The 71,890-nt window shown below is 41.1% G+C and overlaps 5 protein-coding genes, 1 long non-coding RNA gene and 1 pseudogene across 6 annotated transcripts; 4 read left to right on the top strand and 3 right to left on the bottom strand.

The window, feature by feature from the left end:
* Positions 1 to 8,270: 8,270 nt before the first annotated feature.
* On the bottom strand, positions 8,271 to 8,954 carry LOC130697295 (uncharacterized). The gene has a single exon (XM_057520221.1). The coding sequence runs from the start codon at positions 8,952 to 8,954 to the stop codon at positions 8,271 to 8,273; it is 684 nt and encodes a 227-aa protein (XP_057376204.1).
* A 20,448-nt stretch (positions 8,955 to 29,402) lies between these two features.
* LOC130697308 (mpv17-like protein 2) lies at positions 29,403 to 31,417 on the top strand (annotated as a pseudogene).
* A 719-nt stretch (positions 31,418 to 32,136) lies between these two features.
* On the top strand, positions 32,137 to 33,890 carry LOC130697307 (uncharacterized). Its single transcript, XM_059496830.1, has 5 exons — positions 32,137 to 32,223; positions 32,352 to 32,403; positions 32,806 to 33,153; positions 33,263 to 33,522; positions 33,733 to 33,890. The coding sequence occupies exons 1-5, from the start codon at positions 32,167 to 32,169 to the stop codon at positions 33,874 to 33,876; spliced, it is 861 nt and encodes a 286-aa protein (XP_059352813.1). The 5' UTR covers positions 32,137 to 32,166; the 3' UTR covers positions 33,877 to 33,890.
* Positions 33,891 to 34,962: 1,072 nt separating this feature from the next.
* Positions 34,963 to 47,186, bottom strand: LOC130697296 (discoidin domain-containing receptor 2-like). The gene is given in 14 exon segments (XM_057520222.1): positions 34,963 to 35,101; positions 35,195 to 35,287; positions 35,363 to 35,599; positions 35,734 to 35,963; positions 38,080 to 38,378; positions 38,599 to 39,087; positions 40,212 to 40,566; positions 40,870 to 40,997; positions 41,127 to 41,308; positions 41,495 to 41,637; positions 45,487 to 45,596; positions 45,706 to 45,827; positions 46,946 to 47,051; positions 47,117 to 47,186. Coding segments are annotated over 14 exon segments (2,577 nt in total). The 3' UTR covers positions 34,963 to 35,088.
* Positions 47,187 to 51,290: 4,104 nt separating this feature from the next.
* Positions 51,291 to 51,733, top strand: LOC130697312 (uncharacterized). The gene is made up of 2 exons (XR_009002801.1): positions 51,291 to 51,332; positions 51,388 to 51,733. It is a non-coding gene; the product is annotated as an uncharacterized LOC130697312 (long non-coding RNA).
* A 371-nt stretch (positions 51,734 to 52,104) lies between these two features.
* Positions 52,105 to 55,285, top strand: LOC130697297 (uncharacterized). Its single transcript, XM_057520223.2, has 6 exons — positions 52,105 to 52,197; positions 52,612 to 52,766; positions 52,839 to 53,156; positions 54,225 to 54,483; positions 54,970 to 55,050; positions 55,117 to 55,285. Exons 1-5 carry the CDS (start codon positions 52,105 to 52,107, stop codon positions 54,994 to 54,996), a joined length of 852 nt encoding a protein of 283 aa, XP_057376206.1. The 3' UTR covers positions 54,997 to 55,050; positions 55,117 to 55,285.
* Positions 55,286 to 58,042: 2,757 nt separating this feature from the next.
* LOC130697298 (chorion peroxidase-like) lies at positions 58,043 to 60,392 on the bottom strand. Its single transcript, XM_057520224.1, is given in 11 exon segments — positions 58,043 to 58,176; positions 58,236 to 58,434; positions 58,497 to 58,585; positions 58,648 to 58,732; positions 58,799 to 58,939; positions 58,990 to 59,366; positions 59,430 to 59,649; positions 59,753 to 59,946; positions 60,012 to 60,139; positions 60,206 to 60,251; positions 60,368 to 60,392. Coding segments are annotated over 11 exon segments (1,611 nt in total). The 3' UTR covers positions 58,043 to 58,069.
* Positions 60,393 to 71,890: the final 11,498 nt, after the last annotated feature.

Consider the following 71,890-nt stretch of genomic DNA (forward strand, 5'->3'; position numbering starts at 1 on the left):
CTTGAATATTACGATACCGATATATCACAAAAGGTTATCGATGTTCTTATGCCAAATGATATATTATTTGAAATTCACATAAAGCCTTGCATTCAAATTCGAACATTAACACGATATGTTGTCACTTTTACGCACTACGCGATGGAATGGGCTACGCATAACGATTTGCATTCGGCAATAATAGGGTATAAGATTCCGCAAAAAAATAGAGTAAAATCAACGTTGAGGGTTTAATAATCGATCAAATCGAAACAAATTGTGTGGAACACTTAATAACACTTGCGGAATGTGCCAATACTTACATTAGTGCCAGTCCCTAAGGAAATACACCTAATAATCGATTAAACCGAAACAAATTGTGTAGACCACTTAAAAACACATAAGCATGTGACATCATACAGACTAGGAACTTTGTAAGTTGTTTCCATCGAAGAGTAGGCTACTAGGTAGTAAACGTGATTATGATACTCTTCCACAAGCCAACCTAGGGTTAAATCCTCGTGCCGGGTACTCGATACCTTGAACTAGGATTGAAGTTTTTCCTTGGCGATCATGGAAACATGATTGGGCGGAATGCAGGCATGGAAAACTCTGGGCGGTCTGGATGGCCGTCTGCTGTTTTCTGGCGCCGGGGGTGGTAGATGGACTTTCGCGCTGATAATGGCCACACAGTCAAGCCGACTAAAACAAAGCTTACCGTGACTAGGTATGGTTTGACGGCAAAGTCTGTTTGTGGACCCCAAATGCAAGGCTTTAACAAAATTCATAGAATTAGGGTACGAGCCATATAGAGAAAAATGGGAAAACATCCTGCCCGTGTTAGGAAAGGCTTCGTTGTGGGTTTCGTTTTTAGATTACATTGTAAACCTATTTTCCAATCCTTACTGACTTTTTCCAAAAAAAATTTGTCCCCAACACCTCCTCTACTTTCTTTGCCCTTTCCACTTCGTATAGGTTATTACTAAGTTAAACCCACATAAAATACAAGAGAAAAAACATTTTTCTATCAGTTTTTCCAGTTCCGCTTAGAGTTTGAGACTTCAGCTTATTTATGGAAACGGGGTAATATGGAATGTATAGAAACAGAAAAATTAGGTCATTAATATTTAATGTTTAGAAGCAATGAATTGCAATTTGGAGACGGTGGCCAGAATAGAAACTTGACAAGAAATTTCGTCATTGAATATTTTGTAATCTACTTCACAGTATTATAAAAATATTGCTGATAGAAATAATCTGATCAAATAGTGCAAACAGTAGGGTAAGCGGAATCATCTTGTTTCCTCATCTTATCTTCTTACGAGCAAAAATAAAATAAAAAAATTGATTTTGCTTATCAGAGGTAGACTGAAGCCAGTCTAAATACATTTTTAAAAAGTCGTATAACAAAGGGGTAGGTGCGTCGGGCACTGTTGAACGAAAGGGTAGGTAAATCGGATATTTAAAACGAAGGGGTAGGAGTGTCGGACTGTTTTTAAAAAAGTGGTAGGTGTGTCGTAGTGTATTAACCGCAGAGGTACGTATGTCGATCAATTTCAAGCGAAGAAGTAGGAATGTCTGACGGTATTAATCGAAAGGGTAGGTATATCGCACTATATTAATCAAAGGGGTAGTTGTGTCGGACTGTTTTATTCGAAGGGGTAGATATGTCGGACTTTATTAATCGGAGAAGTACACATGTCGATCAATGTTCAGTGAAGGGGTAGGCTTGCCGGTCTCAGTTAAACAAATGGGTACATAAGACGGTTTTATAAAAATAAATTATTAACGGGGTACTTGTGACGGAAGCATTGTTTAGCCTTTTTTCATGGCGAGATATATCGGGGTAGGTCTAACGGGAAATGATTTCCGTTTTCTGTAAGGGTAGGTCTGTCGTTTATTGGGGTAGGTCTGTCGAAACCTCTAGGTACTTATGACGGGGGGTACCACTGTCTCTATCCCCAGATATTGCAGGTTGAATCTGAAATATCTGATGACACTGAGACAATATTGCCTGCGGAAAATGTAAATTGTCATCGACAAAGTACAATTCAAGAAGAACTCTGTAGTCTTCCTGTAGTACAAGAAAATTTATACCAAGCTTCTGATACAAAAGCTGCTTCTAGCATCCCACAACTGGAAAAGTCAAAAGACTCTATAGACGATGGAAGTTCTGTAGAAGTAGATAACATAACACAAGAAAACAGCATTGACATGCATCTATATTCAGAAAGTATAATCTTAAAATTGATTTCATTAGTGAATTGTTATGCTAATTTCCAAGCCACTGCTATGTCTACTCTTTTACCTAAGACACCGTTTGTCTAAAGATTTGGAGATGATGCTGTAAGGCAACAGCATCATCTCCAAATCTTGATGTTGGCTACAAAGACAAGCATAAAGAATATAACGAGCCCGCATTACCTACTATCAAGATACAGCCATTTGAAGACAACAATTCAAAAAACATACAACTGTAGCCAGAAAAAATGTAATGCTGAACTTGTGGTAGACTAGAATTAAGTACTGATCGAAAAACAACCATGTGAACAAAAGCATTAAAAAATCGCTCAAGTGACTGCTATATACTTCAACTGGTGATTACCGAACAGATTATTAATTACATTAAAACTTGCCATCATAAGCGACAAGAGCAAGCACGTCTTTCAGATGACCCTAACATTCGCAGCGATGTAAACTCAGGCGGAAATTATAGAAAACTACGAGAAACCGGTATTATCGATAAAAAAAACGATTACTTTGCAGATCAATGCTGATGGGGCTCAGTCGTTAAAATCTAGCAAGTTCGGAATATGGCCTTTGATGGGGATCATCAACGAAGCCAATTACAGGACACGTATATCTTGTATTGTTTTACTAGCCCTATGGTATAAAAATCAGAAGCCCCCAAGAGAAACTCTGCTCAAACAAGCCATTGAAGAACTGAATAAGCTTCAGACACACGGTGTAGATGTGAACGGAATTATCTACAGAGTGCGTGTTTTAATTATTTCGACTGACACTGTCGCTCGCTCACTTGTTCGCAATTCAACTCAGTTTAATGGCGAGTTTGGATGGGGTTTTTGCCTTCATCCTGGCGAAGGAGTGCGAAAAGTAAAATGCAATTTCCGGGTAAATCCGAGGCCTAATTCATACCCCACCTTTAAACCGAGGTTCATGGAACAACATAAAAAGGATCTAGAACTGGTTGGTATGTTGAAGAAGAAGCCAATCGATGGAATAGTCGGCCCTAATCCATTCGAAAAATTGTTTTGTTTTGACCACGTTGTGCCATACATTCCGGAGTATATGCATTCTTGTTACCTAGGTGTTTTCAAGATGTTCATTGTGCTTTGGACTGACAAGAAAAATATGGTGAAAAAATGGTATATAGGTCGCCGTTATTAATGCCCGCCTGTTTCAAGCCAAACCCCCATACGATATTTCCCGCACTATTGATTCACTTAGTGATTTAACCAATTGGAAAGCGTTTCTTTTTCCTATATACATATATACATATTTACATATACATATTTTTGTCCTATATACATATTCTTTGTACGGCATGTTCATGTTGTTACAAGAACGTGTCAATGTGGCCAACGTTTCCAAAGTAGAAGCTCTTTTCCACAAATTTGTTATTGACACAGAAACCCTTTATGCAATCGAACAAATTGGGGTCAATTTCCATTTTTTTTACTCATTTACCAGATAGAGTAATGAAATGGGGATGTTTGTGGGCAACTTCGGCCTACATACCTGAATGGTTTAATGGGGTGTTGGGTAAAAACCTAACCCCCGGTTTCCATGTGTAAAGGGACACAGGCAATTACCGAATAAATGGCCACAATATATCTTATAAATTTGGCAGTCAGCGAGGAAACAATACGGCTGTTGAAAACCGAAAATGTCCCATTGCCTGTCAAAAACCTTTTTAGAGATTTGCTAAATTTATCCCACGATGATTATGTTTGCCAACATGGCAAAGGCAAAATAACTAATTCGGGTTCTGTCAAATTAATTTTATGGATCATTTAGTCGGAAATTGACAGTGAACGAGGAAGTAGCAATAAGAAACAAGTTACGATACCATCCGGAATTAAATCATCTTCGAGAGGTAATAGATTTCAAAGGAATTTTCGATTTTTTACCTCGGTTTCAACTTAATTCAATGGGGTCCATTTTTACTACCACCGAGATTGGAAAATCACCTAAAAGAGTCAATTACTGCACATTGCTTTAAACGGAGATTTTATTACTATTGACATCACAGTTTATCTTGCATCGTTATCCATGACATTCATCATTGCGAAAAAATATGGTTCAGAATCGAAGCATATATTTTTGCCTTCCCTTTTCAACGATATTCATTTCAATCCTATTTGTCGACAAACAACACGTCTTGTAGGGAAATCAAAACATCAGTACGCCTTTGATCCTTAAGAAATGAAAAAAAGTGTGTTTTGGTGATGAATAATGATTTAACAAACACATATCTAGTTAGTGCGATGGTAAATCATTTAGAGAGTGATTAATTCGAATTTTAAACTAAATTTTTTCATTTTCATGTCAATTATGACTAATACTTCTCTTTTGCCAACATTATTAATCTACTTTTGCTTGAAATATGACCTAATGATGAAGTTATAAAATATTGTTTTACCGCTATTTATATGAATTTATAATATGGGCTTATTCATTTTACTTGTAGGTTCGTTATATATTTGATGACGAAAGGTTAATGTAAATCTATTTCATGAAAACAAAAAATGTAAACAAGAAAATAGCATGCCTATAAATTGATGGTAATATTATGTTGTCTGCATACGTTCAAAGAAAAACTGTTTGATTAGCCATAAAAAACGACTAAAAGTAATAATTTTATGCGTAAATAATGGTAATCATTTGTACGTTGTTAATATACGTGTCACGAAGAACCAATCCATTAGCTCAATTTAAAAGCTCATGAATTTCAAACGCACAGTATTAGGACATTTTGCATGCTCACTGTATCACCCTATATTAACATTGAATACACCTATATGTGATGCTGTTTGAATGTAGATATTAAAACTTACTGTCTCACACTATATTCACATTAAATACACGTATATTTGATACTGTTTGAATATACATAATAAAACTGATTCTATAACACTATATTCACATTGAATACACGTATATTTGATGCTGTTTGAATGTCTATCATGAAACTGATTCTATAACACAATATATTCATATTGAATACACGTATATCTAATGCTGTTTGAATGTACATATTGAAACTCACTGTAAAACACTATATTCACATTGAATACATGTATATTTGATGCTGTTTGAATGTAGATAATGAAACTGATTCTATAACACTATATTCACATTGAATACACGTATATTTTGTTAAATATACAAGGATATATGTACGGGGCTTCTGTATTGGTATACAGGTTTCTGAACATTCAGCTAGTTCATGTTCACAACATTTTTATATAGCATGGAGAATAAGTTGTACTTACCACACATATAAGCGGTGAAAGAAAAGGAGTTGAATATCGACTTTGTTACCAAAGAGATTTATTCTAGGCCACTGGCAGGAAAAACGTGACTATGAGGTAGCAGACGATATCTGGATAGAGCAAGGTGAAGGCTAAACACTATCCAAGAAAAAGCTGTAAATAGAATGGAACTTTTCTTCTTGAATCAGCGCCATTTGGTGGACGTTCACAAGGACATGGCTGACAATTCTTCACATATTTGATGCTGTTTGAATGTAGATATTGAAACTCACTGTATCACAACTATATTCACATTGAATACACGCATATTTAATTCTGTTTGAATGTAGATATAGATACTCACTGTATCACACTATATTCACATTGAATACACGTTTATTTGATGCTGTTTGATGCTGTTCGTTCGTTTGGAGGTTTTTTTTTTCCTCCGTTTGTTCCATGACTGGAGGCTCTGCTGGAGTCTCCATACTTGGATCATCCGGCTGTTGGGGATCCACGGAGGTCGTTAGCTCCACTTGCTTGCGTTTCTTACGTGATATTGGGTGTTTGTAATACAATGGCCCTGCGAAATCCACACCCGTGATTTCGAAGGCTTTCGCTTGTTTCAAGCGATTTAGTGGTAGAGGTGCAGCTACTTCTGTAAATGGCGGTGAAGATAGCCTTTGGCACTTGACGCAGGCATGCCAAACTGACTTAGTCTGCTGACGCCCTTTGACAATCCAGAATCGTTCCCTTAGATCGGAGAGAGTTGTTTTCACTCCGGTGTGTTTAAGTGAGATATGCCTGTCCGCGATGAGCAATTTAACAACTGGATGGTGAGCGGGCAGCAGGATTGCAGGTTCAATTTCCCTGTCTCTGAGTGCCAACTCAACCCTTCCAGTCACTGTGATTACCTTGTCTCTTTCATCCCAGACGGGTCGGAGTTTGGCAATTTTCTCCTTGTGGTGTGGTTGCCTATCCTCTTGTAGGTCTTGGAACGTTTTTGGAAATTCTTCTTTTTGGAGCTGCCTGTACATAAGTAGCTCCGCCTTCGTCAGTTCCTCTACTGTTAGATGGTCTACCAGTATTTCCTTTTCGTCTCCTATGTTGATTGGAGTTTTTATCTGCGTTCTGTTGATGGAGCGATCCTTGGAGATGAACCTTAGCATCCAGGCGGTTCGATGAAGTAAGCGGTTCCAAGATGGAATTCGATCCAGCTGCCATTTCATTGAGGTAGCTGGTTCCACGGTAGCCACCGACATGATGACGGTTTTTGCTTTGGCTTCCGCTTCGATCTTTTTGTAGATGCTCGTCCCTCCTGCATCGGGTGTTGCATCCGGCCATTCTTTTTCGTCCTTAAGCCATGGTGGACCATTCCACCATAGCCCTGAGTGTACCAGCGTTGCCGCTGGCGCTCCCCACGAGGCGAGATCTGCAGGATTTTGTATGACCGGGCAGTGCCGCCACCAACTTACTCCAGACAGCTTCCTGATAGCTTCCACTTGGTTCCTAACAAATGGTTTCCATCTGTTAGGATCTCCTCTGATCCACCCAAGTGCTACCAAAGAGTCTGCCCAAAATATGGTTCGCCAAGACTCTATGTGGAGAAAATTTTTCAGTTTTTCTCCTAGCCGTGCGGCTAATAGCGAGCTTAATAGCTCCAGTCGGGTTAGGGTGAATTTTTCTTTGGGAGAGTTGCCACTTTTGTTTTACTGGAGAGAAAGTGAATGCTGGTTCCTTGTTTTTGGCTTAGAGCCTTGCGTAAGCAACGGCTCCGTACGCTGCCTCAGACGCATCACCGAAGACGTGAATTTCTGCTGATTGTATTACTCTTTTTGAGTGGCCTATCCAGCGGGGAATTTTCAATTTGGTAAACTCGTTCAACCCAGTCATGGCAACTATCCATGTTTGTCTTATATCCGGCGGCGCTTCGACGTCCCAGTCAACTTCTGCTTCCCAAAGTTTCTGGTAGATGATTTTTAGCAAAAGTATGGTGGGTGCCAAGAACCCAATGGGGTCGAACACTCTTGCAGATATCCGTAGGATATTTCTTTTGGTGACTAGGTCCCCCAATTCTGTAGCGGCTTCAATAATAGGGTAGAATTGGAACGTATCTGATTCGGTGTCCTACCAAATGCCTAGGACCTTTGGTTGGCCTTCTTCCAGTTTCTGAGTGAAGATTTTTACAATAGGGCTGATAAGCCCCTTTTCACTGAGAAATTTGCGAAGTGTCTTGTCGTTTGTCACCCAGCTTCGTATGTTGAGTTTAGCCTCCTGGAAGATGGCCTTTGTTTCCTGAATCCTGTTTTTGGCTGTGGGGATGCTGTCGGCGCCACCAAGTAATCATCGACGTATATGGTTGTGATCTGGCTCCAATCGCCAGCTGTGATGCTGTGGCAGCATGTAGTTGTTTCGCTGGACTTGGCGGTGTTGACTGCTGTGGCGTCTTCATGGTTTTCGATTTCCATCGGCTGTACGTTTCCGCTGCGCCAACTTGATCCCTGATCAAATCAAGTAGGAATGCGATGTCTGTGATGTCATTCTCTTCAGAGCTCGACCATTCTTTCTACAATTCTGCAGGAAGCAATTTCATTAATTTTGTGCCAAGGAGTCCTCCAAACGATTCTTTTTAAACCCCGAGGGTTTCCAAGGCATTAATATGCGACTGGACTGTGAGCTGCAGTTTTCTCAGCGCCGATACGTCTGCCATTGTCTTAACAGGTGCTAGATTGTCAAACTTACACAAAGGAGTTTGAATAAGAGCCTTTGGTTTAGCGTAGACTCTTTTTAGCTCTGCTATGGCAACGTTGTAGTTTGCTGCGTGAGTTCCAGATTTTCAACGCACAAGTACGCTTTCCCTTTCAAAGATTCTTTAAAGTAGTCGAATTTTTGAACACCCGACATTGTAGACGAGTGAATGGAGGCATTAAAGCTCTTCCAGAATGATGTCCACTCAAGAATATCTCCTTTAAAGTGTTTGATTTGTCTTTGGGGAAGACGTGTCGTTTGTTGAACTGGAGCTGCTGCTGCTGCTACTTGAACTGATGCCTGGTTTTGCGCCATAAGTAGTTGTACTTGTAAGGCGTAGGCTTGCTGTTGTCGGAGGCTTTGATTTGCGAAGAGTTGCTGCTGTTGAGTAAGCAGGTCTTGAACCATTCGGTTTCTGTCCTCGTCTATCTGGCGCTGTTCTTTCCTTTGCATTTCTTGAAATTCCAAGTCTTGTTGTCTTTTATACTCGTCTCGTTTGTTTTTAAAGAAGGCGAGTATACTGCTCATTTCTCCTTCTACTTCTGCTACTGTGGAGTAATCTTGCTCGATTTGCTCCTTGGTAGCGTTCGTAGTTTGCAAGGCCCAGCGTACTTGGTCGCTTGCTTTAATAAATTTTTGATAACGTTGCTTAAGGAGTACTGTATCCGTTGCAATGTCGTTATCTAGTTCCGCCGTCATCGTAAAATCCTTGTATCCCTTAATCTTCTCCATTGTCCTCGTGAGGTGGCCTTTCAGGCCGCTCGTGTTGCTGCAACCGATCGTGACATTTTTGTTTTTTTGCTGAAATTGGAAAGTTAGTATTCTTTGCAATACTCAGCGGGGGATCACTTCTGGATTTCCCTTGAAGAAGTGGAAAAAAAAGGAAAAAAGAAAAACTTGAGAAAGTTTTACTTTGGGTGCTTCCACTAAATTGTCGGTGAATGGAAAGGGAGCAGCGCTGACGCCGTGCTCCAATCAGTAGCCGTATTTTTTTAACTCAACTGGTTGAGCTTTCTCCTCCTTGCTATATCAGAACAATTTTTGAAAGTGGAAGCTTAAATTGTTTGCTCTTAGTTAGCTTTCGGTAACTTTCGAGCGAAAAAAACCGACCTTGTTGTCAGTAATAATAAACTCCACCCGTTCGTTGTCTTGTGTCGATCATCCTCCCCCCCCCCTTCGCCACCGCCTTCTTCCTTAAGACTTTCAATTTTAAAGGAAGAAAAAAGAAGAAAAAGGCATAACAAATTCGACGAGATCTTTAACCTCACAGACACAAACTACAACACTAAGTAGACGCACAGTTCCAACTGCCTTAATGAACTTTCTACGCCTTTTCTGTCTCCCCTACAAGAAATTTATTTTTGTGAAACCCCTTAATTTACCCACGGAGAAAGTCTTTCATTTTCTCTCCCTCCGAACGCTGAGTCGAATCAAAGTCTAATAAATTTCTGTACATACGTCATAAATCGTGCACTAAGAATCTATGAAAGACTCAAAAATCTCTCTCTGACTCTCCTTCTTTAAAAAGAAAATTCTTCCCAACTTCGTCTCCATGAACGTTTACATCTCTCGATTTCTCATCTTCACCTTTAAAAAAAAAGAAAAGCTCTCAGTCGTCTTTTTCTCACTCTCTCTCTCTTTATTTATTCGTCCCCACTTCTAGCAGAGCCTTTTTTCTTCCCCCCAAAAAACTGTCCACGGATTGTATATGATTTCAAAGACGTCATATCTCATGGTAGACTATTATCTCCCCCCTCTAATAGAAGAAGAAGAAGGTTGTTGTTACATTGTCTATTAAGGGATGGCCACATACCAGCGTCTTGTGTTCCAGTCTGTTTGGCACCAACCAGTGAAGGCCCAATCGAAATCTTTTCATTCAATAGAGACAATAGCTAAGAGACCCGGTTCTACCCCGTTGGACGATCGGGGTGGTTTTTTTGTGTTTCATCAGTTTATGCCACCAGTGTTTGCCTGCCAAAAGCCGACGAATTTTGATTGATAGCCGCTCGAACGACAACAATCTGCGTCCATTTTTTAAAATGGAAGAAGCGAATAAAGAAGGAATCAATCGCATACACATCGAAGGGAATAACATTAAATTCTCCTTTTAAAGAGCGGCTCCCCTTCGAATAGTAGGCGGCCACCCTCAAACTTTTATGTCGCACTGATCAATTTTCCAGTTGCACGTTAAACGACGGTTTCACTGCGACAGATGTTACTTTTTTTTCTGGGCTTCTTTGATGTGAATCATGTCGTGTAGCCAGTACAATATAAAAAAAGTGCCGTTATTCCACCGCACGCGCGTACACTCGCATTCAAATAATCCGAAAAACATCTTTAAAAAACGAACCACAACGTGGATTTACTCGTAGGTTTTATCTCATTTTAAAGTTGATTCAAAATTGCATATTTTTGATCGCTTACGTAAAGCGCGTGACAGCAAATTAAAGTTCGTTTTTTTGTATTCATTTCACTGACGCGTCCATTCATGGGGCGGGGACCCAGTTTCAGTTGCTGTCTAAGATTCTCGTCTTACGTCTGTTTGTCCGTGTGTCGACCTTCGAGGTATTTAATGGGTCGCCATCTCGTCTCGAAAGGTCGTAAGACACGGAAGGGAGAGAGATGCGTAAAAGAAAAAAAACATAAGTGAAAGAAGGTCGACGTTATAAGTCTTTTTTCCGCTTCCATTACGTTTCTATACAACGGCCTGAAAGCGCAGACGTGTGTTCATACATATCGCCGTCTGAGTGAATTATGTTTGTTTTTTCCAAAGTTAAAGGATTTTATCTTTTTGAAAAAAAAAAATTGGAGGAAGACCGTGTAAATTTAGGTTGACACTAGACGGCGCTGTGCAACTGGATGTGTGGGGGGGGGGGTAGGGATTTTTCTTTGTGATGTTCCCCTTAGCATTTCCTTCGTTGCGCATGAAATCAGTGTTTAAGTTTTATTGGCATTATAACATTAGCCGCTACTATGGAAGGCATTGACGATACGTGTTTCTTTGATAAACAGCCTTGGTTGATGCTGATGGCTGGAAGCAAGCAATAGCCTATCTCGAGAACTTGCGGGTTCTTGGCTATAAGCTATAATTTGCCAAACGCTAGGAGGAACTTGCGTTGGGAGCTACTCTAAAAGGTTATATACTAAATTATTCGCATTTTTGGTTTTCTTTGCTGGCATTGTCACTCCACTTCAGTTATACGGAGACTGCAGGCAGTGTGAGATATATTCAAAGTTGAGCTACGTCATTGGCTTTTTTAATTCGTGCATCTAAATCTCATTTGAAACGTTAGTGAGAAACTGTGATAGTCGTTCATAGCGAGTGTCAGTTTCCGTCTCAGTAATTACTATTGAATATTGGTGCCCAAGTTTCAGTTGGCCAGAGTGAGAATCGTGAACAGGAAATTTAAACAAGGTGTCATGGGAAGTGTGTTGTTGCTCCCACTGGCATTTTTACTCACGCTCAGTGTGATTTTCTTTTGTGCCAAATTCTCAACGATGTGGCTCGATGGTGAAGACGACCCAAACACCATGCTTGCTGTGAATCAAGCAAATCTGCAAATATTCTAGTACCATAAACTCTTTATCATACTATCGACTGTGTTTTATTGGAGAAAATTTTTTCCGTCGGGACATCGATGAATTGAGAAGTGTCTTTTCAGACTTACCTTTATAGGGGGCTTCATTACCGATCTAATTTCATGTGCCTCTTCGTCGCTTTGGCTTTTTCTCTTTGTCTTCCAACGAAATCAGAAAATGTTTTTCTGAGTGCATTATCTTATCTTATTCTTTAATTAACTTAATTTTTTCTTGATGGCATAATCCACAATGGGTTAAAGTCGATCGTTTTTAGATGACACATTGCCGCCTTGCAATAAGGTATTTTTCGAAATGAAAAACTACCTCAATCCACCCTGCCGTGCAAAACCGCTTGAAATAGAAGACACCGTCAGATGCCTCGATAGACTTTTGTATCGAACGCTAGGCAAAGAAATATTGAGGAACAATCTATGCCATATCATGTGTACTTTATTTTCGTTGGTGACTCCACAATACGTCAACATTTCTTCAACTGCCTTAAGGTAAATTTTGTTAAATGTGGCAATTATTTGTACTGTTGTATCGTACGTATCGTCTAGCAAGCCCCTTCTTACTTCCTTTTTCGAATAGACTAGAATTTTATACCTGTAGCCTTTTTACTTAAAGCCTTCATTTACTAACCTAGTTTTAAAAACTCCCTTAAAAATATAATAAATAACGAAGACATGTCCCGGCACGTCGGCTAAAAATAGATTTCTTTTGGTTGGTCTGAGATTGCCCGAAATGGCCTAAAACCGTCAAACCGATTTTTAACTATCGTCCAAATTCGTTCGATACCGCCCGAATTTGCCCGCCTATTCCTCTCCATTGCGCCCAAAATCGCCCGATACCACCCGATATTGCCGCCTATCCTTTAACACTGTGCTGTATGGCTCTCACAGTCGATGGCTAACATATAAAAAGCCATCGGCAACTCGCAGTAGTTAGTCGTCCCTAGAGAGAGCTATATCGTGTGTACCTCAGCATCCTTCCGAGCCGCTATCTCATCCTCACAATTTGAAGCGTAAGTCCCCTTCTTAGTAATATTCGCTACTTGTCTTAGTTGCCCCTTAGTAGTGTATGCCCAAGTAATCGTTACGTAAGTGTAGGCCTACGTCTCTTACCCATTCATTCGATTGACTACTTGTGGTATTTTAATACACGTTTATTCTGTCAAACACGTATTGTCTTGTGCTTACCTATACGCGACATTGTGTGTAACAACGCCGCGTTTAGTTTTATTTCTCCGTATTGGAGGCAACATGACAACGTCGTGTCCTCCTGTACATCTGGTGGCAGCGGTTTTTGAACTCAATTACAATGTCGTTGTATACAGGTGCTAAGCCTAAGACAAAACGTACCTTTTTCCAAAAAGCTAGCAACTCTGATAACATTTTCACAAAAGTTTTTGATAATCCAAATTCCGCAACCGAATTAACTCAGTTTGAGACTTATATGACCTTCTACCCCTTACCCTTTCGAAAGAGATCTACCCGTTCTACACTCAAATACGTACCCCTGAGTCAAGTAGATAACCCCGAAGCTATCATACGATGCAAACGGATACGTGTCCAGGAACCGATAGAACACACCTATCCTTTGTAGATAAAATTGCTAATTTCTTTTCACCAAAGAAATCGACCAACCAGTCTAATTTAACAATAAGCTGTAAAATTCCACACGGAGAGTATACTAAGATAGAAACCATAGCTACCGAACTAAGCCCTATTGCCCCGACGACACAGACCGCCTCCATTCCTGAATCGCATAGCATATGCGAAACCTCAAAAATCCGTCTAGCAACTGACGAAGCAGGCCAAACACAAAGCAACGTTCCGATAAATACCTCGACCCTAGAAGACACTATCACTGACCGACCAGTCAAGAAGATCAGCATCGGGAACAACGAAACTATCATACCCCATCTCGATTTAGTAGACAATCACACGGACGAAACTGTCAACGGAAGTCTAGCAACAAACAAAAATCCTAACACTCCATACCCTTCTCCTACCGCTTCCGATTCATTCTTCGTTGTTAGTTGATAGCCTTTCAGGTCACCTCCACATTGCACCACCAAATACCAACACACCACCGGCAAATATTCCATCACACACGCTCAACTCTACCATAGAAGTCATTAACAATCCTATACCTTTTTTCACCTTACGTCGGTATCGACGACATCCTTACTGCACTAAGCCAAAGCAGCAACGCTATCGGCGGAGACGAAGAGAGCAACGATATCATCGAATTTCCTCTAAAAACCAAACCAACGCATGGAAAAGTGGACTATTGCGACAAGGATCGTGACATTACACAAACAATACGCCCATCTACTTCGGCAGGAACTACAGCGTATACGCCCAGCATATCCGCAAGTCAGTGCAATTATTAGCTATATAAAAACGACACTAGAGGAAATTCCGTCCGAACAACAAATCCACTCTCTTCGACAGGCCATTCAGCGTGCATACCTGGAGATTTGCGACCAACACTCCCATTTCCCACTTCCACCTCACTTTTCCGATCTATTGCGCAAATTAACCGAAATCATAGGCAGGACAAAACTTGCGGAAGCCCAAAAAGCCGCGCAACAGCAAGCGAACGATCTGATAGCCCTTTTGTGTGCATTTGTGACCGCTGCCTTAATCGAGATCAAATCAATCATCGAATTCATCAAAGTAACGGGTCAATTCGTGCAAACAGCGCAGTCACACACAAAAGTGCTCCGGAAGCAAGCCAGCCCCAAGCACGCGAAACGCCAGGGAACTCACTCTCTTATACAGCCACTCGAAACCCTTGCAACGACTCTGAACACAAAGCATCAGATAGCAATTACGCTATTCTGTACCAGAATCCCACAATTGATCAAACCCTTGTTAAACCTCAGCCGCGTTACAGTTCTTCCGCCGTCAGTAAAGGCCAAAGTTCGATTTCTCGGAATCCAAATACAAACCGTCCAGTTTATTACCCTCCACAGGAAATACAAAACCCTTACACTATCGGGATTGATACTAACAGAGCTCAGCCTCTAACAAAAAACGACACACACACATCGTACCCAAAGGGAGCGGACCATCAGACAACCGAAGGAAAAACAAATGCCTGGGGATACTACGGCGACCACTCACCCATCAAGAAGATCACAGACCAAGAGCAGTTATTCGCAGAAAAAAGGACCCACAATCACATTACCCAGAACCATCAAGAAATGGCATCGCTATCAAACGCTTACCGTAAAACCGAACAACGAAAAGGGCGGGAAGCGGGGGGCGGGAGTCCCGCCGTTCGCTTCGATCGTTGGATCAAACTTTTCGACAACGTCGTTGATATGTCCAACTGGGACAATTCCGAGATAAATAGCATGCTGTCAACTAAAATGTCAGGCGAAGCTTACGACTTATTACAGAACAACTTAGAATCCAGCGATACTTCGAGAATCGATCGTACGAGTACGAAGACATAAAAAACCTCTTCCAAGAAAATTACCACGGTTCCGAAGATATCGACTTTTACCAAAGCCAGTTCGACGAAATTCAACTGAAACCAAAAGAAAATATTTTAAATTACGCCTATAGATTAAAAACTCTCTATAAACGAGCTTATCCCTCTAATTATCAAGAAAAGCCAGAAGAACAAACAACTCAATTAAGACTACTTCGGCAAAAATTCCTGCAAGGACTCGAACCAGAACTGCAAAGCATTGTAAGATACAAAATGGTGTCTAGCTTCGAAGAATTGGTGTCCATCACACAGAAATATCCCAAGCGCGTCCAGTCGGACACAACAGAAAAAGACAAACGAATATTTGTCAACGCAGTGACCAGTACACAAGATGATACAGCGATATTACAAGCAATCGAAAAACAAAGTGACCACATCAACTCAATCGCCTCCACCCTGAACATAGCCACCACGGAGCCCACTCGACAAGAAACAAACAAATCTCCTGATTTAAACAACAAAATAGATCGCCTAACGGATGTCATTACGAATTCCGGCAACCTCATGCGAACAAACCTCCGCCAAGAAAATGGAATCCGCCAACCAATAAGAAGCAACTCCAATTATTCCCCAAACTAATCGAAACAAATCAGTTTCTCAAACCCCGCCCCACGCAATACTTCCACTCGCCAAGGCCAAACAAGCGGATTCCGCCAGCCATTCACAAACGCCTTCGGCCAAGGCGACGAAAATATCCCAGGTTAGCAACCTCCCTAACAAAACAGGTCAATGCAAAATGCCGTAGGGTGCTCCAACTGCGGTCTCACTAACCATAGCATCGAATCTTGCTTTCGGTATTTAAAGAATCAGACAGCACCAGGCACGCCATCTACCTGTTACGTTTGCCAACAGTTGGGCCATATAGCAAAGTTTTGTCCCAATAAGAGAAACTTAATAAGACTAAACGAAACTAATGACTCTATGAATCAGGGAAACAAATAAGGGCCGGCCATAGAGTGGGGTGGACGGAGAATAGGTCAGTAAGCCCCGAAATGTTACCATCAGTCGCAAAAATTACAGCATTCAGTAAATCAGCAGCCCCACGACTTTCCGTGGAAACTCATGATATTCCGTTCAAAGCATTGTTCGATACTGGCGCGGCCAGAAGCCTACTACATATAGATATTTTTAATCAAATAACGTCGGAACATCAACTAAGTTGCTCTGAGTCCGACGTAGAGTTATACGATGTGCACAATAGGAAATTGTTCACGTTAGGGATAGTTTCCCTTTACGGCGCCAATATACTAGACCAAGATTTATCGTCACGAGCGGTATATCTGAAGCATGCATACTGGGTTTGGACGCCGCAGACAGTTTTTTTTTTATGGCCACTCTAAAATTATATTTCTTGCCCGTGACGGACCAGGAAGTTATCAAAAAATCAAGCAGGAAGGTTTATTGCTGGAAAGCCAAGAGCCGACAGTTAAAATAGCAATGACCTTAGTCAAGAGGGTTCTAATTGCCCCCAGATCTTCTCAAGTTGTAGAGGCCATATTTAAGGAAAATGGTGATAAAATGGACACCAACACTCTATTTCTGTTTTCCCAAGGTATGGATTTACCCGAGGAAATATTTATAAGCAATTTTATAAACGCTAGAAAAGATAGCGGGAAATATCAGATCGTCATGGAAAATAAATCTAATAGGGCACATACTCTGCCGAGAGATAGTTCCATAGGAGAGGTAGAATTCTCTTGTCAACTGATAGGCAAAGTTTCATCAGGGCAAGAGTCTGCTTCTCTGGCGAATTCTCAGGACGAAGAGTGCGTACCCGAACCAGATGTAGACCCCCAATATAAAAAACCTTTGGCGGCACTTCTCAAAGAATCTACCGACTTATTCGCGACAAAAGACTCTGGGCTGGGAAGTACCGGTTTAATCAAACATTTCATCGACACAGAGGGGAAAAGACATATTCGACTTCGACCTTACCGTACAGGCCAAGGCCAAAAAGAAGAATTCGAGAAACAGATAAAAGAAATGTTGGAAGCAAACGTAATAAGGCATTCCACGTCCCCATGGGCAGCACCAGTAATTTTGGTAGTTAAGAAAACAGAAGAAATGCGTTTTTGCATCGACTATAGGAAACTAAATAATTTAACAAAAAAAGACTCTTATCCACTTCCGAGAATTGATAGCACCCTAAACCGACTATACGGAAAGAAATTCTTTACCACTCTGGATTTGGCTTCAGGCTGTTGTAAGGATCGAAAAATGTCGGTTCCTTACTTTTAATTGTTGGATAGTGATGATGCGTTGTATTGTTGCACGGATGTTTGAGTATTTTACAATGACCAAATTATTAGTTGCCGGAAAGAGACTTACTGAGACAGACTGACTGAAAATTAAAAGTAGACGGCTTCAAGGCTTAAAAATACACTTGGCTGAAAGTTAAAAGTGGACTCGCTGTGATGACAACTGAAAGTAGACTGCACCGAAGAATTACTAAAAGTGGATTGCCAGACAATCTGTAAAAAGGGCAACATTTATACGAAGAAGCAAGGACATTTAGGACTAAGTGTCCCAATGGGGATAAATATTCTGCGTGTAAATGTAACACCTATGTGAGGAATTGGCAAGTTTCATCGGCAGATGACCTGTTGGCGGAAGAGGGGGGAAAAGGGTTGCAAGCGTGGGAACGAGAGGGGAAGTACGGATGGCCGTTCCTTACACTATTGGCAGATCGAGCTAGAAGAATCATCTAAAGAAAAAACTGCCTTTATCGTAAAAAATAACCTCTACAAGTTCATTAGAATGCCTTTCGGATTGTGTAATGCGACGGCTACCTTTCAGCGATTAAAGAACCATATACTAAGAGATGTGGAAGGGCAAAAAGCCCTAGTTTATTTAGATGACGTAATTATTTCTTCCGACTCCTTCGAAAGTCATTTGAGCGACATTCGAAAAGTCTTTTCTTTAATTAAAAACGCGGGACTAAAATTAAAACTAAAGAAATGTCAATTCATGAAACAATCGGTGAATTACCTTGGGCATATTATTTCTACCGACGGCATCGGTCCTGACCCAGATAAAGTAGACAAAATCGCCAACTATAAAATACCAACTTCAGCAGAAGAAGTGCGATCGTTTGAGGCCTAGCAGGGTATTACCGACGTTTCATCGAAAATTTCGGGGCAATTGCCCAACCATTGACCGCAAAAACCCATAAAAATGTATTAAACAAGACCTTCGTTTGGACTGATGACCATCAAACAGCTTTCGAAAAACTCCGCACATGTTTAATCACTCCCCTGCTATTAGCCTACCCTAACTTTGACCTCGAATTTTTATTGTTCACCGGTGCCTGCGATTACGGCATCGGCTCTGTCCTTTCCCAGATACAGAACGGCGTAGAGAAACCCATAGCATACGCCAGTCGGCAACTAAAACCGGCTGAACAAAAATACGCTACAGTAGAAAAAGAGGCCTTAGCCGTTGTATTCTCTATAAAGCATTTCCGACACTACTTACTCGATAAACCTTTTACGGTGATTAGCGATCACCGCCCCCTTCAATGGTTGGAGGAACAGAAAGACAACAACGGCAGATTAGGCCGTTGGGCTATCTTATTAGCCGGTAAGAACTACAAAATTAAGTATCGTCCAGGCCGTGTGCACCAAAACGTCGATTGTCTGTCACGTCTTCGCGTCGCCCACATCCGTGAGGATAATGTAGAAATAGATATCGTAGCTAGCCAAACGGCGGATCCATTATGTCAAGCCATAAGGAAATATTTAGACGATGGAGTTCTTTACGAAGAGAACGAAAAAAATATGCCAATTTGGGCAAAAGAAATCAGCTTTTATCAAGTTACAAGTGGTGTGCTTTATAGAATAGAAACACCGATGGCAAAAAGTAAGAGAAATGTTTTAAATCCCCAAGTTATCCTACCCCTTACCTTACGACGGGTTGTATTAAAACAAATGCATGACGAACCTATGTCGGGTCATCTTGCCTTCCTTAGAACCTACCTAAAAGTTAAAAATAATTACTATTAGCCCACGATGAGAAAAGATATAAAAGAATACTGCTCTGCCTGTGAAATTTGCATTGCAAATACTAACTCCAGCCTCAGAGCTTTCCTCTATCCACATGAGCTAGCTAAGTTCCCATTTCAGATTATAGGAATAGATTTTTTAGGCCCCATCCAACCAATATCCCCTAACGGAAATAACTGTATCTGCGTAATCACCGGTTACTTCACAAAGTACGTAAATGCTGTCACCCTAGCCGACCAAACTGCCCGTACCACGGCCGAGTGTGTATACAAAAATGTTGTATTGACCCATGGACCCCCACTAGCTATCGTCTCAGATAGAGAACCGAATTTTACCTCCGGTCTCTTTAAACACTTTTGCAACAAACTTAACATCGAACAAAGATTCACTACGGCATATAACCCGGCAAGCAATGGGGAAACGGAAAGATTTGACCGGACCCTCACGACTATGCTAAGAAAAGAACTCGTAGACGGGCAACATCATAATTGGGAAGACGTACTGGGGGAAATCTGTTTCGCGTACCGAGCGTCCGTTCACTCCTCCGCCAACGAGTCACCTTACTACATGATGCACGGTCGGGACTGTAACATGCCCATAAACAAAATTCTGGAATGGAAAGCGAATGGAAGAATCAAACTCGCGACAATGAATAACTCCGTGTACGGGTTCGCCATTCACTTCAGTCGAAGTACAACACGGCATAAACGTCGTTACATGTTTTAGGACTTTTACGTGCTAAAAAGATAAAAATATTGCACTGACAGAACAGTGATGACAAGAATAAGAAATGAAGATCATTCGCATTTCGCTAAACGGCGGAATTAAATTCAAGTTACATAACTGCAAAGTTGCATCTAACTTCGTCCTTAGGGAAACCAAATTTAGACGACGCGTCGGGGTCATTGAATTATCCTGTGTAGATCATTGTAATATTGCGGATTTGGTGGCACATACTTCTGTTCAACAAATTGAGTGGCCACGATGCGTCGGGGTCGTAGAATTATCATGGGTGTATCATTGCGATATTGGGGATTTGGTGGCACATACCTCTGTTCGACAAATGGAGTAGCCCCTTTGACCTGGGGCTGTGACTTTTGCCGCTCCCGTTCCTGTTTCTCCTTGTCTAATTCAGCGAGCAGCTTACGCAATGTCACCTGTTCCGGATGGTTGTATGTTCCGGTCAAATTCTCTTCCTTCTTCTCCGTTTAGTCGCCATTTCGGTTCACGGGGCCAACCATATTGAATACCTGGTTGTTGGTAACTCCTGGAAGTTGTTGAGTTACCCTGGAAGGATCATCCCGATTTTCAAATTAAAAGGCACTTATCCCTGTTCGACAAATGGAGTGGCCTCAATAACCGGATGGGGGGACGTTTGCGTTCCAGTATAGGAACCCCCCTTATGTGGTATGTTAAGCCCTCGGGCAGTCTTTCGCTCGTTCGTCAGTGAAGACCTGCGACCATGCCAAACAAGCCTCGAGAGTAGTATGGCATCGTCTGCTGGGCAACCATGTTCAGTCACATTTTGAGGTTGATGACGTTCCAAAGCCTGGAGGTGATTGGCCTGTTGTTTATCGTAATAGGAAGCGTCAAGAGCCAAATGGCCGATAGATTCATGCGTTGAGACTTCGGATGTCAGATCTATAAGATCGCCGACGTCTTTTGATACGAGTACCCCTTGCAACATTGTCCGTGGTGCATAATTGTAGACAAGAGCTTCAGCTACAGGCTCTTGAGGCTGAGGGGGTACGTGCAAGACGGGCGGCCAACAACGTTGTTCAGGTACAAAAGACGGAGATGTTTGTCGTGGAGCGGGTACATACGAAACGGGCGGCCAGTACGGTGGAGGGGGGAGTTAACCGGGGGCGGCCGGTTCCGATAAGCCTCAATGCCAGAATTACAGAATCCTTGCGGCATTAGATCGTAGCGGACACCAGAGGCAGGTACCTCCACATCGGACATGTCGATCATCACGATGTGTTTACTTTAGTTTCGTGACGAGCATGTGGTGGGGGTGCCACGTAGAAAACAGGCGGACTATTAGGCAGTGGAGGTATAAAATAGGGGGGGGGACGTTCCAATAGTCGTCGATGCCTGAGTTACCACCGCCTTGCGGCATTGGGTCGTAACAGACATACGCGGCCGATTTGTCTCCCGAATCAACATCCTATGGCATGTCGATAATACAATGCTTGCTCACCTGACTTTCTGGACGGACTGGTGATGGGACGTAGAGGGTCTTACCATAGGCTAGTACAGATCTGAAAGACTTAAGCCGAGGCTCAAAGTCGGGTGCTGGTGGAACGTTCCAATAGGCGTCGATGCCTGAGTTACCGCCGCCTTGCGACATTTGGGTCGTAACAGACATAGGAGGCCGATTTGTCTCCCGGTTCCACACCATCTGGCATGTCGATAATACAGTGCTTGCTCACCTGACTTTCTGGACGGACTGGTGATGGGACGTAGAAGGTCTTACCATAGGCTGGTACAGATCTGAAAGATTTAAGCCGAGGCTCAAAGTCGGGTGCTGGTGGACCGTTCCCATAAGCGTAGCTGCCTGAGTTACCGCCGCCTTGTGGCATTGGGTCGTATCAGACATACGAGGCCGATTTGTCTCCCAGTTCCATATCATCTGGCATGTCGACAATACGGTGCTTGCTTATCTGACTTTCTGGATGGACTGGTGGTACCGGTGTTGGGAAGTAGAGGGTCTCACCATAGGCTGGTACAGGTCTGGAAGAGTTAAGCTGAGGCTCAAAGTCGGGTGCCATTGGTGGCGTCTCAATATAAGGATTCTCGTAACTAACCTCGTCAGTTAACTCTATTCCTATCAGCTCAGCTAAACTTACAGCGAAATTTGTAAAGAACTTCACGTTGAGATTTTTCTTACGTTTTGAGAGTTGTAGAAAAAACTTTGAATTCTTTCCCGTTTTCCACTTGCTTATCAGGAATCGAGCAAGAACCGCCGGCCGACTGTTTGAAATTTGGTATGATTTTATTTAATTTTCAAAATTTCAGTTTAACAAAATCAGGTTTAATTCTGCGTTTAAAACAGTGCTTCCTATCTTTTTTTAAAACCCTGTAGATACAGTTACTGAAAAAAAAAATTTTTAATACAAAGTTAAGTTAAGATATTTTGTAAATACCGAAAAAAATGCTTCGATACAAGATACTACGAAAAAAAACAGTTAAGATAAGATATTTTAAAAAATTTTAAAAATTCCCATTTTAAGCTAAAGATAAGATAAAATAAGATACAAGATACTTAGTAATAACGCAAAAATAAATACAAAAATTTTGAATCGGAGATTAATTGAAATTCTGGGTTGCTTCGAATTTGTAGCTTCATAATTCATTTATTTGATCCACATCCACGAGATAACGGGAGACTAAAACAATGAAAGCCGAAAATTTTAATCCAAATAAATGAATTTGTCGCCGCTAGATGGCACCGAAAGTATCTTGTATTTTTTCGGTAACTTTAGGCTAAATTTGGCTTATCATAGGATAAAGATACTTTTTTTGGCTCAAATTGACGCCCGATACAAGGTATCGAAAAGATACCAGAAGTGTCTTAACTTATGCCATTCTATCTTATCTTTTCCGAAAGATAAGATCCACTGGTTTACACAAGCTTCAATAAATTTCGCGTCTTGTTCGAAATATTAATTAGTTACAAAATAATATTTACTTTGCATAATACATGAAATTCATCGTGAAATAAGGATAATGATGACGACCAGACTTGCCGCGCCGATCAATTTTCCGATCTCGATCTCCGATCCGACCTTTTGCAATTTGATCGGATCGGCGATCAAATTTTGCCGATCATTTTTACCGATCATTTTTGTGCGACATCTAACGCTGAAAACTCACACTGTTTAACGAATGTAGCATTGGCTGTCACAGCGACAACATGGTCTCCGCCAGTTGACTCGACCGTTCGGGTTCCCAGCGGCACTCCCATTCTTGCGTTTTGATTGGCTCTCCAGCTCTGATGCCAGTGGCAACCACCACTGAAAGAAAGCAAGCTGTTGATGTGTCGTCTGCTTGTGCCGTCTGCGTGTCGTCTGCATCGATTTTAATTTTCAAAATAATTCAATTTTCAAATCACAAAATTACTAATCAAAAATCATAAAACGTTCCTGATATCAACACTGACATCTTTTACTACAACCCCTTGGACACGACGGTAAGCGATTTTTTTGTTTCCGGTGAACCGTGATAATGTAAGTAGTTGTAATAATAATGTAAGACTGTAAATATTTGAATATGAAAATAAACCGAATGAAAAATTTTCTTTTTTTTGTATTATAATAACAATAAGCCTATACAATAAGATAAATATAGAATCGTAAAACTGTTTTTTAATTTTATTTACGCTGATAATAATAGAAAATTTAAAAATTTCGCCTAAAAATAATGGCACCCGTTTTCTCAATTGTGATTGGTTGTTTGTAACTTAGTATTTCCTTAACTAATTTGATAAATTTTTGTTGTTTAATACCCACGAAAACATTCTCGTGAAACAAGGAATCGAGATAATACCTTAATAACATATCATAAGCCTGTGATTTGAAAATTGAATTATTTTGAAAATTAAAATCGATGCAGACGACATGCAGACGGCACAAGCAGACGACACATCAACAGCTTGCTTTCTTTCAGTGGTGGTTGCCACTGGCATCAAAGCTGGAGAGCCAATCAAAACGCAAGAATGGGGGTGCCGCTGGGAACCCGAACGGTCGAGTTAACTCGCGGAGACCATGTTGCACAGCGATAGTTACAGACAGCCATTGAGGGTGTACACTAAACAGTTTCCCTCAATTGGCATTCGCAAAAATAGAAGTGAAATAGAACCATGCGACTGCAAAATCTACAGCTAGATGGCGAAAAGTTTGATCGCTTAAAACGATCGGATCGCGATCAATTTTTTAGGATCGCCGATCCGATCTCTGATCTTTCTTAAAAGATCGGACCGGCGATCAATTTTTTGATCGAAGATCGGATCGGCGATCAATTTTTGATCGCGATCGGGGCAAGTCTGATGACGGCCACACATAGCAGGTATAGGATAGGACAATGTACCTTCGCGGAATAATTTCATTCTTGCTTCACGCCCTCTGGCGGCATTCTAACGCAATATTCCTTTTGCTTATGTTAGTTTGTCTTAAGAGTTTCTATTGCGAATTATAGAACAAAAGTTTTCTTGCGATTCGACCTGTTTTTTTGTAATGTTACTGATACAAAAATTGTCATTTTCAATGTGATGGTGCAAATTTCAGAAACAACCTCAAAGTAGTATTTTAAACTGCATCATCCCATGCGAAACTGGAACATTTGGGCCTTTCAACACGATTTCTCATTTCTCCGTGTTGTTCCGCTTAGCATTTTCTTCGCTACGCAGGAAACCATTGTTTAGGTTTTATTGGCAACATAACATTAGACGATACTATGGAAGGCATTGACGATAAGTGTTTCTTTGATGGGCAGCCTTGATTGATGCTGATAGCTGGAAGCAAGCTATAGCCTTCCTCAAGAACTTGCGTTTTCTTGGCTATAAGGTATAATTTGGCAAACGCTAGGAGGAACTTGCGTTGGTAGCTACTCTACAAGGTTATATACTAAATTATTCGCATTTTTGGTTTTCTTTGCTGGCATTGTCACTCCACTTCAGATATACGGAGACTGCAGGCAGAGTGAGATATATTCGAAGTTGAGCTACGTCATCGGCTTTTTTTAATTCGTGCATTGAAGTCTCGTTTGAAACGTTTGTGAAAAACTGTGATAGTCGTTCATTGCGAGTGTCAGTTTCCGTCTCAGTAATCACTATTGAATATTGGTGCGCAAGTTTCAGTTGGCCAGAGTGAGAATCATGAACAGGAAATTTAAACAAGGGGTAATGGGAGGTGTGTTGTTGCTCCCACTGGCATTTTTACTCACGCTCAGTGTGATTTTCTTTTGTACCAACTTCTCAACGATATGGTTTTACGGCGAAGACAACCCAAACACCATGCCTGCCGTGAATCAAGCAAATCTGCAGATATTCTAGTACCATAAACTCTTTATCATGCTATCGACTGTGTTTTATTGTATAAAATTTTTTCCGTCGGGACGTCGATGAATTGAGAAGCGTCTTTTCAGACTTACAGGGGGTTTAATTGTCGATCTAATTTGATGCGTCTCTTCGTCGCTTTGGCTTTTTCTCTTTGTCTTCCAACGAGATCAGAAAATGTTTTTCCTAGTCCATTATCTTATCTTATTCTTTAATTAACTTAATTTTTTCTTGATGGCATAATCTATAATAACTAGTGCATTATCTTATCTTGTTCTTTAATTAACTAAATTTTTCTTGATGGTATAATCCACAATGGGTTATAGTCGATCGTTTTTAGATGACACACTACCGCCGTGCAATAATGGCTTCCTCGACAAGAAAAACTATCTCAATCCACCCTGCCACGCAAAATCGTTTAAAATTGGGGACACTGTCAAATGCATCGATAGACTTTTTGTACCGAACGCTAGCCAAAGAAATATTGAGGAACAATCTATGCCATATCTTATGCACTTTATTTTCGTTGGTGACTCCACAATACGTCAACATTTCTACAACTTCCTTAAGGTAAATTTTGTTAAATGTGGCAATTACTAATTATTTGTACTGTCATACCTTACGTATTTTAGTTCCTGCCGGACTACGACCTCGAATACGATCCACCGATCGGTTCGAAACGCGAAAAAATTCACATGGACGCGAATGTAACGAGCCGCATATTAAATTTCCGCGCTTCTTTTCATTGGGAACCGAGATTTTCCAACAGGACGAGCGAGATTTTTTCGCAATGGACGTCCAAAGACGATGTTGCCAAACTAGCCAAAGTAATAGTTATCGGTAATTGTATATCCTTGCTAATATTATTATTCGCATTGAAGTTATCTTTTCTTTTATCTCGCCTTTTCCTGCTAGGTATGTCCTTACATCACATCATGCACCTGCAAGAAGATAAGTCTCAATATTCTAAGTTTAAGAAAGGATTGACTGAGCTCATGCCAATTCTGCAACGTGTAGCTAAACATAACAAAGTTATTTGGGTGAAGTAGTACACCGTCATCGACAATCCTTTTATATCCAGAATCTTTTACAATCATATGAGCAACTTGGTTCAGATCATCTTCACACGAGTTACACGTACTTCAAGCAGAAGACAAAATACAAGAGCGCCATCTTTCATCGCAATTTATAATCACAAAATGAGAGTTTTTAAAAAAATTGCAAATTTTTAACGGGGGTCGTGCATTTATGGGAACTTGTTAATGTTCTTTCTATGGCGTTAGTGGTAACGCCTAGAACGGAGAAACAAACAAATTCAAGGTACAGGTCACACTAGAGAATCAATTTTTGTAGCCACATAATATAACACAAAAAGCACGAGAAATAATACGTGTACACATTAAACGTTCGGTATTGTACGTAACTGCTGTCGTTCTTCAACATGTGGGTTTGTTCTCGCAGAGTTCTCTCGTTTCTCCCAGTGTTTGAACGTAACACTTCTTTTTTTAGCAGAACAGAATTCTCTAGTCGACAGAAAAGTTACCAGAAATTACACAATACAATAATAGTACAAATTATGTATGTGTAAAGCAACTTCCCGTGTGGGAAGGAGAAGTAGATGGTTTAATGGCTTCTGTTTCTTTATCTGAAGTCTGACTACCTTGAGATGAATGCGGAACAGTCGCGGTAGAAGCTGACAATTTTTCAAAACTAATCAACTTAGCAATCGTTTCGTCATTGATTTGCACTACGGGTGTTACAGGAATAAGCGGAGTGTTCAAAGGTGTACGAGAAAGTTTATTATTAAGTTACCTGACATAACATCGTCCATCATTGTGGTAGAGCTCTGAAAAACGCTGCCACCATTATGTAAAGCATCTTCCCGTGTGTGGGAAGACTGACTTTACTGTATTAAGACAAAATGAAATAATAACGAGCTCGGAGGCGTATTTCCCACAATGATGGATTTATTATCCTAGATTAAGCATACTACAAGAAGCAAGACATAAGAGAAATAAAGATACAGTAGGGAAACTAAAGAGAGAGAAGAGAGAGACAATTATAACCAAGTCTTACCGTGATAACACGAGTAGGTAGCGGAAAGAAATCGACACGCAAGCGAACGAGATAAACCTCACGCTCACGAAGTCAATTCACAATCAAATAGATTGTACAAGTGTTTAAGAAAAGGACAAATGCACTGTCCAAGACTAACTAAGTTTTCACAGGCGGAAATTAAGGCAAGTTAAGCAAATAAGATTCACAATAAAAGTACAATTTACTGCGCAATACTACTAACCAAAGGATAAGAGCAACAAGAATAAACTCAGGCGGCTACCTTATTCAGATGCAAGTTCTTGTCTGTTCTTTCCCATATTTTGGGTTCACGATTACTCTTCGCATATTGGCAAATTGGTGAGTTGCTGTGCGAGTATTTGCCACCAATCAAAGATGTTTAAAATGGCGTGATAATGGTGCGATGATGGGCGTCGCCCGTGCCGCCAATCAAAGATGTTTTATAAGTGGCGTGATGCTGATGACACATGGATGCGTCAGTTAGCTAGCAGGTGTTCATCTAGGTCACCCGTGTTGCGTATATATGTTGTTGCAATAGACATGTTTTTATACTAATCACTTATTAAAGATACTACAGAAAGGACATATAAGTTGAAGATGTATATTGGCTTCGTTACATATGCATCAATGCTGTCCAAACAAGTGATCGAATAAAATGAATTTCTCCGATTGAGTTTGTTCTTTACTTTAGTTGTAAAATAATCTCCTAATTATGGAATATCCATAGGCTGACGATATTCCATAAAAATTAAAACTACATAAAGTGCTGCCAATGAAGAACAGATCTAGGCTATAAAGCTCGAGTATAACGGTCTAGACAGTAAAATGTCCACAGCAATTGCGTTGGAGGGCTGCTATCGTAAAATATCAAAACCTAAGCTCCGAAACAATGTTTGATAAACGTGCTGTTTTGAACTTCAAGACGTAAATATTTGTCGAACGATTATAGGTCTATGAATCTATGCAGGATCTGTGGCGAGCGTTATCAGTATATCTGTTGGTTCTGTTACAGTTTCTTCATTTACTCTCTTACACCGACACAGACATTACAACAAAGGACATACAAAATACACACAACATAGCATAAGACTATTTACAACACAATCGCGAAGGGAAGCCAGCAATCCTGCAGAGCTCCTTCTTAAAGGACTAACACGAGGGCGGCCAGCCAACGGCAGAGCCCCCTCTCGGGGCCAAATCCCGAGTCCCCGTTTGAATAAAACAGAGGCCAGAGGTCGACTCAGGTTCGACCTGACCTCTAGGGGTGGAAAGGTAACATTAAGGGAGACAAGCGTGGTGATGAATGCAAACACAAGATGGCAGCACTTCTAACATACAACAGACGAAAGAGGGCAATAGTTGCAACAGTTCTTGCATGCAAAAACAACTCTCCCCTTTCGTGGGGGTTCGGTGCGACGCCAACATAATCACATATTCTTTTAAGCTTATTTTTAGATCCAAAGAGCTAGAACGGACCTAATGTGTGAAATTAATTCTAATAATCAACCTCACCGTACTGTATTACTGGCTGTTTTGGTTGCGACATTCACCGAAATGGTAGTCGGAGTACAGGGGGGATGCAGTCCTCATTTCCTTCCTTTACTCGTCCAGATGGGGATTGTCACATGGCCTGAATATAAAATAGACGATAAGTGATTAAACAGGTATAACACGAAGCAATTGGAAATTACAACGACAAAAACAAATTGTTCTTGACTATTAAAAATTTAAAAACCATTATTCCAATAATTATTTCAAAATTTCGTGGCTAAGGGGGGAACAATGGGAACTTGATTTCGTAAGTGCATTACTTTTTAATGTGGCCTGATAAATAAAAAAAAAAACCTTATCACCAACACCCAAAAAAAAACTCCAAAGGTTGTGGGAGAGACGTGGCGGGATATCGAACCATGGCAAGGGGTATATAAGGTACGCTAGGTTGTTCACTCGCCATTCCAAAATTTACAACTGAGCATAAGGTCTACCCTTCCTTTCTTAACACAAACTCCGACACGTGATGAAAAAAGTCACCAAACCGACAAATGGCCGTTATATCAAAACTGAAAGGGATTTTATTTGGTCGATATCTATGGGTAACCAACACTGCCAGCGGTGGTAAGAACTTCTCGTTCATCCCTAAGTTACAAACTACTTCGATTATTAAGGAATAAAAAATAAAACATTTCGCATAAAAAAAAATGATTTTGACAGGGATTCTTTTGGCGGCCGGAGATCTTATCCAACAGACTATTGAACATTCTAAAAAGAGCGGCGGTAAGAACAAGAATAAAGAGCAATATGATTGGAAACGATCAGGTGATTTGATTATTCACTAATGACTACCCCTAGACGGAAACATTAAAATCTACTCACCGCAACATCAGGTTGAATGATGGCTATCCGCTTAACCTTGGGCCTTCCGCATCATTTCTGGTACAAGTTTCTGGATCGCGCTATCCCCGGAGCCTCACTCCTTTGTGTCGGCAAAAAGATTCTGCTTGATCAGACCATCTTTTCCCCGTTTAACAACGTCTCCTTTTTTATGGGAGCTGGCCTCCTGGAGGGAAGCACGACCCGGCAAGCGTGGGACGAATTAAAATCCAAATTCCTGATGGTTTACAAGGTACATTTTTTTTTACTGGTTTCCTATGAGAGGGAATTTGACACAACTAGAAAATTATCAGAGTCTATCGGAATGTTCTACACATTCCCATAACTCGAAGTGCAGAAAGCTTTGCTAGTTATTAGGGTGTGGTGGGGATAGTTACAGTATGATGATGCAATACAAAGTCTTGTTTGTATTAGCATTATCGATACGAGATATAGACGTCATACGTAAAATCACGTGACTTGACCGTTATCTATGATCTCTAGAATGTAAGCAAATGTCAGCGTCGATCTCTAATGCTCATGTTTTTTCGCAATGGCTGATCAACAGGTCATCAGGAGATTTTTCGTTTAAATTTAATTTAATGACGCACCTGAAAATGTGATCTCATTCTTTCACCTTAACAGGAAAACGGTGACAAAAAGGAAAGAAAATCTAAAGTTCTAAAGTTGAAATTTACATAAGTTATTCTAAAGATTGAATTGGGAGAATTTGATTTTACCTTAGCCAAAGCTTTTTGAATTTACTTATAGCTTTCTCAAAGGATGTGTTAATTCCATCTTGAACCTGTTCTGAGAAGAGCATGTCTCAACATCCAGAGGTACATTATATCCATGCAAAAAATGTTGAAAAATTCATTATAACGAGTTATTGCTTATCCAACAGCTCTACCATTAAAAAAAGGACAATTTTTCTCAGTTTCTTATTTCATTTGAAAATATATTAAAAATTTAACAGTTTACTCAGCGTGTTGTTCCTGTTAACCCTTTGCATTCCATCAATTCCAGTTGACCGTCGCATTCCCAGACATTTGACTTGACCTAACAAACAAATTTTAATCAATTTATTCAGACCGATTGTTCGGTATGGCCTCCTGCACAATTCATCAACTTTTTTTACGTAGCCTATCACCTGTCTATCGAGTGCTGTACGTTAACGTTCTGACTGTTGGGTGGAACGTTTTCCTTTCATACGCCAAATACTTTGTAAGTTACCTATTTTTTCTTATTCCGTGTCGTTTCCCCTGGCGGCTAAATAATTCATATCTTAGGACAAGGCGAGTATCCGGGTGGAGAGCGATCTTCCAGCTATCGCCATGCCCGTTATAAGGAGTCAAACATTTGGCTACGATTGCGAAACAGCTTCATTTCTCTTTTTTTTTTTTTTTTTCATTTTAACGCATTTTCGTTTTCGGTTTCCATCCAGTCGCAACCAATCACGCAAAGCTCGTTCTGTTTTATAAAATAATCATTAGAAATGGATTTTATTTATAGCTAACGTTTTAAGGAAAAAAACAACAATTTTATTTATAAGCTGATCATTAGCGGGTTGTTTTTTGGCGATGAAAATATACGTGAAAATACCTGCCGTTACACTTGTTCCCAATCTGCTTTCTAAACTGCATTTTTCGATATCTGAAGTGAAAAAGAATGCTTATCATGAGTTTGAGATGACACAACCTTTGAACAAGCAACGGTTACTTGAAATGTCGTATTTCAAAACGCAATTGCGGCGCTGCGCAAAGTTGACAAGTTTTGATAAAACAATGGCCGACTTTCCCAGATGCAATTTCAAAGGAAAAAGAAACAGTTATAATGTGTCTTTGCAATTGAGCTTACTTGTCTAAGGTTTTGTGCGTCTAAATGTTTTGTTTATTTTATTTTTACCTGAATTCTTTGACGTTGTTTAATCCTCCTCCCAAAAACTGACAGTAAATGGTCATCTTTAAAGATGTGAAAGCTCAGCGCGTATTTTCTTATTGTCCTCTTCCTATTAATTAGCTGTCAAACGTTTGAACGATGAAGATAAGTGAAAGCGCATTTGATCCAAAGATGAACGTCATTTACCATAAATCTCTTAGTGAAGAACAAAGTAGGTCATCATAACTGGGTCGTTCCCAGAGTTTTAGACGTTCCTGTGGCCAGAGAAAAGCTCTCCTTTTCCGACATGCTACGGTGACCTAAATCAAAGTAAAACAAAACAAAAGTAGATTGATTAATGATTATCAATACATAATTTTTACATAGGCAAGTCTTGACAAAACATTAAAGAAGATCACTTTCTCGTGTCATTGTTTTTTTTCAACTATTGCGTTAAGACGAACATTGTTACCTCCTTATGACATCCGATGGATATAAACATGACTCCGGCAGATGGCGATCATACAGTGGCCACGTAAAGACGCAATTTTCTTTGTAGCATCATCTAAATGTCCCAAGCCAGAACATATTATATTATTATTATTATTATTATTATTATTTAGCATAGTGCATATGTGATTCTTTGTTTATCTTGATTGACAGGCGATCTGCGTTTTGGCCGCACTCGTCGGATTTGTTTGCGCTGGTTACAAAGGTATGCTATTCGATTTTTCCCAAGATAGCTTAACGCTGTTTTGAATAACAACGCTCATGTTATTGCGTCTCAAAGTGTTATTTTGCTTAGACTGTAACATAATCTAGTTGATTTTGTGGCCTAAAGTTTTGTACCACACGGTATTTGCGACGACCTACGACTATGCTACTACGTAGCTAAAGATATTTTAGACTGTTGCGCCAGTTTACGCTGCCATGTTCGAGAAAAAGATTATTGCAATAACAAAAACAAATAAGTTGAAATAGATATGCGTTCAATACGCGATGTTTACGTTGCAATAATTTTTTTACTGGAATCGTAGTGTTTACACGTTAACAAGATTTAACTATTTAGTTATCTTGTAAATCTTCAAATTGATAAGACGAATGAATTCTTATTCAGCTGGAGGATACGGTGGCAGCGGAGGACACGGTGGTGGTTACACAGGAGGTAGAGGATACGGAGGTGGTGGAGGATACGGAGGTGGTGGAGGATACGGAGGTAGTGGAGGATACGGTGGTAGCGGAGGATACGGTGGTAGCGGAGGATACGGTGGTAGCGGAGGATACGGTGGTAGTGGAGGATATGTTAGTAGCGGAGGATACGGTAGTAGTGGAGGATACGGTGGTAGCGGAGGATACGGTGGTAGCGGAGGATACGGAGGAAGCGGCGGACATGGAGGAAGCGGAGGCTACGGAGGAGCTGGATATGGAGGTAGCAGTTATGGAAGTAGCAGTTACGGCGGGCAAGGTAACTTTTCTCAAACTAGCAAACTTTGCTAAATTAGTACTGAAAAAAAAAACCAATAAATCCACCTTCAAACTTGAAATTCAATGTTACTAGGTGGTGGGTACGGAAGTCGAAGCTACGGTGCCACTAGTTACAGCAGTAACGGCGGTGGAGGATACGGGAACAGCGGCCACGGTGCGGGAGGACACGGCCATGGCGGAGGAGGGTATGGCAGCAGCAGCTATAGTGGAGGAGGATCCGGCAGCAGCAGCTATGGTGGAGGAGCAGGTTACGGTAGTAGCGGACATGGTGGAGGAGGTTACGGCTGCAGTAGCCATGACGGAGGTTACGGAAGCAGTCACGGGGGAGGCCATAGTGGAGCAGGATACGGTAAATATGGATTTGCAAATGACCAAATGAAATCAATACTTTTGCTTTTGTTTTCAAATGTTCAGTCAGTTAGATGATCCAAGATAATGCAGATCATCAACTCAAAAAGAAAATATCGTGAAGAACACACAAATTGAACTTACACTGCTAACATATTCTAGTCATGAAAGAATCAAAATAGAATACCTGGATTTTTCTTGCTCATTACAGGACCTTATGGTAAAGGTAGTGGAGGCTACGGTCGATGATCTCGTCAAAGCAGCGTCCAACTTCTGGAACAGCATTTACTTTCCTCACTTGTCCTGTTTTCCTGTCAAACAAAATAAAGAATTAAGATGTGCAACATGTACGTGAAAAATAAAACTGATTTACCTGTTTCTCGGTGAGTTCCAGTGATCAGCAATGACGAATTGACATTAGAGATCCATGGTAACAGATGGCCAAACAGAGCGTTGAATTAGAATCGATTTTTGCTCAACCTAAAGTGGAATAATGAATCGCACCAATCGAACGGGAATGACGTGCACAGAGTGCTGCTGTCGATAGCATATTAAAATTATATTTAACAGATGTACATGCTCGTGGGTTTTGACTGGGAAGTTTACAGATAAAGTATTTACAGCGTAACAGAGTGATCCTCGACTGATAAGTTTGGTTGTACGAATACCAAAAAATCAGATACGAAATAGAAATGAAGTGAAGCTCTCTTCGGAATACCGGAGATATTCCAACACTTTGATCCGACCCAATGTCACTCAATTTTGCAAATGGATTGCTTTCATGCTGGTCGTTTGTGGAACACAACAAAACAGTTCTGAGATAAAAGCTTGTTCCTTAAAAGAAAAACGTGAGTATTATAGCGATGAAAAAAATTAAAACACGTTGACCATTGGATAGTAAAAATTGTCGAGAATATAACCGACTTAAATATTTAGATATATCGAGGTGACCGCGAATTTTCGTGCCAATCCAATTTTTTTTTGTTCTTGTTGTTTTGGAGAAAAAACTTACAGGACTTTTTGTTATCTGGCAAATTCGGATTCATTCAAGGTGGGTGAATAGCCGAGGTTCTTGCGCTGCAGGAAAAGATGGATTTCGCGGAAGGAAGGCCGTTCAGTGGGCAACCGCCGCCAGCATTCGCACATCAAATCGTAGATATCGTGAGGGCAATGCTGCGGTCTCAACAGCGAAACGCAAGGGGATGCGCTGACGGCCGTTCCCTGTGCAAAATGCTGCAAATTATCTACAACTGCATCATCGCTAAGCTCTTGGTAAGGGCGCTGCCGGGCAAGGACCAGTATTTCCCACAGTGTCACGGCAAATGCCCACACGTCACTCTTGGTCGTATATTTCCCCTAAAGCAAATGGATGGTTACAGTTGGAAAACTTTCCATCGGACAACTCAATCTTTTAGGATTTTTAGTTTGCTTAATACCTGTATTACGGATTCCCATGCCATCCAGCGAACTGGTAAGCCGATTAGCTGATCCTCCGCGCGATAATAATCCAGTCCGTAAATGTCACTGTCTCTACCGAAATCGAAGATTTTGACCTGGAGTCCTTTTCCTACCAAACAGTTCTTGTTTGTTTTTGTTTGTTTTTTGTGTGGGAAATATTGGATTAGTTTCCGGTAACTTGTACAACAACAAGAACAACATGAAAGTGAATTTACCTAGCGGCCAAATCGCGGTGTACAAAATTTAGAGACTCGAGATAACGCATTCCCGAGGCGATCTGATTGGCCATAAATATCAAACTGCACATTCTGGTGATAAAGGAACAAAGAAATTATTTGGAAAACATTGTCTTTGCCGCAAAACGATTTTAATGGGGTTCATACGTTAACGTTTCGTCCGGAGTAGAGAAGGTTTTTGATATGTTATTGCGGCTGTCGGACGAGTTGTAGTGGTTGTCCGGTCAGAATCGATGCAGTTTGAGAAATTGGTTCAGATCGCCGAATTCCAGATATTCTAGAACGACGCAAAAGGGCTCGTCCGTCGTGCAAACGGCCAACACACGTGACAAGTGCGGTTCGTCCAGAGCTGCCAATAGCCTCACTTCCTGGTAGAATCCCGACCTGTTGAGAATGAGAGAACACGCACCGGATATTTGAGGTTAGAAGATGAGGGAAAAAAAAGGAACGAAATCAAAAGCACTTCATCAAACACGAAGCCAAAAGAAATAAAGAAAAAGAACAGAAAGATGATTTACTTGTCTTTGTCGGAGGTATTGGGAAGGTATTTGGCGGCCACCAGCCGCCGTGAAGTGTAGACGGCGCTACCATACTCGGGAATGTGTTCGGCTTCGGCCTTGTAGACGGTACAAAACGCGCCACTGGCGATGCGTTGGACCATATGCAATTTGCTACGCGCTAATTCCGGTATGATCAGCGATTCGGCCCGTGATTTCAGAGCGGACAATAATTCTGCTCGGTCGATCGGCTAGAAATCATACGAAATAAATAACCAAATCAATGAAACCAAAATAAAGACATTTGATACTCTAGTCAGTAAGACTTCAAGTCCCAAATCATTACAAGTTCCTAATTCTCTTTCCTCTATTTTTTTTTAAACTGAGTTTTCAGTCGTTGGGAAAGTGAAGTTCCGAAACGAAATAAACTAGATCACTAAGAAACTAAATTCAAAACTTATGGCCAAAATGCTGCGTAAGGCCTCGTCTACCAGCCGAGTCAAATGCCGTAATACGAGGCTAAAAGTCTGGTTTCCCCGGCACTAAATTTGCATGGAAAACGGGCTAAACTATTCAATTATGCAACGAACACGCTGGAAAAAGCAACACATAAGCCCCCGCATGTCCAGGAAAACGGGGGCGTCGAAAATGGATCAGGTCTAGACGGTAATCCAGTTAAAGGCAGAACCGAAACGACTTCGGGGTCGTTGACTTGGTTACATTTCCCAATTTTTTTGCCTTTCTTTTTTTTTTGCCAATAAAAAATGTTCAAAAATGGAGATCGCAAACTCGAAACGTTACTCCACGTCGCCTATTAAACTAAGGACGGCGTCGCGAAGTCGCGACTTGCAATCAACAAAGCGTTTCGTGCAGATCATGTGCGTCTGTAACGACGCCTCAATAAATGGCGGTTTGTTACAACAACAAAAAAATAATAACCTCCATTTTTACTGCTATATTTTTCCTTTCTATTAAAAAAAAATAATAACGCAAAGTAAAATAATTATCGGTTGAATAATGGCATTTTGAGAGATCTCTGCCAGTTTCAAAACGTTACCCAACATTCGTCTTAATAGAAGATAGCATTTAATGTTTCCTAAAGATATTAAGTCGGTTGACGCTGGACGTGCAATAACGAAGCCATAATGGGCACTAAACAAACGTAAGCCATCATGGAACATAAAAGAAATAGCAGAAGCGTTAAAAAGAACGTTTCGAAATATGTCCTTACAAACGTTCAAAGCCCACAATTTTTGCAGCTACTAGGTCAAACCAATTTTTTTTTCCCTTCGCTTATTTTATGAGAGAAAAGATCAAATGAGGAAGAAGGTCGTTACGTTGTGTGTTATCGATCGGTGGATGCTGAGTTTGAACTATGAATTCTTAAACTGGGCCGCAATGATCAGCGAATGGTTTCTTTCGTTGGTAAGAAAACGTCAAGTCATCTTAATTATTACGAGTTTCTACTTCTCATCATTTTTATTTTTCAAAATGGCCTCCACATTCAGTCCCGCTATCCATTGCCACCCAGTTTCGTGTCTGCATTTAACTTAAGTGAAAGACCAATGAAATAATTTCACGGGATTCCTACGGGAATCGAATTCACGATGTGAGCGGTAAACCGCCACGATGAAACCACTAAAGGTTGTGACTACATTGTGCCCATTTGGTTTATTTACATCTTAGAGTGATTGGCCTGAAAACCTTTCAGCGCGTGACGTGATCTCAAAATCTTTTTGACTGGAGTGACCCATTTCTTTCATCTATTTTTGTCCAACCACGAGTTTTAACGAAGACGATCTATGCATTTTGAAAAGCATTTTTCTTTCAAGAGTGTAGCACTTTAAACATTTGTTTTTGACCTTGCTCATCAACTTTCCTTGGCCGGTTGCGTGAACTCGTCATATAAAAAAGCGTAAGATTTGATTCGAGGCAAGGCAGGTAGCGTGAGCGTTTCCGATAATCCAGTACTACTTGAAACGATTACAGGAAACGACTTCAACCACCCTACAGTCGGCCATTTTTTTTTCTTGGGACCCATTTACGATAATCGATTTATTATGCTGGCAATGCATGTGTGCCCCGTGCGAGGCATGAAAGATGGAGTGCTCCATCGCGTGCCGTGGATCTACATCCATCATTGGGCCCTTTGTCAATCAATATCGAAAAAGATTAACAGCAGATTGCCTGAACAAGTCGCGCAGGACGTATTCTGGACCTAACTAGCCAAGTAAGACGGACCGTTTCTATCCGGATTGGCTGCGCAATCTAAACGCCCGTACACTCAACATTTTCGGAACTGGACGGGAATTGTTCATGTCTATCTAATTCTAGATTTAGGACGTGAGGGCAGACGGACTGTCTTACCTTTTTCAATGGGCTGGATTCGCTAATGCCGTTCAAGTGGCCGATTTGATTGTTGTTCTTGCTGCCTCCTAGACGGACGGACGCTGACGATGCCGAGCCGGTGGTCGTCGTGGAATGAGAAGATGAGGCCAAAGTTTCGATTTCGATTGCGTGCGGAGGTGGCGAAGCGACGGGCAATTTGGGCTTAAGCGGATGATGTTGTTTTTGTAGAGATTGCTGGATTAGTAGGGGTTGATGGGCAGTGCTGCAGCTGCTAATCCCGCTAACATCCGGCACGGCGTAGTCGTACGTATCTGATACTGAGCCATAAATCGATCAGTGCGCCATTCCAAGTTAAGATTAATGGATCCATAGAACAGTTTCGGCCATCGGCCAGAGTCGTTTAGGGCCAAAGCCAAATAGCTGCTATGGCCCATTAGGAGAATGTCGCTTATTTAAAAAGAAAAAGGCGAGAGTTTGATTTATGATGGCAATGCGTCGCGTTCTCAGTTTGTTTTCTTTTGTTTTTCTTGTCATTACCTGCGGATGTGCCGGCCTTTTTCGGGACACCTTCAGTTCCGGCCAGCAACAGAGTGCTGTAACTGTAATAAGGTGAGAAGCGCAGGGCGTGATAAGGCTCCTGGTACTCGGTCCTAGTCAAATGGGCGCTGGCCGGCGAGTGAGGCAGCAAGTATTGCGAGGCGGCGTCCGAGCGCGACAAGTCGGCGCCAATGTTGCCATATGGCAGCGAGTTGTTCTTGTTGTAGCTTTTGCCACGATGGTGTTGCAACAATTGATCTTCGTGATGCTCACCGACAGAGCCGTCCAACAGACGGGGACTGGGCTGACTGCCGATCTGAGAGGCCCAATTGGCTTTGTCCGGCAGCGGACTGCCTGAGAGGCTCTTGCGTTGACGACGTCGCATGATCATGTAAAAGATGGCCCCAGCCAATAGGAAACTGACGGCCACCAAGACACCGACGATGATTGCCATGTACGTTTGGTTCTCTCTGGTAGGTGGGCTCGTTTCTGTAATGGCAAACAAAAACAGAATATTTCATATAAGAAAAAAAAAAAAAAGAAGAAAACTCTAGATAAATATGGAAGGACGAAATAGAATAAAGTCAGAGGCAGTGCGAATTCATTTAATTATTCCTATTTAAGGCTCTCGAAGGATAGAAAAGGTTAACGTTAAATGTTCCCAACACAACGAAATCATAATTTCCCTGTACGTCGCAATATTTCGGTCTCGCTCTCGTTTGTTTTTGCGGTTGTTAACAACCCATAAAATATTTCCCCATTTCCTTTTTGTTTTCGTTTTTTTTACTGCCAATGCGAAAAGGAAACGGCTGTCATTCCAAGTAGTCGTAAGTAAGTCTCAACAGCGAAATTTTCGGGCGGCGATGGTCGGGTTGAATAACATCTCCAACAAATGACCCCTTAAATCCTTTTTCCCTTACAATTTTATTCTTTAATTTCCGTATATTCCCGGGATTTTCTTGCTCTTACACAACGAAAGAAAAAAAAATCATTCTAATGAGCCCTATACGCTGTACGTAGTTATGGTTGAGTCTTATTCTTTAAAAAACAAAATTGTTTGTCACGGCTTTAGTCGGAGTTTAAAAAAAAGAAATGTCGTATGACGGCTGTAAATAACGAGAGACTGGCAACAAAGAAAAAGACGGCTAGTGTGTCTTTTGCCCTGTGTTGGTTTGATGGGAATAAGAACGCAGGAAACCTAATAGCGGATGTCGCCTTCACGAATAGCGAGCATTCCGCTCTTTGACACACGGGCTCGCGTGTGCGTATCGAAATATCAAAGATATTTTTGAAGCATTACGAGGATGATTTTTTTTTCAAACTTAAACAAAGGAGAACGGTTGCTTTTTGTCTCAACTCACGAACTTGGTGCGCACGTGTTTTTAAACAAGCCCCGTCTTATCCCAAATGAAAACGTCGTGGAAAATTTGATGAAACTATTTGGGAGTTACGTGAAATGCTTTTCCTCTTAATAATGACACTGATAAATAATAAAACAATTATTTAAAGTGACATTCCATGGAAAAATGTCGTGAAAAAAAAGGCTGTAAAATCATTAGATCGGATAATAAAGACTACGCCTTAAAAAAAAAAGATTTGATCGTGTTCGTTACCGTTGGCTTGATCCTGCGAGCCGGCGTTGATGCCGACTTCGTGACCGCTTGGCGGGAGTGGCAAATTGGAGACGGGCGGAATGGGTGCGGCGGCTGGTGGGGTGACGGGACTGCCATCCACTTCGGTCGTGTAATTTCTGGCGGCCATTTCGGAGCGGAAAGAGACCTCGCTGATGAGAATCCAGCGAGCCGGAGCAGCCGGGAAAGACAAACGCAGTTTGACGTAGCGTCCGACTCGGTGGTGCAGCTTAATGCTGATGTTGCGTGAATTCTCAAAGATGCGATCCTCGACAGGTCGGTAGATGATCGGCTCACCCGGGTACACTTGTTCCCCAACGCTGATCTCGGAGAAAATCTAAAACATCGCAAATTCATTGGTGGAAATTGTTAAAGTCGCGGCTCTTTTTCGTGTTGTGTTGCTACTTGTCAAATGGCATGCAGTGATTCATCGTGCAGGAATTTTACGTTTGTAGCCAAAAATTTTAATGGCAAAAAATGACTATTTTCGGAATGCAAGTCTTTTTTTGCTTGGTTTTTTAAATAGTGACTGATTTAACGTTGACGTTTAGCATTCAGCGATGGCGTTGAAAGGTGTTGTTATTTATTAGTTATTTATTTCAACGTTGCAAACTGCTTGATGGAAAGAATACGACCCTACCTGGACATCTTTGGTGAACTGGTTATTGGCAAAGATGCTCAGCGATGTGAAGTCGCGGACCGTGTCGAACTCGAAGACGATCTCGACGGGCTGGCCGTTGCGCGAGTCGTTACGCCACCCGACCCAGCCTTCAAACGGTCGATCATAAAACGAACAAAAAAGAAAGAAGGAAAGCGAGGAGGGAGAAAAAAAAGGCCATGAAAACGATGACGGGAAATGTCGGGACAAGAAAACTGATACTCGGCATAAATCTTTACCTCGATCTTGGTCGTAATAACTAGCTTTGAAATTGTCGGGATCGAGTTTGCCGTCTGTCAACTGGCCGAGTCCCTGGCGCAGTAAAGAGCCGCAGATGCCGTCGTAAGAGGCATCGTAGAATTGCCAACCGGCTCCTCGCTGATCTCCCTGCGTCATCTGACAGCTGGCAATGCTCTCAGACCTTCAAAGGAGAAAGAAAAACCCACAACAGATCGAACATTACACATCGTGAATGGACGGTCGGCTAGCAGCAACATTTGCTTCACGAGTTTATGATATGACGTAGTTAAATAAGACACACACAAAAATGTTTTTTTAGTGCAAAATGAATGCGTCTCGTGCGAGACGACAGGGTCTTATTACGTACCAAGGGCAGCCATAAATCTCGACTGGCATGCAAACCGTTCGTCTGTGATGGCTGTACGGGAAAAATCGCAACTTGCGGGCGATCAACACCGGATCCAATTCACGCTTCTCGGCCACGTACGAGTTCGTATTTCCTGCGATTACCTGAAAATGGAATATTTTAAAATTAAAAACGAACGAAAAAAAAAAAGATGCTAGACAAAAATGAGGTCATATCATTTGGCATTCATTGACACTATCAGTTTTTAGAGTTTCGCCAGTTTTCAAAATACATTTAAAAATCACATCACGTTCCTGTTCACAGAGGAAAATGGCAAAACTCCCTTCACCTATGGTCGTATACGCATAACGACTCACATAACGATTTAAAACATTTCACTGAAAGGCAACTCTATCACCCAACCGCGATAAAAATCTAGCCTCGTAATCGACCGTTGCCGAGCTCCACCCGTAAAAACGGCAAATCAATAAAACATCCTCAAATAGCTGACAGAACGAACTGATTTGTTTCACAAACCACCATTTTTCTTATTTCTCTCAAATAGGCAAGCGTGAATAGCGCCATATTTTCTTCTGAAAAGTACCATTCACGTTAGCAAAAAGAAAAAAACTAATCTGATTGCATACACGAAATGCTAAACCGCGTCAAGACGCGTCCCCCAAAATCTTTCCTATTTAAAATCAAAACTTGGTGATGAGCTGTCGGAAATCCCCGTGCACGTCGTACAACCTTCGCATCCTATTGTGTACGCGTTATTGTTAGGTAGAAAATAAGCTTGTAGAGACTATTAATCGCGGACCCTCGTTCCGACGGTAAATAGCTGCACAAGAAATCCTCGTTGTGTTGATTGGCACCAATATCCCCCTTCTCATTTACAGTTTCATCTCGTCTACAACAATCGACGCCATCAGAAGCGCGCAATCCAAAAGACAAACTTTTGAAATTGTTGATGTCTTACGTATTTTCCGCTAGGGGACATGTTGCGACATACATCTAACGATAAGTTGGTTGATGAATGATAAACACGGGGGGGGGGGGGGGAAATAAGTTGATTGTTCTATTCGAATTCAAATATCTAATGGAATTTCGTTAACATTTTCGTATTTTTCTCTACGTGATTGCGTTGCCTTTCTTTCGGAGTTGGGGGTTTCTAACTTGAAAATATCGATGACGGCTAACTTTTTTCCCGCTAGGCTTTCCGAGATGTTCTTCCCGCTTAATATTCTAGAGTGTTATGGGGCTAAAGAAAACGGGAGAAATGACGTGCCACTCATACTGAAAAACATCTGGATACATCCCCCCCTTCATCGCATGCTCCTTTTCACGCATAAGACTCTACTGCGTTCAACTGTGCGCGGCTCTCCGCGTTGGGAATCCGGAGTTGATTGGCCTTTTCCCCATGTAGAGACGTTACGCTGTATCCCAGACCTTGTTTCCCTTTTGATTCATTAGCCAGAATTGTACTTCGCTTATAACGTTAAGGACTTCTTGTTTTTTACCCCTTTTTTCTTTAGTTAAAGCAATCGCTATGCTTGTGTGATGGATACGTTATGACTGTGCGGAGACGGGCGAAAATAAGAAATCCCCTCGTTTTTTATATCGAATTAGAAACTGTGAGATTTGGGGTAAGTATATAGCAATTGGTCATTTGATCTTCGTAAGGCTTGCGACATTTTAATGTTGATAAACAATACGGATGAACTTTAAAAGATCGTACGTGATATGTTTGTTTTAAATATATATGTATACTAAATTTAACTGAGTTACGCTGACTGTATTAGATTAAGTTTACAAAGTAATACGAAGAAATGAGGACGGGCAAAATGGGAATCCATCATAATTTGCTCCGGACGAGGTTTGATTCTATTCGTTCTCAATTTCCTCAATTTCTTTCTGATTCCATCCCCCCCCCCCCTCCCTCGTTACATTGTCCCTACCATTTCCTTTTTTTTTTGTTTGTTTGTTTTTATGCTTTGTCAACGTGGATTTCTAGTTGTTGTTTATACCCCTCTTCTTTTTACACCCCACCAATACAAAATTATCTGAAACTTCCGGTTGTTTTCTCTTATCTTTGACTTCTCGTTAAAAAAGAATTGAAAAAACATCCTGAATAATTTGGGTTCCTCTCTTTTCTGGGGGTTGTTACCTTCGTGTTTTGGCGACAGAAGGCAGAAGAGAAATAATTGAGTTAATGTGGGCGACTGCGCACTCGTCGCTACCTGACGAGTCATTAAAGATTAAGAAGGGAACCCATGCAATCCACCTGCTTTGAAACATACAGGCCCCACCAGCTTCCTGAACCTTTTTCTTTCATTCCCATATGTTCTTCAATTTTTTGTTTAACCGCACGCAAAATACAGAAATTGATTTTTAAAAGAATCGAAAAAGAAAGGCCTTTAAACGGAGATGTGGTTGGCTACCTGAAAACAGATTTCCCCCTTTTTTTTTCTTTTTGATGGCAGAATAACTAACGAGGCCAAGCAGTTCTGGAGCGGAAGACCCGTAGTGTTGTTTGAAGTTGTTGTGTTGCAATGGTTAACGAATGTAAGGAGGGAATGATAAAAATGAGTTGCTCGCACAAAAGGGCAACCCCACTCGATCAGCCGAGTCATCCATAAAAAGAATGATGAAAAACAAGTGGCAAAATGGAGGATGACGTTGTTAGTTATGATCGATGAAGTCAAAATGTCCTACAATCAGCTTCTAAACGAATTAACGCATTGTGTACGAAAGAGACCCAAATTGGCGTGTGAAACGTCTCGATTTTTTCTGATCGTGTGTCATGTCGGACCACCGGAAACTAACCGAATAAAAATTCGATAGTTAGACGATGGCGTTCGTTTTTTTTAACTGATGGGACGATTACGTTTTATTTTTCTCATGAAAAAATAAAATAAAAGTCAAGTCACTAACGCGGCATTCGTGCCGGTGAGAAACGGGAAAAAAAATTCAAAGAACTGATTGCCGTCGAAAGGATACACACACCCATGTCTATTATCTGGAAAAAGTTCTATCTTTTTGTGTGTGTGTTGAGTTGTGATTCAGTCAGGGCAGAGCCGCGTAATAAGAGACGACCAACACACACACACACAAAAAAAAAAGAGAATAGACAGTAGGGGGATTTTCATTTGTAAGTTGCAACTGTGACAATGCACGAAAGCTCGTTCTCACGAGCTGCGGGACTTTGTTTAACAATGACTCCCTCCTGCTTCGTAGCTTTTTAACACTCGAATTTTTTTTCCCTACCCAATATTTCGTTTTCATTTTATAATATCGGTCGGATTTTTAGAAGGATTTCAATCGACATTTGGTAGCCATTTTTCGAGCGATGTTAGTGAGATACAGGGGGTTTGGAAAAGAAGAGTATCCCGTGATGATTGTCGCAATAAAAACAGTTTTTTTTTTCAGACCGGACGGGCGCAGTTATAACGTAAACATAGACGGGAGGATACTGATCAACTATGGGTTTCTACAAAAAATGATCGTTCTTTAATGAAATCCTTTTTTCCGCTTCTGATTCTAACCCGCCGTCTGGAGTGGATGGTTCAAAACCAGCGCCGAGTACAGATACATGAGATAACCAAACAAAAGTTTGTAATCACGTAGCGGCTTTCGTGTTCCATTCTTTCTTTCTTTTTTCCCCTTCTTTTTACATTGTGTCTATGTCGTCGACCCTCTTTTTATCATCGCGCAGTCGATGAGTTGTTCAGAAGCGATGAGGGGAAAAGAAGGAGATGGGAGAGGAGACGATAAAAAGAGAGAGAGACAGAGGAAGTTCCAAAATCTTTTTTTCATGCTGTTACCGATCGAAAATAAAAATAGATCGACTTACGGGATAACGAGTTTTCACGTTACTAACGCACAACAATCTAATATTTGAATAGAATTAAATGCGCTCCAATTTCTTATGTCGAGTCAGACCGATAAAGCATGAAATAAAAGATGACCGCCCCCCTTTCACCAAAAAATTCTAATAAAAAAATAGCACATACCTCTTCGCTTTTGGTGTCCTTGTAACGAACCCATTTCGCTAAAGATTCTCTCCAGTATTCGAGCAGAAAATGTTCGGTAAACTCCTGCCCTTGGCCGTTTCCGAATCGTCCTGTCAAACGTTAAAAAAATGATGTGAATTGTTTGTTTCCACCTTTCTAATTCATTTTTCTACGAAATTCAGATTCTCTAGTTTAATACTAATTCACTATTGCGTTTACCTTGGGTCTCGACGGCCGTGATGACGTGGTCCGTTTTCAAATCGATCTCGAGTCAGTCACGAGGCTGATGAGTGGCCTGTTGGCGAGGGCACCACGCTCCTCCATTTCTCTGCACGCGTACCCTAAGAAAAACGAAAAAACAAATAGTTAATGTTGCGCTTTAGATTGATGTCGACATTTAAAGTCCTTTAAATCGTTCGCCAGTCACGAGAGGTCGTCTGCACGATATTCATCAAAACAATTCTCGCTAGTCTCTTTTTTTTTCAAACAAGAAAAATCATATAAAGAACGTGAAAGAAATAGGACGGGTGTTTACTACGATGACTTCATTATCGTGATTTCTCTACGAAAACATAAAATAGCGCCGAGTCAGCCGAAAAGAATAAAATAAAAAAAGAAGACCCGTTTGCTATTGAATGAAATCGTGAGAGAAAAAAAGAAAAGGAAAGACAGGAATCGAGTCTGGTGTTGTTGACTGTTTGGACTGTGAATGGTGACAATAGAACGTGCAAGAGTCTATCGCATGAATTCCATTTTTTTTTTTCTCTTCTCTGGAATTCGACGATCGACATTTCAATGTTGGATTTAGCTCTACATGACTCAGTCATTCCAACTCGTGTTCCATAACTTTCCTTTCTTGTTCAATTTTTTTTTTCTTTTTTGCTTAACACAAATCTCTACTTGCCTTATTTTCTTTAGAATTTGGTTTTAACATAAAGATGATTTTATTTTTTAAGGGATAGAAAAAGAACAGTTAGCTGTGATCGTAATGTGAGGGTTCCTATCGTAACTTGTTAAAAGCGAGAACGTCAATTAGCAATCGATGGTGCGCCCTCGGTTCCATTTCGTTCCCGAGACGCGTTCAGTTATAAATCGAGACGACATCGGAGAAGCAGGAATAGAAATAAAGGGACCTACCACGAGTTCACAACTTCGTTCGTTGGATTAAAAATAAATAATAAATGTAGCCTTCAGCAATTCTTATAATGTAAACTGTCAGTGGCGAGTGAAATGGTTGGCTGTCAAACAATATTGAAATTGACAGGAACGCGTCGCTCTAATGGAATGTGTCAACAGTTTTTAAATGCCCCGATGTTTAATCTCAGATTTTAATGAAACAAATTCCAGAATTTTAGTTTTTTTTTTTCTTATGGAATTTGTGTTTGTAGCTTATGTATTACATACTTTAAAATAAATTCATTTGAAAGCTTTAAAAAAAAATGTGCATATTGCATCGTACCTGGCATTTTGCGGGCCGACGCTGGCACCGTCGAACGATGAGCTGGCGGCAATGTCCTCGTCACGAATGGCTCCCGATTCCATGCCCAGGGCGCCGGCACATTGACCTAATTGAATATGGATAGCGAAATGTTGCAAAATTAGACGACAGGAAAGCCAAAAATAAACATACACACAAAATTGATAGTAGACCACAAATATTCCCGTGTTTTGTGGCCAACTAAAAGTAAACAATGCGCCATGGTACTTACAATTTTTTTAAACCGCAAATTTTACTTTGAAATTTAGTTTGATTCGTTTTAAGTGTAAATCAATGCGGGAACTTTGCCTTCAGCACGTCGTCCCTTTTGTTTTCCTTCCGAAATCTGTTGCAAACTCCTTCATTACGTTCGCGCACTTTCTTTAGCGCCCCTCTTCAACTCGAAAATAAAGAGATAAAGAGCAATTAGCGCTAATTGAAAATACTTCATACAGCAAGCTCGAAGAGTCGACGATGTTTACGCTTTTCAACGCTAGTGACCTCCCCGCTCTTTCCGAAATGCATCGACATCCACGAGATAACACGAGCAGAGCAAAGTCTTTGCTTCATTCTCTCTTAATGATGACATCTTAAACTGACAATCGCTATGAACGACTATCACAGTTTTTCACTAACGTTTCAAATGAGATTTCAATGCACGAATTAAAAAAAGCCAATGACGTAGCTCAACTTTAATATATCTCACTCTGCCTGCAGTCTCCGTATATCTGAAGTGGAGTGACAATGCCAGCAAAGAAAACTAAAAAATGCGAATAATTTAGTATATAACCTTGTAGCGTAGCTACCAACGCAAGTTCCTCCTAGCGTTTGGCAAATTATAGCTTATAGCCAAGAACACGCAAGTTCTTGAGGAAGGCTATAGCTTGCTTCCAGCCATCAGCATCAACCAAGGCTGTCCATGAAAGAAACACTTATCGTCAATGTCTTCCATAGTATCGTCTAATGTTATAATGCCAATAAAACTTAAAGACTGGTTTCATGCGCAACGAAGGAAATGCTAAGCGACAACACGGTGAAATGAGAAATCATGTTGAAAGGCCCAAATGTTCCAGTTGCGCACGGGATGACGCAGTTTAAAATACTACTTTGAGGTTGTTTCTAAAATTTGCACCATCACATTGAAAATCACAATTTTTTTATCAGCTAACATTTTTTTTTTAAAAGTCGAATCGCACGAAAACTTTTGTTATATAATGCGCAACAGAAACTCGTAAGACAAACTAAAATAAGCAAAAGGGATAGTGTGCTAAAATGCCGCCAGAGGGCGCTCAACAAGAATGAAATTGATTCCGCGCAAGTTATTGCGTTAGAGTGCCGCCAGAGGACGTTCAACAAGAATTAAGTTGATTCCGCGCAAGCTATATTGTGCTATCCAACTGGTCGTACTCGTTATAATTATTTCACGATCAATATCATATATTATGCAAATTAAATATTATTTTCGAACTAATTAGTATTTTGAACAAGATGCGAAATTTATTGAAGTTTGCGTAAACGCAGAATTAAACCTGATTATGTTTGATTGAAATTTTGAAAATTAAATAAAATCATACCAAATTTCAAACAGTCGGGCGGCGATTCTTGCTCGATTCTTGATAAGCAAGTGGAAAACGGGAAAAAATTCAAAGTTTTTTCTACGATAGCCAAAATTACGAAAAATCTCAAAATGCAAAATTTCTTTGCAAATTTCGCTGTATGGATAGCGTACGTAATCGGCATCGAACTAGAAGACGAGGTTCGTTACGAAAATCCTCATATTGAGACACCAGAGAGGGACCCCGACTATGATTCCCGGCTTCAATCTAAACGACCAGTACCACCCAATGGCAAGATCCTCTACGTGCCGGAACCACCGGGCCGTCCCGAAAGTCAGGGAAGCAAGAATTGTATTATCGAAATGCCCGAGGATGTGAAACCGGAAGCCAAATCGTTCTCGTACGCCCGTTATGATTCCCGGCTTAAATCTGCACGACCAGTACCAGCCTATGGTAAAACCCTGTATATCCCAACCCCCGTTCCACCAGTCCGTCCGGAAAGTCAGGCGAGGGGGCACTGCATTATCGACATGCCCGATGAGGTGGAACCGGAAGCCAAATCGGCCTCGTATGTCTGTTATGACCAAATGCCGCAAGGCAGCGGTAACTCAGGCGTCGACGCTTATGGCAACGGTCCAACAGCACCCAATTTTATACCTACACCGCGTAATAGTCCGCCTGTTTCGAACGTGGCACCACCACCACAAGCTCGTTACGAAACTAAGGTAAACACAGGCGTGCTCATCGACATGTCCAATGTGGAGGTACCTGCCTCTGGTGTCCGCTACGACCTAATGCCGGAAGGATTCTGTAATTCTGGCATTGAGGCTTATCGGAACCGGCCGCCCCCGGTTCCCTTTATCCCCCCTCCACCGTATTGGCCGCCCGTTTCGTATGTACCCCCTCCACGACAAACATCTCCGTGTTTTGTACCTGAACAACCTTGCTGGCCGCCCGTCTCGCACGCGCCCCCTGAGCCGCAAGAGCCTGTAGCTGAAGTTCGTGTCTACGATTATGCGCCACGGACAACGTCGGAGGAAGTATTCGTAGCGAAAGACGTTGACGATCTTATAGATCTGACATCAGAAGTCTCAACGCATGAACCTACCGGCAATAGGGCTCGTGACGCTTCTTTTTACGCTACACAGCCGGCCAATCAGCACCAGGCTTTGGAGCGTCATCGAACTCAAAATGTGGCTGAACATGGTTGCCCAGCAGATGATGCCATACCACTCTCAAGGCTTGTTTGGCATGGTCGCAGGTCTTCACTGAAGAACGAGCGAAGGACTGCCCAAGGGCTTAACATACCACATACGAGGGATTCCTATATTGGAACGCAAACGTCTCCCCCACCGGTCATTGAGGCCACTCCATCTGTCGAACAGGGATATGTGCCTTTTAATTCTGAATATCGGGATGATCCATCCAGGGTAACTCAACAACCTCCAGGAGTTACCAACAACCCGGTATTCAATATGGTTGGCCCCGTGAACCGAAATGGCGACTTAACGGAGAAGAGGGAAGAAAATTTGACCGGAACATACAACCATCCGGCACAGGTGACATTGCGTAAGCTGCTCGTTGAATTAGACAAGGAGAAACAGGAACGGGAGCGGCAAAAGGCACAACCCCAGGTCAAAGGGGCCACTCCATTTGTCAAACAGAGGTATGTGCCACCAAATCCTCAATATCGCAATGATCCACCCATGATAATTCAACGACCCCGACGCATCGTGGCCACTCCATTTGTCGAACAGAGGTATGTGCCACCAAATCCTCAATATTGCAATGATCCACCCAGGACAATTCAACGACCCCGACACGTCAACTAAATTTGGTTTCCCTAAGGACGAAGTTAAATTCAACTTTGCAGTTATGTAACTTGAATTTATTTCCGTCGTTTAGCGAAATGCAATGATCTTCGTTTCTTTTTCTTGTCATCACTGTTCTGTCAGTGGAATATTTTATCTTTTTGGCCCGCAAAAAATCCTAAAACATGTAACGACGCTTATACCGTGTTGTACTTCGACTCAATTGAATGGCGAACCCGTACACGGAGTTGTTCATTGTCGCGAATTTGATTCTTCCTTTCACTTTCTATTCTAATTGTCTTCTTCCGGCAAACTTGTTTGCATGAGCAAGAGAGTAACGGTATAGCACTTATTTTCGTTAAAAGTGCTTGCCAATATTCTCTGCCATGTTTACGACTGCTGGAAGGGGACGATAGAAGATGAAAGTGTTGGTTGTTTTCATTTTTGCGACCGTGACACGACTACCTCTACGGGGGATTTTATCGTTAAATGAGTCGTTCAATTTCAGTGGAGCAACACACGAGAAAGCGTCGGTCATGTTTTAGGATCAAAATTTGGTTCCAAATTTGTATTGTGTTTGTTTTTTATTTCATCAATAAATGGATTCAACTCCAAAATAACCTGCGTTTTTAAATTTTTAAAAAATAGTATTAAGATAATAATCGAAAAAGTTATGTCACAAAAATGAGAAAATCATCCTTAAACTGCGGACTTACATATGAATCAAACGAAGGGGGGGGGGGGGAGAAAGCGAATAAAAAAGAACCACGGGTTTCAAATCGCTATTAGTTAAAAATTTAGTTAGATGTCATAATCGCTCCCACCATTTACCCTAAACTGAGACTGTCTGCAACCTTGAAAAACTAATTAACTCAAGTTGCTTCAGGCCAACAGGTGACTTGTGGGTTCAAAGTGGACATATAAAAGCAAGACGTAATGCTACAGCCATACGCAGATCAACTTTTATCTCCATCCACCAAACTTCTCTATTTCGACATGAAGGTAAGGCAGTTCATTTAACATTGATTAGTGTGTTTAAATTTGAATATATATATAGGATTGACGTGCACGGAGTAATGAAGGATTTTGAACTTTCTCTTCTGTTGTGTTGCTTCATTGCGGAAAATAAATTTCTCGTCCAAACGGTTGAAAAAGTTTGTAGAAAAAGAACTATCCATTTTGTGACTGGAGTACATATATTCATTTAAACTTGCAATTTCACTACCCACATGAAAACTAAGGCTTATGCAATATGGGAGAAAAAACAGTAACCAACTAGCATGGTTTCTGAACAGCTTTTGTTTTATTGGATGTGGCAAATCTATCCTATGTTTAATAGTTTTTCGCATTCTTTCAGTGCCACTTTACAATGCAAAAATAAAAACCTTCGCGTTATTGTTTTATTTCTGAGATACTCATTGTTTTTCCCCCTTTATCCTTGCGTTCTGGACTTTAAAACATCTTTGTTGTGGTCTGCGATTTGCTCGTTTGACGAAATTCTATTTACGGAAAGTGTTTAAACGTGGCCGTAGGGTTTCGCCAATCAAAATTAAACACGAGTCACTTGATCAGCGGAAAGACCTTAATTTTTTTCTTTTGACAAAAGGAAAGAAATTGATGCCATATGTGGAATTAGTTGATTTTCCGCTGTTTGCGCCCAATGAACTTTGCGCATCCGTTCTAATGCTCGTTATTACTAGCGTAACGCTAGAGGGGCATGTAAGCAGATGCGTCTCCGTTATGGTCTAATCGGGATTCCCTAGACCAGAGAACTATGAGGGCTCTTGAGATGGTGATCACGCGGATGGCACGGACGCTACCGAATGTTCTAGTCGACAGCGAAAGAAATCCGAGATGGTTTCACACTGTAAGCTCTTTCTGACAAAATGATGCGTCCTGTTCACTTGGCCGGCTCCATTGCCATCCTCTTTGCTATTATTGGGCGCATTAATGAGTACCATACGCCGCGAGCGAGTACAAGAATAGAAAAGAGTAAGGCCGATAACAAGGCCGAACAGATAATTAAAGGCCGCTATATAGAATTTCGTATTTTCAGCCGAAAAAGGCATAGTGAAGGGAGAGAAAGGGAAGGAAGGCTAAGTGAAGGCACATATCCTATTTTTTGGTATTCTTTTCGTCCGCTGGCGATGTAATTGGAGATGGAGGGGGTCGGTCGTACGATTTGACGTCACGGAGTACAGAGTTGTTAGAAGTGCTGGATTGGACGAAACCAGAGGCCGGTTCGGTAGCCTGAAGGGTAGACCCGTGTATTCGAGTGAAGGATCCGTCAGGGGGAAATCTAACCGGAGTGGATCCGGTGATGCCCAATTTTTACGCTTTTGGCGTGCTCGAAGATGGTGAGGTGGAGCGCCGGTTTTCATTCAATGGAATCGCGCTCAAGGAAACGGCTGCAGTCTTCACGCTCAACGGGACCAAGTAGATAATCTTTCGTTTTATATTCATTTAACGTTACATTATACTAATCATGGCTCATTTGTTGACAAACAGAGGAGCTGTGCTCCGCCAAATGACTGACGGACATCATTTGATTCAGCTGATATACGACGCTGACCTGTCATTGCAAGATTGCGAATACATCACAGATACAGAGACGGCCATGGCCTTCCAAGAGAAATTAACTAACGAATATCGGCAATTATCATCCATTTGTCACAACACTACCATTCGCATTATCGAGAAACGGTCAGACCTGCCGGAAGATCTTGCACGATCAGCTGTTTACCGCCGAATGAAAGCGGAATGCCGCCAGCTTCACTCACGTATGCGCAAGGCTGCCCGTCAATCTGAGGATCAGTCATCTGTCAGGTACGAGAGTAGATTAGTTAACCCATCCGTCCTTGCTTCCAGCATTTCTTGGGAATCGTAAACCAGATTCATCTACCTGAGTTCTACTCAAATCTACTTCTTGTATATTGCCTTACATTGTAATTTTTAACTTTGTGATTTATCTTACTAACTGGGTTTCTCTTTTTTTCCCATCTGATGGATCATTACTTTTCGTTTTACAAATTTCAGTCTTTTTTCCTCCTTTTTTTCATTGCTTTTGGACTTGGAAATGTACAAAGAGGGTTAGCATAAGATTTAAAGATTTTATGGAGGGACGGGGAGAAGGGCATCGTTTTGGAATATCATTGGTTTTGGAGTCAACACGTTGCGTTATTACTGACGCAGCAGGAGGAAACGCGATATCATGATGATGCCTGGAACGATTCGGTTTGGTTCCGGGCATCGTGCCACCAAGTACAAGGATTTGGGAGCAGAACAGGCCGTCGACCGCTGCTGCCGCCGCCACGACCACTGTCCAGAAACCATCCGGAGTACCAAAACAGAATACGACATCACCAACAACCGACCAATCACGATATCTGCGTGACTGCGATGAGAGGTGAAGTACGAACTGCACGAGTGCAGTACTTGGGAATGTATAGGCTAATTTTAGGCAATTATTTTAGCGTTACAATTGATGTTTGGGATTCATTCGCGCGGTGTACAAAATTCTTCTCGAAAATGTTATAGAAACAAAAGGCATGCACGTCTTTCCACCACTAAACACAATTTTAGTCTCAGCTTTTTTCTTTTAAAAAACAAATCGTCTTTCATAGCTCGTTTTCCAGCTGTCAGATGTCTTTAATGTGAGACATTTTTCGGCTTGTCTCATTCGTTGCTGTCCCTTAGTCTTTTTGTTTTCGTTTTTCTCGGGGAATTCTATTCTTGATTAACACACACACTCCAAGTTGTCTTGCGTCTTCCGGCTATTCGAAACCTTCTTTACAACAACCATCTCAACATAACAGAAAAAAAACACAAGATCCCCCACACAATGCAGTTGAATCAGCAAAATGCGAACCTCGAACCTCCTTTGCGTATTTGTAGGAGAAGGCGTGAAGCAGTTGATCTCTACATAGTTCCCCACACGAAATGGTGCGGTAAAGGTAATCTGGCCGATGGACCATCTAACCTGGGCGGCTATGCAGCAGCGGACAGGTGCTGTCGCCAGCACGACATGCAGCAGCGGACAGGTGCTGTCGCCAGCACACATGCAGTGTCCCCAACACATCACGGCCTGGTCCGAGAAATTCGGTCTGTAGAACAGCCGACCTTATGCAGCTATGCATTGCACTTGCGACGACAGGTAAATTCCCCCCCCCCCCCCTGCCTTCCATTGTTTTGGACATCGAAAGGATGCGTAAAGTTCCGTTATAGAGATAGTTAAAGAAAGCGAAATTAGAAAGAGGTTCGCCAAGGACGTAGGAGAGATTGGAGAAACCAATTTAAAATTACGAAGAATTTATGCAAGGCCAGTTCGATCCATCTTTGTCGTAAATGTTTGGAGGCATAGGGTTAAGTATGCAGTTCTGTCAGTTCGTATGCAACGCCCAGAAATCATGTAGGGTTTGGTGCGTTAGGGACCGTTAGAATGAAAATGGGAACGGGCCACAGTGTGCTGACCTTCTTGGCCGATATCGCCTTGCCTTCAGCGGTCCAGCCGAACTTTCATTCCGTTTTTCCCGGGACTTATTTAGAGAACGTTTGATTGCCTCCAGACGAAATTACAGGCTTTGTAGTCGCCTCAGCCAGGAATTTAACAACATTCTTGTTTATTCTTTAAAAAATATAGATTCCGTTCCTGTTTAAAGCAAGCTAACACGGCTGCCTCCAACTTGGTGGGCAAACTGTTCTTCAACATCATTCAAATCAAGTAAATATTATTGAATAAGAAATCATTGTCAATGGCGCATCATAACTCTATTTTTCTTTATTACAGGTGTTTTGTGCTCAAACCAGAGAAAGTTTGCAAGAAAAGCTCGTGGTGGGGGAAATGTACACAGAATGAATGGAGAAAAAGGGCTCACCTCCGCGATCCTATTCCGTATTGAAATAAGCTATTGCTCTTGTAATGCTTCTTAAAAAATACGATTAGGGTTGTCGAGAAGAGGTCAGATTCTTTTTTGCCCACAAACGAGAGAGAAAACCAGTGTCGTTTTTTGTTTGTTTATCAACAGCATTAGTCGTGCCAGTCAGGAAAGCTATTTTCCTTTGTTCGTATTTTGCTTGTTTCATTCCTCACCAGTCTACCCTTCACGATACGGAAAGAAAAATTCTTTGGTCAGTAAAGCATCCACGACCAATTTGTTGTTGATATTATCGCCGATCTGAAAAAGATTTCGCATTTAACGTAGCAGAAGATATTTTTTCTTCTAATCTACTTTTCTGTAAATGTCCCTACACCGCGTCCGTGCATATTATACGTGCGTGCATGCTCTCTTATCTAGAAATCGATTTTCGGAAATTCAAACGAATTATTTTAGTTGTTTCTATTAACTCATTTTGCCTTGCCAATTGCATCCTATAAGTGTTCCAGTGTGGCCAAATAAACATGTCGTATACCGTTTTGCGCAACGATGTGGCAATAGAATATTAATTTCTAATGTTTTTTTACTGTGTAGGATTGCCACGAACCACGAAAAAGCGATTGGCTATTTCCTGTTAAATTAATGTGATGATTGGACCACAAGTAGGTAATTTCGCCATCGACGGCAAGGCTACAAATATCGCAAAATTGCTGTGTAAACAGTTCCTTCCTCCTCCGCCCCCTTTTCCCAAAATAAAAGTATCTATATGTTTTCATAATACGTAAAAATCGAGGTTAAATTCACTGAAAAAGTGTTATCGTGAGTGAAGACATCCGAGATTCTCAATCGATTAGTCTTGAACGTAAGTATTTTAACCTTGACATTACTTTGATAAATAGAATGGCGATACAGAAGCTTGGCCTTCGCTGTAATTATTATTTGTTTACTGTTGATTCTTAACTGCACACAGGCTTGGAATTAGTGTTAGAAACGCGTGTACCACTGAGCCAGAAACGAAAACGCAGTTTGTACAGGCTTGAAAATAGGCCCGACAAAAAAATAAGCCCGACAATAAAAATAAGCCCGACTTTTCCACCAATTTTGTATTTTTTTTTTTAAACATTTAATTTTACAATGAATAGGCGTGCTTTGGATTCAATATCAACGAAAATCATGAAAATTGACTTTATGTTTTTCATGAGTTCAGAGGTTTCTAAAATAAGGAGAAAAAACGGTAAGTGTTGTCACGCCAGTACAGTATAGCGCCATCGCGCTACAACCAAATATTCAATATATTTAGATAACAGCTGCTTTGATGAGAAAGCGAATAACTTTCCTGAAATCAGCATGTAATTTTGAATATAAATTGTAACTTATGATAGAATTCCAAGTGGTATTCTTTTTTCCAAATTGTTAAGTTTGAAAATAAGCCAGACAAAAAAATAAGCCCGACAAAAAAATAAGCCCGATTTTTCTACCATTTTTGTATTTTTCCAAATTTTTCATCACAAGTATAATCTAAATTTAATGCTGATTCATAAAAAGTTATTCGTTTTCTTGTCAATCTAGCTGTTTTTGAAATAAACGTAATTTATCAACACTTTTCGCTAGCGCTGTAGCGTAGGCTACTGACGCGCTAGCGTTGCGTTAAATATTCGGTATACTTAAAAACGATTGAGTTAATGAAAAAAATAACAACTTTCCCGGAATCAGCTTTCAATTTCGAGTACATTCTGTGATATTCAACCAATTCCAGTGAGTATAATTTTTTGCAAATTTTTGAGGCAACATTCCCACGATGTTTTTGGCGTTTAATTAAAAAACTATAAGGCCCGATGAAAAATAAGCTTGATTTTCGTGATTAGCATTCAATTCAGAATTGAAATTGGTTTTTTTCCTCAAGTCAACTGCTTTTGAAATAATCCTAATAAATGGGATGCAGAAAATCATCGCCGGAACGTGCTAGCGCACAACTGTGTTAATCCGTTTTTTTCATTTATTTTTAAAGCCACAAGTTTTACGTAAAAATGAACTCAATTTTCGTGATTCTGGTTTAGTTTTGAATCGAAGTGGTGTATTTCTAAGGATATTTAAATTTTAGCGAAAAATGAAAAAGTAGGAAGGCTATAACCCTTCTCACTTTTGTCAAAATCCGCAAAAATCAATATCTCTTAGAATTTAATGAAAACGACACCCTATAATCGAAATTGAACGCTGATTTCAATAATGTTATTTGTTTTTTTGATAAATGAGCCGTTTTGGAAATATACATTATAGTTCTGTATCCCGCTTGCGCTGTAACTTGCGCAGTAACTGGCGCACATATTTCTTACCCAGATTTTTATGTTTATTTTATTTTCTGCTTATCTAGTTGTGAAATATGAAAAAGCAAGAATTTTTCTCTAAATCTGCATACAAAACAAGTGTATTTCAATAAAATACCGTCGATGGACGGAGTATTATATTATGTATTGTATTAGTATTACATATAAAAAAGAATCAATCAGCTTTTTTGCTCGAATTCTGCCTGCCAGAAGGTAACACGGTATTAGAAAGATTGCTAGTAGGAAAGTAGATGTCATTCTTGTCCCTCCATCAGCCTAGAATCAGGCAGTACATTGTTGTTTAGATCCCACGAAATACGCTGTTCCATAAGATATGTTTGAACTTGCCGCCGCGATGGGAGAGAACCTATAGGACTTGGTAAAATCGTGGTAAAATAGATATTTTACAGCTTCTTTTAAGCTTCTTGCCAAGGGCGGAGATTAACCAGGGGTATAGAAGATGACTCGCAATCCACGGTGGGATTTCTGTAATATAGATTTAGAAATAAATGAGGTTAATTACAACTAATTGCGTCAACACTTAGACCGCAGCCTTGGATTTGAAGATCAGTGGTTGAATAGACCGGACATTGCTGTTGTGACAGACGAGACGAGCAAAACTCGTTCGCCGGATCTCATTTAATTGTTCTATGAGTGAAAGAAATTTGTGATTGGATTTGCAGTGAAATGTTAAAGTTAAAAAATACCTTCAGTAAATGAACCAGATTGATCAGAAAGATCGTAGAAGTAGCGATCGCCCCGTTTTAGCCTTAAGAACTGTTCAGCAATCAGACACTGAAATGTAGGACCTACCAGAGCACCGTTGGACAATCGCTCAGAAATGCTTCCGATAAATAGGTCTACATCATCTACCGACTCGTACAAGCTCTCGAAACGAACAACGATCTATAAATTCAGTAAAATAAATCTAAGCGTCTTCACCTTCAACCAACTTTGTACGAACGAACCGGAGAGGGAATTAGATCACGAAGATCGTTAAAACTATTTGCAGCACTTAGGCCACATATGGATCGATAGGCATTGTAACCAGGTAGACCTGAACAAAGTAAGAATTTTTTAAAAATAGAATAACATTATTTTGTTAAATGAAGGTTGTACCGTGATGGCGACCGCGTTGAATGTTTAAAGAAACCAAATCTAAACCGAAGCCCTTGCCCTCCTCTTCAAACAAATGATTGGTGAGCTGTGCATGAAGAACCAGGCACTTGTCATGAATCGTAATTAAGAGACATTGTCACAATTAATATACCTCTTGGCTGAAATAGTTTTCAGGTTTTTGGCCGGGTTGAGAAGCCAATCCGATAAGAAACTTGTCGAGATTTCCGGGCGTGTAAATCTCTTGCGTTTTGAAAAAATGTTGACGTAGCAAAATGTCTCTTTCATTGTTCCCCTTGCGTTCGTCAAATATATTCAGAAATTCTCTTGTTTCAAACAATTCACATTTATATTTGAATGACTGAGAACTTACTGGTGCCGTCCTTGAATAAGAGTGTGACCGAATCGGAAAGCAGCTCCAGCAAATTCGTTAAAAATGGTGGGATTCAAATTGGAAGCGTTATCTTGGCTAAAACCTCGCTGTAATGGCAATAAACTAAGCTGTTGCATTTTCTCTCTTCCGATAATAATCGGCAGCCATTCGTTGTAGGTGATGTGCTGCATCTGCGCAGTCAAAATCCGCCTGCCTTCCTGATAGAGACGCTCGTCATCCCAGTGCGAATTGAGACGGGCGAGTTCTTCAGCCAGACGGTTGTGTTCCCGTAAAAAGACGATGTGCGCGACAGCTAAATTGGGATGTTCGTTCACTCGAGGTGTGTCACCTATTTGAAATTTTTAAAAATTTCGGTTAATTCTGGCATATGTTTCTTTAACAAGCAAGTTACCTGCTTTAAAGCACTTGACTTCACCAGGTGGATCAATTCCGGAAACTCGTTTGGATAACGCACAGGACACTTTGGATTCGCCATCGACTGGGAGTAAATCTAAATCACTCCGACGAGTCACATTTCATTTGCCTTCTTGGAAGGTACGCAGTTCGTTGGCTAATTTATCGCCAGATCCGTATACATTCGATTGATCTAATTTGTGGGTGAACTGGTTCATCTACGAAATTAATCGATTAATAAGGCAAAACGTACTAGTATTAGATCGTGGATGCTGTGTACTGACGGTGGGAGGGGAAAAGGAGTAGTGATCTTAGACTTACCTGCTCAACACAACCTAAGCTGCAATCAGGTCTGCGTCCTGAAGCTGAACGGACCAAGGGCATGCAACGTTGGCCAAACCTGGAGAAAAAGGCATCGCTTCGTGGTATCTCAATGGGAAAACACCCGGGGTGGACAAGATTCTTACTAATGAATCCCCCGTTTGGCATGCAACATGGGATTGTACTGGAATTAGCTTTTCGTAGATGTATAACGAAAACCAAGTTAGTTTAAAGCAAGTCAACACACTTGTTGTCGTACCCATTCTGAATTCGGGAGTTTTTGTAAAGTCGTGATCGAGGAATTGGCCATATTGCATAATCCAAGTCGTGTCTGTCTCGCTGGGGGCATCCACGTAGCAAGTTACGGTGGTAGAAATTAAACGTGCACTGAAAATTTGTGCAAATCACGCAACATATTAATAGAGCAATATTAAAATGAAAGCTTGTGTTTACCTGGGAAATTCACGGCCACTTTTGGCACGTCGTGGAACACGGACACCTAATGAAATTGTTTTTTACAATCTGTACAAATTTTTACGTATTGTACAACTTTTTTCAGGAAAGGTACCATCAGCATAGGCGGAGGGGACAACTCGCTGGAATCGAGTGAGTGACTTGCCCCAGGATGAATGCTGAGCATTATTACACGAGCCATCCAGCCTCTGGTATCGAGAGTCGACTGTTGTAAAGTAGAGACTATTTTTTGGTGGGAAGGTCACATATTTATGGGTTTCATTGTCCTTATGTCAAGCCAGTCGACCAGAAGAAGAGTGAAAGGTGTTTATGGCCAAAGTTCATTGGCACCCACAATTTTCAGCAACATTTTTCTTGGTGTTATCGGATAGAAATCTAGTTCGTATGAAGAAGCAAACGGTTTCCGGAAAATTATGCTTAATAAGCAGATAGCTGATACCGTCTGATGTCGCATTGGAATCCTACATTGGAAAATCAAATTTTATATTTTCTCGATGGAAAATATAAAATTATTTGATTTGAACTTTAATCGAAAAATGGTGGTTAATTTAATAAAACTAATATCGATTCGATAGCAACCCAACTTAACCACGCGAAGTCGTCAAAACTCGAAGAACTTCTAGTTGCAGCCGCACTGTAGAGACCTCAATCATATATAGTTCGCCAAATTGGACGGGCTTAACTTCATCAAACCTTGCTTTGCAAATTCATTCAGCAATTCAACAAAGTCTCTATACTCAGTAGAAAGATGCTTTCGTTCATGGACATGTGTTGTCTCATCCTGTTTATCTCTTTTGTATGGTTTATGGGAGCCATAATTGGTATCTGCATCGCCATCTTCATCCACCAGAACCCGACTAGTCGTTCCCGCAGTCAACTACGACTGCGCGGATTTTCTCGAGGTCCATGTCACCGACCAGAAAATGAATTTACTCGATTCTGGAATGATGACCAAACAAGATACTTCATGGACACTCTGAGGGGAAAAGAAATAAGTCATGAAACCGCACCACGCCTCGTTTCCCGCCTGCACTGGTGGAATGAACTCCATTATTTCCTAGAAATTTTGGACAACACCGAAGAGTCCATCCAGGAGGTCATCACCGGAATTACGGTGTTGATGAATTACCATGTGGCCTGTCCCATGGAAGTCGAAGAGGCTTTTGTCCACCTTTTCTTCTCACGAGCTCTCCAGGATGGTAATCTTTCGCACTTGTACGCCAAATTATTTAAACGACTTCTGAAGAGCAGTGACAAGAAATGGACTCACATCGTCCGCCGTCTTTTCCAGCTGTGCGCCAACGAATTCAGTACAGTATATCTCGAGTGCGAGGAAAATGCCCTCTTGAAATGCAGAAGAGCAAATAACTTGGAACTCATGTGGGAACTGTCAGGAATACCGGATGATTGGATCGCCGAATGTGCAAACAGTTTGATCCATCAAGTCGACCAAGACGGAAATGAAAAAACGATCAAAGAGCTTCATCTCTTCTTCAAGACGCTATTGCAACCCAAACTGGGAGAAAACTGTGACCCGATCCCTCAAGCCCGGCAAAGGCAACTGTGGAGTTGCTACGATGCGATAGTACGTGCCGCGGCTTCACGCAGGATCCATCTAACAGCTGCGCCTGAGAAATTGGATGACGAAAGCGCTGCAGAAGACAAGGACATGGATACGGATGGATACGATGCCGACGTGGACTCAGTGTCAGACACAGAATCCGATATTGAAGATCGACGTCCATCAGTGCCACACTTTAGCTCTAGATCAGAATGCGAGAATTTCTCGGATGGATACAGCGCCGAAGTGGAAACTAAACCGTGTCATCTTTCGTTTAATCCTCATGTATACATGGATAAAGATGAGGATGAAACGTTAAAAGACACGGATAAATGTGATTCGAGTACGAAACCAGAGATAGAGAAGAAGACCGTAAAGCCTACAGGATTAATAGAGGGCATTATGATTTGGATTAAAAATGCCATAGATGAAAGAGCGATGGCTAAAAAGAAGCTGGAAGATGAACGTTCGAAAATTCTGGGAATTCCACGAAATGGCTCGATTTCAAGGATGCGCAACTCATCAGCTTGTTTTTTTTACGATTTCTTACCAGCTTTGCGACGTATTACTTTATGGAGAGTGCTCAGTAAGTTATTTCGGGTAGTCATTTCGGATCGTCGTTATGGATCGTCGTTATGGATCGTCACTGTTTTGTTTGTTTTGTTTTTTTCGTTTTGGCTCTGTCTCAGTTAATTTGCTGTTGAAGTAAATTACACGGTAATGCTTCCCAAAAAACAATCTCGTTAGTTTTATTATTATTATAAGTTTAATTTCGAAACTTTTCGGGGCTTACTTATTTGAATTAAAATGATTTAAAAAAAAATAGGTAAACAGTTGAAAAATGGATCAAAACGATTCGGCCATAACGTCGACACGTTTACGTCCTAGCGCATGCACGGAAGCGATTTATCATGGCCCAATTCATTTTGTTGGCAGAATGCCCATTTTCCAAGCCAAACAAGTCCGTATGGTCTGTGGAACAATCCGCCCTCATTCGTTACTTTTTAATGTTTTAATAATCAAGCATTTAAATAGCAAATTTTTTTACAGGAGCTGCTATGCCTGCCGGATAACTTGGTTCTTTAAAGAAGTGCGAAAGTGGTGGAGACAAAGGAATAAGAGCCTTATCCGTCTATGAAAATCCGAGCCGCAGTAGTTGTCCAATGTTTTGGAACCCTGAAGCGAGAGAACTTGGGCCAGCCACGAATAATAACTTTCAACGTAGATGATCTGGCGCTTGTTACATTTCGGAAAACGACTTTCTGCTGGAAGAAGTCAAACCCAAGCAAGTTCAACATTTCCTACCAATATACAGACCATTAATAGACGCTTCGATATGGAAGGTCGGTTCAAAAACTTGTTTTTAATACCTTGTTATATGTTGATGACATGTCACGTAAGCTTTTCCTGAAGCGCACCGATATAAGGCTTGCCATTTGACTATTTTACTTCATTCCTTAGGTGTCGATAACTGAATAACGCTGCTCTTTGGAAAGATTTCTAGGGAAGAATTTTAACTGTAGAAAAATGGCAAGTCCTTTTGTAATCCTGCTCTGTTTATTGTCTCATCAGCGCATTGGCGTAAGTTCGTGCCTTTCGAGTATAAACCAGTGGTATTAGAAAGATTACAAGTAGGAAGGTAGTTGCCATTCTAGTCCTTCTATCAGCCTAGAATGAGACAGTATGTTGTTGTTTAGATCCCACGAAATATGCTGTTCCATAAGGTATGTTTGAACTTGCCGCCGCGATGGGAGAGAACCTATAGACTTTCGTGGTAAAAAAGATATTTTACTATTTCTACGAAAGATGTCGTGGCAATACAGTTTTTACCATCATGCAACGGCAGCCTTTCGTGGCAATAGATTTAATGAAATGCATGCCAACAACGTGAAAACCATACATGTGTATATGTAAAAGCTTTCTCTTGCAAAAAAACGCCGTTTTTGCTCATTGTCAAGTCTATTTCCGATTGCTACGACATCGATGACGTAATATGCGAGTCCATCACGAACGCGTGACGATTTTAACTCCGTGTAAACGTGCAATTCTTCATTTAAAAAAATAAAATAGCAAATGAAAGTCAGGTCCGTATGACTACGGCTTCGTGGTTAGCATGCAAATTTTAATCGTCAATCTCCATTGTGACATTTTCCCACCTCACAAGCCTTAGCGTACGCGCACTGCCGTTCTCTGTGCAAGCACACCATACATTATTACTCATGGCAGTTCTATAGTAAAGCCTAGACACACCCTTTAATGTACAAACCTTAAACAAAAGGCAGCAGTGTAAAATAGTCCGTGCGTGTTGGCATTCTAATGAGACTCGACATCCGACTGCTGCCTCGACCTTCTTCCGCTCATCCATTCCGACAGCGCTTTCAAACTAACTCTCATCAGCGTCAGTTTATCGCCAAGGCTTTTGACAGATGCCCTGCAAAAGCAATAGATGACAAGGCTCTCATAGTGGCAAGCGTAAATAGCTACCCTTTAACTTCCAGGAAAATGTTGAAGGAAAAACTAACAGGTCCGTTCGAGTGCTGAAGTAGGATCACATTTCACAGTGTGCGTAACGTTTCCATTGAAAAGAAAGGCACAATTGTTTCCTACTAACTTTAATTATTACTTTGTTTCTTATTAATAATTTAATGAATCTATGCACTTGTAAGTCTGACGGCACCTAAAAAGGAAAAGTGAATATTCGTGTATAACGTATCCCCGTCTGTGATTGACCTCTTGCAAGTTTTGGATCCATCAACCTGACATCGAAGCGTGACGATAAACAATGACCACATCGAACATCAAAAAAGAAAACACACAAATGAGAAGAAAAAGAAAAGAAAAAAACCTCGTCTTTTAACTAGCAGAGGCACAACTTCACGGACCGTTCGTTTCGGTGCCGCCTCGCCGCACATTTGACAGAAACTCTATTAACTGACCGCATAATGCATCCTTACCGCCCATTTCGAACACGCCATATCTCTTCCTGGTGCTATATATCTGCGCAATGACGGATGGCATCACCTGGCAAAGCCGATTGATTCGGTTGGCAACGACAGGCTGCAGATCGTAACACACGGATGTCTTATGTAAGTTGATGGGGAAACAGTAAAACCCCAGGCTCACCCGAACTGAAAATAAGTAAAAGCAAAAAAATTAAGAGAAACAAAAAAATGGAAATACGATTAGGAGCAATCCTGTATCAGGAAAACAGAAGAGAATCAACTATGCCGTGTTAAAATCGCATATGGAACAACAGTCGGTAACACAAGAGAAATAGAACAAGAAGGCTTCTTGTGGCATCAGTATAACTGTCAGCGAGGCTGAAACTTGTTCCATCTGATGCGAAGCCTTTTATTCCAGTAACTTCTTTTCGTTTCCTTTTTTTAGGATTGTCGTAGAAGCACACCGACTGCTCTCCTAAACACGTTTGTTTCTTTTCTTCTGCAAACTTCGGGTTTTTAACAAAGCCATCTTGCATTGAAAATGATGTGTTGAATTTTTGCTTTTACTTCCTACGGACCATCAACACCCTTGCGCTTCCGAAAACCGTTAAACGCAGACAATCATCACGGAAGCAAAACCAGGTGGATGTAACGCGCATTGCTATTGATCAATATGTATTGCGCAACATTGGGGGATCAATTTGCGGGAATTCCATATCGGATGGGTGCAAGACCTTTCAACTCCGTGGGCGACATAGCGCTGCAGCCAGCGTGAAACGTAATTCCGTTAAAGTTCGCTTGAAGGTGTCCCGTGTTACATCCATCTTTTCCTAAACATGATATTATATTTCTGGAACAGATTGACCCCGCCCGTTGCACATAAGGATTCAAACCTGGGGAGATTACGGGTTTCCTTCCACCACGTTATTTTTCTCCAACGTAGAGATTTACATTTGTAAATCCACTCGATTTCTTTTTTTTTTCGAAAAGGGAGACCTACAGTACTTTAATTGGATTCCGAAGGAACGCATTATGACATTGGGTGGAAGGGGATTTATCGATGCAAACCATTATCAAGAGAGTCCCTCGCTATACCGTCGTACGATGATGGCCAGATTAAACTTATGGTAGGTCATTTCCGACCCAGCCTGGCTATTACATCTACACGTCCATCAAATTCTATGGCTGCTGTATCGAACGCTTGGAATACAGTGACATTTCAGTCCCGATTTCAGCTATAAGATGACAAACAAACAAAAATATAAATCTTCATCAAAGTCTATGGAACGTGAATCGGAAGTGAGTTCATTTCCTGATATACACACCGTTTACTGTGCTAGCGTGTTTCTAGATATCAATCCATGCTCGTGATTTTTCGATAAAAAAACCAACCCCCGATGTCCCGTGCTGCTTGTGAGCCCATAATGCACGTGGGGATAGAGATCGGTTAACGTTCATTCATCTTTCATGATGAGGGCAGTGCACGAGAGGCGGCATATAGACACCGACAATAGTTTCTCTCCCCAATGGCGTCGGCGTTCATTGTGCTGAAGATGCATATCTTCTTTGTATTGGGCAACCCCTCTGGTGTGTCTGCATGTTACGAGAAATAATACGAACAGACTGTGTGTCTGTCCGTACACAGCGAGGAGGGAGTAGGGTCCTTATGGCAATTCCCTTCAGAATGGATCGTAACACAAAAACAAGGTGGGGCGGGTTCGATCCTTCAATGCCCGATATTTCCCCATCTCTCAAGCCTCGCATGACTACTGCTTTCATCGGCCGAAGGCCTTCTCTATATGCACAAGCAGCATTGTATAAGAACCGGGGATAGGTTATAGAGACGAACTATAGATCGATGGAAAGTTGGGGAAGTAATTCAGTTACGACCACCACGGAAACCTTATATACATGAGAGTAATATTGGCCGCTGTTAGGATCCACGGGGAAATCTCATCCCCCTCCTCAACTGCTCATATGGAACCCAAGCCACTTATATAGCTGATACTTTTCTCGCTTTCGTCATTTCTCACAGCCCCCCCCCCCCCCTAAAGAAAGGGTCTTCCCCTCTTTGGCCGCATTGTATAAGCAAGGGTGGTATATAAAACATGTTCCCCTTAATACAAAAATTCGCTTATATTTTTATCAGAGAGAAAAGTCAGTTACGTTGACTAATAGCCAACAGACTGCTGTCGCAAATGCGTAATAAGATTGCGCTTTAGAATAAACAAACACAAAACAGACGGAGCACACATAGGCCAACAAAAAAAACGAGTTTTCTTAATGTGTGATGTAATGGCTCGGGACCTCATTTCGGCTCTTTGATTTATGTTCAACCTGGATAGCATTTGCTTGTATTTCTTTTTCGTTCTTTGCATCAAAGAAAGAGAAATTTCAATCATCATAAAAATGCAGATGACATAAAAATCTATTGAACTATTAAATTATAGTATATTGTGACGGGGAATTGTGGGGGGAAGCCGAGGTTAGGAAGTAAGATCACTTGAGACAGTGTTTAGAGGAGAACGGAGTGTATTTGGAAGGAACATTCTAAGGCACTTTCTGGAGAAGACTGCCCCCGAACCTACTTAGGCTCGGGGTATTTAAAGGCAAGGGTCACCCTGTTACCGGGTGACGCCGGAAGAATCTAGGGAAAGATGGTCATCTAGATAACACCTAAATGACCGCTACGAACGTTCTAACCCTTTTCTAGGGTAAAGTAGAAAGTCTATACGGAAGGAGTAGTTAAGATGGTCAAGTAGATAATTCTACTTGACCTTACAGTCCAAGACGGGAGAAGAGTTTCACGTGAAGTCCATTAACACGTGAGTGTCCTTGGATTCCACGTGACAATATCAATAGGGATTTTAATAGTCAAGACCAAACACCAGTGTGGCAAATAAGGAAGTTAACGAACGCCTTTCGATTACTTTTCCCTTTTTCTTTATTCTCTTCTGCTGCTAATGTCCCTCGGAAAACAAATGTTAAAAGAATCTCCGAGTCTCATAAATCTTAAGGGCATCAAGCCACGGAAGAAGAGTCAAGAGACATGGCAACACGAATAAACAACACGCGTGCCTGTTGATAACTATCGTTCGTTTCTTTTGAAATGTTTTCTTTGACTTGTTCTTTCTATTTTCATATCCGGGCGTGACTTGTTTACTTGGCTAACGTACCAACGTGTGGCCAATCCTCTTTCTCTTTGCTTCGTATTATTACGTGATTGACCTCAACTGTCTTTGCTTTTTTCAAAAGTACCATTTTGCTTGATGTGGATATGGATTTCTTTTGTCCTCCTCCCAAAGCTATCAGCACTCCTTTCCACTATGTTCACCCAATTAGGAACATCGCCCAGACAGCTGCCAGACAATAGTCCTGACCACTCTTTACAAATTAACCTGAAATACAAGCGAAAAAAAGGAAAGTCACGTTCTTTTTTTATCGAATTGTTGGCAGTTTTCTCGTTCACGCAACGCGCACATATATTTCTTAATCGATCGTATGAGTTACTCAACCGATGAAAAAATAACGAGACTATCATTCCCAATTAATTTTTTTTCATTCTTATCTAGTAGAGACTCTTAAAGACCTCTCGTTTTGACGATTCACAGGGGCAGGGCTCTCTTTCCTCGACGTTTGCGGAAAAGTTCCGCCATTAGGTCACTAAAATTATACGAGTAGTAAGAAATGAAAAGAGAAAGTGAGGAAGATAAGGACAAAGGCAAGATGAAAACGAAACAAGGGACTTTGATACGAGAGAAAATGTATGGATTAAAAACAGACAAAGACGCCCTGCCGTGAGCGGTGATTGGGCCGTACCATTGGAAATCTATCTGTGGCCAAAAATAAGAAAGATGAAACCGAGCGCAACAATTGCCGTTAGAAACTCCCCAAAACAAAGGGAAAAAAATAGTGTCGGACGTTGTCGGGACCGACAGAGAGCCGACGACAAATACGATAATCACAAGAAACACGGGGAGAGATCAAAGATCACCTCGAATCCATTCAGTTTAGTCATCATCTTCCACAGTGTTTTTTTCTCTTTTGATTTCATTTTTTCTTTTTATTTCTCATGTTTTTTCTTCCTTCTCCGTGATTTCACATCGTTTTTCATCACATTTTCCATTTCGTTCCGTCTTTTTTTTTATTTTTCCTTCTCGCTCTTTTTTTTCTCCCCTTTTTCGCTTGATAATTTATTTGTTTCCATTTCCTTTTTCTCTGCTGCGAACAACGTAGAAGAGCGTAAGCGCAAAAGACTGAACGAAATACTGTCTGGGCTGTAGTCCCGGCGATAAAAGCGTTGGAACTTTTCCTCCTGTTTGTTTTTTTTCATCCATCCATTCATATTAAAAAAAAACTAGAAAAACTTTGCTTCCTATCGGCAAAAAGCAGCCAGTGACAACGGCCTTTTAAATACAAGAGTGTGTAAAATAGCCTCATCGTGTGTTCGTCGCGTTCGTTTACACACACTGTTGTCTCTGCCTAGGGTCGTAAATAATATCCAGAAGGGCATAGACAATGTGATGTACGGTGAGCGAGTCCCGCGTTTGAATTATTGATCTCTCCGGATCCTTGGCACTAACCAAAAAAAAGTCCTTTTCCTACCCGTTTCTTACGAAACCTTTCGGTCTCGCAGACTAACGAGGCATCGATTTAATAGCACTGGGAGCTGACTGCTAGAATCCCGAAGTTTTTAAGTGACGATTTCAAGTTTAAATATTGAAAAAAAAGCATTCAAGAAATATTCTCTTCTTTTGTCTCGGTCCTTTTTCTTTTTGTTTTAAAAGTTTGTATTCTAACCCCCCCGGAATCCCCGTCGTGTTTACAATACGAAGCTCCACACAACCATCGTTTCGTCCTGGAAGCAATTTTCCTCCAGCTCTCTGTTTAGTAATAATAATAAAAGTGATGCTAAGAATGAGCCGAGACAATGAACTGAAGAAGAAAAAAAGGAAGCTAAATTATGAATGCATATGAGCGCAGAAAGGACGATGCATTTTTTAAAGGAAAAGCTTATCCCATTTTTTACTGGGTTCCTGTTTTGGTCTTTTTCATTTCTCACCTTTTCTTTTTGCTATTTTCTTTGGCTGTCGACTGTATCTTTTGTTTCTCTCCTTTATTTCTTAGCTCTTTTCTAGGGCGTTGTTCCGAGTTTGAATCGCTGATTTTCACGACGCCACAAACAATCCGCAACACCAATGGCTTACAAAAGAAAGACGAATACATTCAAATAAAGTAAAGCCTCCAAGATTGGCTACTCTTTCCATCTAGGGCTGTAGAGTGTGAAATAATCCTCGAGTATTAGATACAGATCCGCGTGACGGATGTAGCGTCAAATTACAATCTAATTACAAAGAAAGTGTCGTCCCCGCCTCACCCCATAGCTCCTGGCTTTGTCTGTCGTTTGATCCTTTACACACGCCTCTTTCTTATTCTTCTTCCTCTTTGCCTGATTTATCAAGCTCTTCCCCCCCTTTTTTTAAAATCCATTTATTCGTGTCAGACCCCCATTTTTTTCGCTTGCCTAATAACTGGGTGATATCTCACTGTCTATCCTGGAAATCACGAAATTCAACTTGTCAACATCAAATACAAGTGATTGTGTTACATTTGCACAAAAGATAACCGCATCGAATCAGTCCCCGATCGCAATCTCCACGTCCCTCAATTGTACTAACCTTTAGAATATAATGCAGTTGTCCGATCCTCTTCAATCCCGCAAATGCCATCCACATCTTGTTATTCAATGCTTCGGGAAGTTGCACACCGAGTCCACGACGAAGATGTTCCAGCTTGAACGAGTCGTTTGTAATCGGCCTTGTGTTACACTAACCCTCCAACACGGTGCACCGAACTTGTCGATCGAAATTCGATTACTCAGACTCACGCGTGTTTGTGTATAATTCTTCTTTTACATGTACACACAGATCGCCGAGATTGGTTATCACACCGTATTTTCACGTCCCCGGTCACTGCTTCTGCCCCTCGAAAAAGAAAAACGACATAACCCTCTTTGCTGCTGCCACGTGTCTTTTTTAGGGCGTTAACGCGGATTCACCCATTGTCTATACACGAATAACATAGAGGCCTGTAACTCTTTCTTTTTTCTTATGTTTTTCTTTTTTCTTTATTATTTTATTCTTATTATTCAGAGGTCGGTAGGGGGTGCGCATTGACGGGTGGACCCTTTTTCCTCGTAGGATTTCGACACCTTGGGTTGTCTTTGAAGGCTCCCGTTCCCTTTCAAACTCCAGCCTAAATATATAGCACCCCTCTTCTGCATTCGTAATGTAACGTAATGTTACAATTGAAGTTACATGACGATGAGGTAAAGAATGACAGTCCAGGTCATTAATGTATTGGGTAAAAGAAATCGATCCCTCTCGTATGCTACTCTACTAACCTAAACTGGACGTAGAGAATGTTGTCCCTGTTTAATGAAATCACATTGAAGGGGAATTGCGGTCCCTGTAGTTGGTAACGCCAATCAAAGCACAATGACCCTCAACATGATCTCATTTCTTGTTCACTCGACAAGAAAGATTGAAAAAAAGGAATGTGTGATAATCACGATGATCAAAGTGCCTTGATCAGCAGGAGGAACAAGAAAGAATGAGGGGGAATTTTTGTATTTGATTGGCTCACGTTCTATATGAAAAGAATGGGTGGGGAGGAAAAGAAGGTATGCCTTTATGTCTGTTATATGTAGATCGAAGCCTCCCTCACTTCTGGCGAGACACCCAATCCTTTTCCCATATTTTTTTTTGAACGAAGAAATTTGATTTATTCATCAGTATGTCGAACAGATGTGTGTGTGAGTCCGTTGCAGACACTACTGATGTGTTGTTACGCCATAGGAGGTAATCGTACACATTTCACGGATGAGTTGGTGGGGGGAAAGAAATCAGATGATTTTCAATGCTGTGCGTTTGTGAATAACACGAAAAAATGAGGAAAAGTTAACGTTCTCTCCACAAACAATTTCGATTTTCTATTCCTTGAAAACGATGGGTTTGAGGTGTGGGCTTCCTACGGATCAATATCCTTTGATTTTCTTGCATGAGCTTTCGTAAAGATGGAGAACATAAAAACGAGGAGAGGAAAAGAACAACGTATCTTTCTCTAAAGACAAAAAAGAAAACTAAACATCCTGCAGGCTAT

Source organism: Daphnia carinata, chromosome 9 (assembly GCF_022539665.2).
Source record: "Daphnia carinata strain CSIRO-1 chromosome 9, CSIRO_AGI_Dcar_HiC_V3, whole genome shotgun sequence".
NCBI lineage: Eukaryota > Metazoa > Arthropoda > Branchiopoda > Diplostraca > Daphniidae > Daphnia > Daphnia carinata.

Excerpts from the sequence above, each read along its gene's own strand:
- LOC130697295 (XM_057520221.1), bottom strand. The coding sequence starts at position 8,954 with ATGGAGAAGATTAAGGGATACAAGGATTTTACGATGACGGCGGAACTA.
- LOC130697307 (XM_059496830.1), top strand. The coding sequence starts at position 32,167 with ATGACATCCGATGGATATAAACATGACTCCGGCAGATGGCGATCATAC. Across the intron at positions 32,224-32,351 it reads GGCGATCATACAGTGGCCAC|GCGATCTGCGTTTTGGCCGC; the intron begins GTAAAGACGCAA and ends CTTGATTGACAG. Across the intron at positions 33,523-33,732 it reads CCATAGTGGAGCAGGATACG|GACCTTATGGTAAAGGTAGT; the intron begins GTAAATATGGAT and ends TGCTCATTACAG.
- LOC130697297 (XM_057520223.2), top strand. The coding sequence starts at position 52,105 with ATGAGGGCTCTTGAGATGGTGATCACGCGGATGGCACGGACGCTACCG. Across the intron at positions 52,198-52,611 it reads ATCCGAGATGGTTTCACACT|GATCCGTCAGGGGGAAATCT; the intron begins GTAAGCTCTTTC and ends ATTCGAGTGAAG. Across the intron at positions 52,767-52,838 it reads TTCACGCTCAACGGGACCAA|AGGAGCTGTGCTCCGCCAAA; the intron begins GTAGATAATCTT and ends GTTGACAAACAG.